This window comes from Castor canadensis, chromosome 1 (genome assembly GCF_047511655.1).
Source record: "Castor canadensis chromosome 1, mCasCan1.hap1v2, whole genome shotgun sequence".
NCBI lineage: Eukaryota > Metazoa > Chordata > Mammalia > Rodentia > Castoridae > Castor > Castor canadensis.
The window spans coordinates 140948774-141020862 of record NC_133386.1 but is presented as its reverse complement, the minus strand read 5'-3'; the positions used below and the strand labels follow the sequence as shown (position 1 = coordinate 141020862).

The 72089-nt window shown below is 39.1% G+C and overlaps 1 protein-coding gene and 2 pseudogenes across 1 annotated transcript; all 3 read left to right on the top strand.

Annotated features, from left to right (window-relative positions):
• The first annotated feature begins 22711 nt into the window (after window positions 1-22711).
• Window positions 22712-23662, top strand: LOC109679433 (olfactory receptor 52R1-like). Its single transcript, XM_020154642.2, has one exon. The coding sequence runs from the start codon at window positions 22718-22720 to the stop codon at window positions 23660-23662; it is 945 nt and encodes a 314-aa protein (XP_020010231.2). The 5' UTR covers window positions 22712-22717.
• A 6943-nt stretch (window positions 23663-30605) lies between these two features.
• On the top strand, window positions 30606-35800 carry LOC109679437 (olfactory receptor 52R1-like; annotated as a pseudogene).
• A 31337-nt stretch (window positions 35801-67137) lies between these two features.
• On the top strand, window positions 67138-68080 carry LOC109679436 (olfactory receptor 52R1-like; annotated as a pseudogene).
• The last annotated feature ends 4009 nt before the right edge of the window (window positions 68081-72089 follow it).

Sequence of the window (72089 nt, the reverse complement as noted above, 5' to 3'; positions counted from 1 at the left end):
CCTTGTTGGAGAAACCAGTACCAAACATCCCATGTAGATAAGATAAGCAATGAGGCAGGGCTCAGTTAGGGCATATAGAATGTGAGGAATGCAAGATGTGAGATACGAGCAAGATGTGAGATACGAGCAAGATGTGAGATACGAGCAAGATGTGAGGTACGAGCAAGATGTGAAGTACGTGCAGGATGTGCTCTGCCTGCTTGTCTAATGTTGATAACAAAAATATGCACGCCACTGCAGTCTATATAAGATTTCCCCCTAAGAGGCTCAGGGTCTTGCTTTCCTAACCGGTCCTGCGTGTCCGTGTGGGAGCTCGACCCTGGCTAGCCAGTCCAATAAACTCTGCTTTGTTGATTGCATTCACGCCTGGCTCTCTGTCTCTCGGGGGAATAGGATTCCGGGTCCTAACATAATCAAGCAAGATACCTGCATACCCATGATTATTGCAGCTCTGTTCACAACAGCTGAACTATGAAATCAACCAAGGTGCCCAACAATTGATGGTTGGATAAATAAAATATGAATACATGCATGTATATGTACATACACACATATACACACACAAACATAATATCGATAGCATAAGGAAACCCAATATGCTAGGGATAGGGAATAAAAGGGAGAGAGTGAACTGCTTCAAAGTACACTGTGCACATCTATGATATCTGTGAATTACCGCAGTGAAATACCCTCATATTATCAATGTAGCTAATTAAAAAGCAAAATAAAATTAAGAAAAAAGAAATTTCCTAATGAGCAGCCTATCATAAATTCAGAAAAAAACGCTTGCTTATGGTCTAATAAAAGCATTCTCACTAAAATAAGTGATATGATACCACATCTAATATCATAATTACTGTTCAATTGTACTAGCAAATGAGAAAAGACAAATAAATAGAATAATCTGTGTTACTTTTTTTTGGTGGTACTGAGTTTTGAACTCAGGGCTTCATGCTTGCTAGGAGGCACTCTAACACTTAAGCCACACCATCAGCCCATTTGCATTACTTTTGAAAAGAAACAAAATGCATTTACTTAGACTTCAATTGATTTGTTTTACTTAAACATCAAAAGAAGAGGCCATAAACTCTTAAAATACAGTTACCAAAGTCACCAAACAGAACAGCAGAATCACAAATCAATAGATTTTCTTATCCACAAAATTCAACAATAACAATATTTTATAAAAACAAGTACTTCACAATATCCTCAAAGCTATAAAAATGTTTGCTGTAACAAAAACTTTGCATTTGGTGGATTGGGGAGGTCTGCTAAAATTTGCTAAATAGTATAAAGAAAGACCTCATTCCTTAATATTCTTTTCCTGGAGATAGGACTCTTCCACAAGGAACAAATCTGAATTCTCTGCTTTCAATACCATAAATTCAAAAAATCAATAGCACCCAAGAATTTTTAAAGGACAGTGAGAGATGGAGTCTAAAGTTAAGTATATACTATTAATATGCAGATAAATTCCATATAATATTGAGAACATCACAAAAGGGAGAAATTGTCCTTTGATATAGCAAATGTAATATAATGATATTGTAATTAACAAAGTATAATATTGGCAAAGTTCTAAAGCTATGCATCTCAAGATATGAATATTATTTCCAAAATACTGTGAATGAAGATAAAAAATGATGACATATTACATATCTCTTGAGAAAATGACTGATGAGGACAACTGGCTACTGTTTATGCATTTATTCATTTGTGTATGTATTTTGGTGCTGGCAATTGAACCCAGGGCCTCATGCATGCTATGCATATCCTCTACCACTGAGCTTCATCCCCAGCCCTGCTAACACTTTTAAAAAACAAAAGACAACCCTCTACATAGCTTTACATTTGAATTAAAAATTTAAAGGCAAAAACAAAGCCTATCAAGTTTCTTAATCCATCTGTCAGTAGTGGGGCATCTTGGCTATTTCCATAGCTTGGCTATTGTGAATAGCACTGCAATACACATGGGTATGCAGATGCCTTTGGAGTAACCTCAGTCACATTCCTTTGGGTATATCCCCAGGAGTGGGATTGCTGGATCATATTGTAGGTCTATGTTTAGAGTTTTAAGAAGCTTCCATATTGTTTTCCAGAGTGGTTGTACTAGCTTGCATTCCCACCAGCAGTGTATGAGGGTTCTTTTAAATTTCTATCTAAGACAGGAAGTATTGAAGAGGAAGATAGCCTTGAAACAGGGTTGTAAAACATGGTAAACTGTCAATTAAAAGCTATAACCTTGGACAGAGCTGTGAGGAATTGCCCATTAGAGCCATGCAAAAGTTTGGGACCAAGATGAAAGGCACCATGCAGAGATAAGCACCCATTCCTGCCTTCCTTTGTCTACACTTGTAAATAAACTTTCCAAAGCAGGCCTCCCCTGCTGCTCTTATCTAAACCTTAGGTCTCTAACCCACTACTAGCCCTATTTTATGGGAGAGCACATTCCTTGTAACCAGATACCCTGCACTGCCTTTTAAATATCCTGTGAATCCTTTGTTCCGGGCTCAGACACTGGTACACGTCTGGGCCCGCTAGCGTAAAAATTAAAATCTGAGTTCTCTACTCCTCCGAGTGTTGCTTGGTTTCTCCTCTGACTATATTGACACAACAGTATAATGACCTTGATATTAGAACATAACAAACAAACATGGCATGTGAAAATGAGCATAATCCAGCATCCAGTGATGGTGATAATTTTCACCATCACTGTTATTTGCATATATCTAGCCAAAATTTTGAACCCCAGTGAATTTTGCTTTTCTTTACTTAAAAAAATTAATCAACTTAGCCAGGATTACCAGATTTCTTCCATTTCCCTTCTTTCTTGTGTAGCTATGATTGCTTTTACATGTGTTTTGTGTGGATGTTAAATGTGTCTTATTCAAATTAGTCATCTGTATCTTATTTAAAAATCTTTTTTTTTATGGTTGGACTGGGGATTGAACTCAGGACTTTGAGCTCACAAAGCAAGCGCTTGAGCACATGAGCCATACCTTCCATTCATTTTGCTCTGCTTATTTTTGGGATGGGATCTTGCAAAACATTTGCCAGGCTCCCCTTGAACCACTTTCCTTCCCATCTTCCAACTACCTGGTATTACAGCTGTGAGGCACCAGTGCCCAATTCAAAATTGACTTAATTTAAGAAAATTGCTTCTTTTTCTACTGACTTAACTATCCATAGTTATCTCAAATTTCTTTTATTTTGTACTGTGGCTTTCTGGAACAATTTTTATGTTTTCTTTAGGATGATTCAAGTTATTTTTTATTTTGTCTCATAGTGGGATAAAGGCAAGCTTCAGTCACTACCTCATATTTATATAAATATAAATGGATTTATGGATTTATAAACTTAAACGGATTTATGTCCATTTCCTTGTAAGGATAACTGAGTGCTTGAAAAACCTGGTGATTATGATGCACAGATGACACGCGCAGGAATTTCAGATGCTCAGGGTTCTTGAGCCTGCTCTGAGAATGAAAGCACAGACAGACTCTAACAGCAGAGGTCGGAAAGATTTTATTTGCAGAGAATTTAGTTGGAGAAAAGAGAAGATAAAGACTGCATATTGGAGAATGCAGGGGGACCCGGAAACCGGTGATCCCCTGGGTCAGGGTGGGGAGTGGGTTTTATAGCCTATTTGCATTGCCTGATGGCAGGAGATGCCTTTCAGATGCAAACAGGCATTTCCTAGGAAGGGGAAGTGTCTCCTTGACCTCTTGAGGTCTGTCCTTCAGTCCTTCAAGTATAAAGATGCCTCAGAATCTTGTTCAAATGAAAATTCTGAATCATTATGTCTGGAATGCAGCCTGAGTTCTGAGTTTCTAACATCACTACAGCTCTAAGTCTGTTTTTGTGGCAGGTTCTAATATGTTCTGTGCTTTCATGGCTTAGCAAATCATCTCATTCCTGGGATTACTCCACATGATATCCTTCAGTAAATTTAATTTATACTTGATTTGTTTGATTGAATTTTTGGTATATTTACCTTTTTCACTGAAACCCATGCTCTAGGGTTTTATTTCAGAGAAAAAAAGTACATAAATGATAAATGTTCTGTATTCCTATTCACCTGTAATCTTGTTTCTTTTTTCTATGATACTTAATGATATGATTGATGAAATATAGTTATTATGCTTTAAATGTTTTTACTGGGCATTTTTTGGTTTCATTTCATATAATAGGGAAGAACACTAGCTCTTCTTGCTGAGTACAGGCCCAGTACCCTTATCTACTACATTTGACTAAACCATAAAAAATGTTCAGAAACCACGTGGACATGCACACCTGTAGTTCCAGCTCTCTGGAGTCAGAGGCAGGAGAATTGTGAATTTGAAGCCAGTCTGGGCTACATAGCAAGTTGCAGGTCAGCCTGGGTTACATGGTAAGACCGTGACTCAAAAAATGTTCAGATGATAAAATTGTTTTAAGCTTAACAACCCTTGTAGAAACTTTTAGAAAAATCTCACCAACTCACAGACTTTGTAGAATATAAATAATCTTACTGGATTTTCTTTGTAGGTTATCTTTTCCCTTACTACTTATAGTATTAGATACTTCCCTTTGTCTCTGATACTTTGAATACTATGTCTATATATATATATATATATATATATACTTTTGCTTCAATTCCTCACTCCTTTTTCTTCTTGATGCATTGTATTCTCTTGGGAAAGAGTAGAATATTGTGGGTAATTTTTGAATGACAGATATTTGAACTGTTTCCACAATTTAGGTGTGACAAATGCAGCTTCTCTAACATTCTGACACAGTTTGGGTAGGTATGGAAACCTTTCCATAGATTATGTAACTACAAGTGGAACTTATTGGATAAAAGAAAGTGCAATTTCTTTAGAAAGTAGAATTGCTGATATGACTGTATTCAATATATGAGTGAGCCAATTGCCCTACATTCTTGTCAATACTTAAGTATTCTAATTAGTGCACATTGACATCTCATTGTGATTCAAGTTCTCATTTTCCTAATGAATAATACTGTTTCACACTCTTTCACCTCTGTATTAGCCATTTGTCTACCTCCCTTTGTGAATGCCTATTTAAATCATTCACTTATTATTAATGAGTTGTTTTTCTTTCTATGAATTAGTTATGCTGTTTTCTTTGTCAGACATATCATTGTAAATAGTCTCTGTGCCTGTGGCTTACATGTTCACTTTTGTAATGGTATCTTTTGTAAGAGATTTATCTTATTTTGATGAAGTTCAATTAGTAAGATTTTATTCTTCTTTTGACTAGTGTGCTTCTATCTTGTATAACAAATACTTGCTTTTTGAAAGCTCATGACAATATTATCATATTACCTTTCTTTAGATGTTTTACACTGAAAGATTTCAAATTCAGGTTTATGTTACACCTCAAATAAAAATATTTCACAGTGAGGTAGAAGTTGAGGTTCATCTGGGATTTCTTTTTTTGTGTGTAGATATGAAGGACTGAAGGACGGACTGTGGGAGATCCCAAAAGGTGATAAATGGTCAAGGAGACACTTCTCCTCCCTAAGAAATGCCTGTTTGCATTTGAAAGGCATCTCCACCCTCAAGCAATGCAAACTAGGCTATAAAACCCACTCCCCACCCTGACCAATGGGATCACCTGTCCAATATGCGTCTTTCTCTTCTCTTTTCTCCAACTAAATTCTCTGCAAATAAAATCTTTCCGACCTCTGCTGTTGGAGTCTGCCTGTGCTTTCATTCTCAGAGCAGGCTCAAGAACCCTGAGCATCTGAAATTCCTGCACGTGTCATCCGTGTATCAGATACTTATTTGTTATAGCACCATAAAGGCGTTTTTTTTCCTGTCACTGAATTTCATTGACTCTCCTAATCATAAGGAATTAATTTTATGTTTAGGGTATTTCTGGTTTTCTTATCATTGTGTCAATAATTCATTGATGCATCTCTACATAAAGACAAGCCCCCTTCTGTTTTTAGGGCACCTGCTTAGATTAAAAAATTGTGTGAACCTGTATTTAGAAATCCAGTAGACCCACATGAGGTATAATTTTTTTTACAGATAAAGATTTAGAATAATGGATACAAATGCATTTCCTGTTGCATTAGTTTTCTGTGACTGCTATAAAAATGTGAGTGGCTTACACAAGAAAAATTCATTGTGTCCCAACTCTTAGGGTTAGAATTCCAAGATCAAGGTGTCAGCAGCATTGGTTCCTTTTGTTGACCTTGATGGAGAACCTGGTCACATCCTTCTCCTGCCTTCTGTTGGCTTGATGAACACCTTGACTTATGGATGCATCACCTTGATCTCTGCCTTCTTATCCACATGACATTCTCACTGTGTATATCTCTGTGCCCAAATCCCCGCATTTATAAGGATTCCAAACATATTGGATTATGAACTAACCATATTTCAGAATGCCCTCAACTTAAATAATGACGTCTACAATGACTCTTTCTAAATAAAGTCACATTCCGAAGTACTGGGTTTTAGCACTGTAATAAACAAATTTGGAGGACAAAATCCATGAATAATAATTGTCCACTCAAGACACATAAACATTCTTGCTTTCTTTTAATTTCTGGGACTGTCACTTTCATGCTAACATAAGCAAGAATCTCCTAGTATAAGGAGATACCCAGACCTAGAAAACTGCCCTTTGACTAGATTTGATTGTATTTGAATACAGTAATGAGCTAGATAATGGAGAGAAAGCTAATGAGAACACTGACCTTATGTGAGTGAGACAAATTGAGGCAGACATGTCTGCAAGCCAAAAATGAGGTTTATTTTCAGCATCACACCTCAAAGTTCTGCTTCCTGAAGAGAAACAGAACATTACAAAAGAACTTTATTACTGCTTCAAGGACAGAACTGGGCAAAATACAGGAAGTATTATTATTAAAATAATATGATTTTCTAACATTACATTCCTCCACAATTAAAGAGAAAGAAACATGAAAATATTTTGGAGTATTTGGGAAATGCAGATAATGATGGTCACCATGAACTTGCAACAGCAACAATCTGATCATTTATGCTATTGTTTCTAGCAGTTGCTCAGTGGTACAGGAGTAGCAGGAGACAGGATGTTTTCAATAGTGACTGTGACAGAAAAATAGTTGTGAGTCTGTTGGGGCCTTTAACAGGCAGCCCACCTAGCCTAGAAATCAGCTATAACTGGCATGACCCTTGGGTAACCTCGTGGAGAGGAAGATAGCCTTGAAACAGGGTTGTAAAACATGGTAAACTGTCAATTACAAGCTGTAACCTCGGACAGAGCTGTGAGGAATTGCTCATTAGAGCCATGCAAGAGTTCGGGACCAAGATAAAAGGCACCATGTAGAGATAAGCACCCATCTCTGCCTTTCTTTGTCTCCACTTGTAAATAAACTTTCCAAAGCAGGACTCCCTGCTGTTCTTATCTAAACCTTAGGTTTCTATTCCACTACTAGCCCCTAATTTATGGGAGAACACATTCCTTGTAACCTGATAAGTAAGCCTCTGTTGTTTCCCCAGTTCCCAATAAATAATATTACCCCACCACCAGAATGTGGGCAAGATCAGGATGTGGGCAAGATCAGGAAAATGTGACCCCAGGGGCATGAGGAATTCCTATGTGACGATGATTGATGCTTTAAAGAGTATAAGATCTGCTTAAGTTTTTCTCTCAGGGTCCTTGCTGAAACCTGCTGCGTCAGGCGGATGCTCAGACCCTAGCCTGGCTAGAAATAAACCATGTGACCTCCTTTGTCTCAAGTGTCCTTTGTCCTCTCGGAAGATGGCCGGCCTCTTACCCTAACAAGTCAATTCATCTGAGAGTGGCTGAATAATGGATTATAGGAATGAAAGGAATATGAGGTCTCAGCGGGCCCCAACCCCCTTGTTGGAGAAACCAGTACCAAACATCCCATGTAGATAAGATAAGCAATGAGGCAGGGCTCAGTTAGGGCATATAGAATGTGAGGAATGCAAGATGTGAGATACGAGCAAGATGTGAGATACGAGCAAGATGTGAGGTACGAGCAAGATGTGAAGTACGTGCAGGATGTGCTCTGCCTGCTTGTCTAATGTTGATAACAAAAATATGCACGCCACTGCAGTCTATATAAGATTTCCCCCTAAGAGGCTCAGGGTCTTGCTTTCCTAACCGGTCCTGCGTGTCCGTGTGGGAGCTCGACCCTGGCTAGCCAGTCCAATAAACTCTGCTTTGTTGATTGCATTCACGCCTGGCTCTCTGTCTCTCGGGGGAATAGGATTCCGGGTCCTAACATTTGGAGGTCCCACCGAGATTTCATTTTCTCGAGAGACAGAACCTGCCTGCGAGAAAGCAGGGGCGATCCCAAGTCCTAGGCGTTGGGAGGGGATCCCAGACCCTCATTTGGAGGAACTTGAGTGTTCCATTTGGGCCGCGGCGGGGATTCGGCCAATCCCCAGGGAGATTCATTCTGGGAATCTCGCAAGGAGGACCACAGGGTCCTATTGGGAGAGGCTTTCCTCTCATTTGGGCTCGAGCATTTTAGGAACCCTGGCGCCAGGTGAAGAACTAATTGAGCTAGTCGACCGACCACCCGTCAAGTGGACGCCTTTCGGCCTGATATCCCAGTTGGACGGTGAGGAGGTTGAATGGGGTGCGCACCAGTGTGAGAGAAGGACCGGTCCGAGCGAGTGCTGGAGAGTGTTGTGTGTGTGTGGAATTATTGTTGCCTTTACCCTTTTTGTTCTATCTCTCTTGGTGTTTGAGTCTCCTTCCACAATGGGACAGGGACAAACAACCCCAAAGTCTCTGATCCTTTCTCACTTTCCAGAAGTTAAAGAAAGGGCCTTAAATGCGGGTCTGGTCATCAAGAAAGGTAAGTTCGACACCTTTTGTTCTGCAGAGTGGCCCACCTTTGGAGTCGGGTGGCCCATTCAAGGTTCCCTCTCCCTAGACCTGATCACTAAGGTTAAAGCAGTCATTTTTCAGCCAGACAATCGAGGCCATCCAGACCAAGTTTCTTACATTTTGGTTTGGGAGGATCTGGTGAGGAACCCTCCCCCTTGGTTAACAGTTTTTCTGACCCACCCCTCCAGTTCGGCCCCCGGGGCTAAAACCCCAGTCACGCCCGCCTTGGTCATAAAGGAGGAGGAAAAACTTCCTCTTCCCACCTTGACCGGTCCTCAAATTAGGGCATCTCCTTCACCATCTCCGGTCTTACCAGAGAGTTCCCCCCTTTACCCATCCCTCGCAGGGGCAGAGGAAGATCGGCCGCCTCCATACGTGACTCCCCCTGGCCAAGCCAGTGCCCCGGAGGAGGAAATTTCCTCATCCTCCTCAACAGGACTGGCAGCAGGAGGAGGAATGGGTCGAAGACTTCGCCCCCGAGGGATCCGGGAAAGGGAGGGGGAAGACGGGCCCCCCTCATCAACACAGGGGGAGGAAACTGTCCCTACACTTCCAGTCCGGATGGTGGGCCAAGGGGGACCGGGAGGAGGGCAACAGTTTCAGTACTGGCCCTTCTCCTCCAGTGATCTATATAACTGGAGGACACAGAACCCGCCCTTTTCTGAAGACCCCAAGTGTCTCATAGATCTCCTGGAGTCCATCATGCATACACACCGCCCCACTTGGGATGACTGTCATCAGCTGCTCAATACTCTTTTTACGACGGAGGAACGAGAGCGCATCCTCAACGAAGCGAGGAAGAATGTCTTGGGGGATAATGGGAGACCCACAACTCTCCAACCGGCCATAGACGAGGCTTTTCCCCTACGCCGGCCTGATTGGGATTTCGGGACCGCAGAAGGTAGGGAGCGTCTTCGGATCTACCGCCAGACTCTGATGGCCGGTCTCCGAGCGGCCGCTAGAAGGCCCACCAATTTTGCAAAAGTAAAAGCAGTCATTCAAGGGGAAAACGAAAGCCCAGCCGGTTTCTTAGAGCGCCTCTATGAGGCATACCGTCAGTACACCCCGATTGACCCTGAGGCGGACCTCCACCGGTCTGCTGTGGTACTCTCATTCATTAATCAGGCAGCCCCAGACATTAGGAGAAAACTCAATAAACAGGAAAACTTAGGGGAGATGACTATAAGGGAAATGCTACAGGTAGCAGAAAAGGTCTTTACCGCTAGGGAAACTCCAGAAGAAAGGGAGGAAAGACAGAGAAAGGAAGACAGGGAAGCCCAGGAGAAATTGAGAAAGGAGGACCGGGAGTTCCAGGCTAAGGAAAACCGAAAGCAACAGAGAGAAATGGCTCGTATTTTCCTAGCGGGTGTCCGGGACCAACCCAGAGGAGGGGGCCACGCCAGGACCCCGGATAAGGAACACTGTTTTTACTGTAAGGAAACGGGGCATTGGAAGAGAGAATGTCCTAAGTTAAAGGGAAGAAGAGGGTTTGGAAGGAGACCGGGGGAAAACAGGGAAAGGGAACGAGCAGTAGAGCAGGCCAGAGTCCTACTAGCCGGAGAAGAGGACTGAAGGAGACGGGGCTCAGACCCCCTCCCCGAGTCCTGGGTAACAATGCATGTGGAGGGGAAGCCGATGGGGTTCATGGTGGATACCGGCGCCCAATATTCGGTTTTAAACAAGGCACATGGACCTTTGAACAAGGCACGAACAAGTGTTGTTCAGGGGGCCACCGGTACGCAGTTATGTACATGGACTACCAAAAGAAAGGTGAACTTAGGAAAACACCAGGTCACACACTCCTTCTTGGTCGTCCCTGAGAGCCCCGCTCCCCTGCTCGGACGGGACCTACTCACCAAAATAGGGGCCCATATCCATTTTGAACCAGATGGAATAATTGTGACTGATCGAGAAGGGAGCCCGATTCATGTCTTGTCCCTATCATTGGCTGACGAGCATCGTCTGTTTGAGAGTCAACAGGAACCAGGAGGGGACATGACTCATTGGGTAAAAAGATTTCCCACGGCCTGGGCGGAGACTGCGGGAACCGGCCTCGCCAAACACCTCCCGCCCGTAGTTATACAATTGAAGGCTTCTGCTCTCCCCATTCGGGTGAAACAGTATCCTATGCCTGAGGAGGCCCGAAGAGGCATAGCCCCTCATATCCACAGGCTAATAAAGGAAGGAGTACTGCGACCTTGTCAGTCTGCCTGGAATACTCCTCTGCTCCCCGTCCGAAAGCCGGGAAGCGGGGACTATAGGCCTGTGCAAGACCTACGAAAGGTAAACGAGCGGACGGAGGACATTCATCCCACCGTTCCAAATCCCTATACCTTGCTCAGCCACCTACCCCCCTCGCAAGTATGGTATACAACCCTTGATTTGAAAGATGCTTTCTTCAGCATTCCATTGTCAGAAATTAGTCAGCCGCTATTTGCTTTCGAATGGCAAGAAGATGGGGGCCAATCCGGACAGCTCACTTGGACCAGACTGCCGCAAGGATTTAAAAACTCTCCCACCCTGTTTAATGAGGCCCTGAGCCAGGACCTGGAACCTTTTCGTCGGAGCCACCCACGAGTCACTCTATTACAGTATGTTGATGACTTACTGTTAGCGGCAGAAACCCGAGAGGAGTGCATCAAGGCTACTGAACACCTGCTAACGGAATTAGGTGAGCTGGGGTATCGGGCAAGTGCCAAGAAAACTCACATCTGTAAAAGGTCAGTGACGTATTTGGGTTATCGGATTGCAGATGGGGCAAGGTGGCTGACTGATGCCATGAAACAGACTATTCTGGCTATCCCATCCCCGACATCCACTAGGGGGGTGAGAGAATTCCTGGGCTCCACGGGGTTCTGTAGACTCTGGATTCCAGGATTTGCGGAAATAGCCAGACCCCTATATGAGGCCACCAAAGAAGCTCCAGATTGGAGTTGGGGAGAGAGAGAACAACAGGCCTTTGATCAGCTAAAAGACGCTCTTTTGCAGGCCCCTGCCTTAGCCTTGCCAGATCCTACAAGACCATTCACTCTGTTTGTAGATGAGAAAAAGGGGGTAGCCAAAGGAGTCTTGACCCAACAGCTAGGTCCCTGGAAGAGACCAGTGGCATACTTTTCCAAGAAATTAGACGCAGTAGCGGCAGGATGGCCCCCCTGCCTCCGCATCATAGCGGCCATTGCCGTGCTGGTGAGAGAAGCCGATAAACTAACCTTTGGACAGGCCCTCTGGGTAACGGCCCCTCACCCGGTGGAGGGAATCCTTAAACAACCCCCTGGGAAATGGATGACGAATGCCAGGCTCACCCACTACCAGGGGCTCTTGTTGGATTCCCCTCGGATCACATTCACAGATCCCGTAATCCTGAACCCTGCCACCTTGTTGCCTAACCCGGAACTGCAGACACCTGTCCATAACTGCAAAGAATTCCTCTCCGAAGTTACACAGGTACGGGCTGACCTAAAGGATACCCCCCTGTCCGGCTGCAAATTAAACTGGTACACGGATGGAAGCAGTTTTTTCCAAGATGGAGCCCGAAGGGCAGGGGCAGCTGTAGTCGACCAAGAAGGAAATACGGTATGGAGCAGCGCCCTCCCACCCGGAACATCAGCCCAAAAAGCGGAATTAATTGCCTTGGCAGAGGCCCTGGAGAGGGCAAAAGGAAAGCGAGTCAATATCTACACCGATAGCCGCTATGCTTTCGGTACCATCCATGTCCACGGGGCCATCTATCGCGAAAGAGGATTCCGCACAGCAGAAGGAAAACATCTAAAGAACCTAGCCGAAGTCCAGCGTCTATTAATGGCAGTGGAAAAACCGAAGGCAGTGGCAGTGATGTATGTCCCAGGCCACCAGTCTGCCAAGACGCCGGAAGCTGTCGGTAACAACAGAGCAGATCAAGAAGCAAAGAGAGTAGCAATGGTGAGTCCTCCCATGGAGACAGGGCAACCTTCCACGGTTGCGGCGATAGACGTGCCGGTCCCAGAGCTCCCTCCGCTACCCCCCCGACCAGAATACTCCACAGAGGATTTCACTTGGATGAGAGCCCACTCCCCCTTTAGAGAAGGGGAAGACGGATGGAAAAGCGACTTGGAAGTCAAGTTAATTCTGCCTGAAAAACTCGGACGATTCCTGTTGGCTAACTTACATAAGTCCACCCATTTGGGGCGGAGAAAATTACTAGACTTGTTGACATCTGCGCAGCTCCGATTTCCGAACCAGACCATAGCAGTCCGCCAAATTGTGGAAGATTGTGCCAGCTGCACAATCATGAAACCAGGACGAAGGGAGGGGCACCATACAGGTACTCGGGAACGGGGGAGGGCTCCGGGAAGAAGTTGGGAAGTGGATTTTACTGAGGTAAAACCGGGAAAGTTTGGGTACAAATATTTGCTGGTATTCATAGATACCTTTTCAGGCTGGGTGGAGGCTTTTCCTACAAAGAAGGAGACGAGTCAGGTAGTGGCAAAGGCTTTGCTAGAGGAAATCATACCCAGATATGGGGTGCCCGAGGCAATTGGGTCAGATAACGGTCCGGCTTTTGTTAGTAAGGTCCTGCAGGGACTAGCCCAGACTATGGGGGCCAATTGGAAGCTACATTGTGAATATAACCCCCAGAGCTCAGGGCAAGTAGAAAGGATGAATAGGACACTAAAGGAGACTTTAGCCAAATTGGCCCTGGAGACTGGCGGTGATTGGGTGACGCTCCTTCCCTTGGCCATCTTCCGAGTCCGGAACTCCCCCTATGTCCATGGGCTAACTCCCTTTGAGATCCTGTATGGGGCTCCACCCCCCATCATTCAGAGGACCTTAAGCCCAGAACTAGGTGATCTGGCCCCAAATTACCTGACCATGTTGCAGGCTTTAGCTAAAGTGCAACAACGGATTTGGCCCTTAATTCAAGCATACCACGCTGTTAAGAGGGACCCGGCTCCGGAACATGGCATAGTCCCGGGTGACATGGTATGGGTTAAAAGGCATCAGTCCAAAACCCTAGAGCCTAGATGGAAAGGACCTTATGTTGTACTGTTTACTACCCCTACCGCCCTCAAGGTTGATGGCATCGGACCTTGGATCCACCACTCCCACGTGCGTCGAGCCAATCATCAAAAACAAGAAGGGGTCAAGGAGTGGACTGTACGGCGGCACCCAGACAACCCATTAAAGCTAAAGCTTTTGTGGCCCCGGGAACATGCAGAGCCTTCAGGAGCAGCCACGGATGGGGTGGCTGATCGCTCTGATCTTGCTCAATGCCCAGAGCGGGAGCCTCGCAGAAACCAACCCTCACCAGCCCTATAAGCAAACCTGGATACTCACCGATGGGGAGACTCATACCACCCTCAACGAGACTACTCGCACTGCCCCCATAGGAACTTGGTGGCCGGAGCTTCAGTTCTGCTTCAGAGACATCAATCCTGCCTACAAGTCTACTGCCCCGGAGTCAGCCCGACGTTATGGGTTTTATGCCTGCCCCGGCCACAAAAAGAACCAGGAATGTGGGGGGATACAATACTCCTTCTGTAGGTCATGGGCATGTGTCACATCCAATGATAGTGAATGGAAATGGGGGATATCAAAATCAGACCTAGTCAAATTTGCCTTTGTAAATGGGATATTAAGGGGGCACAGAATTCCAATACTCACCCATAAATGCCAGCCCACGGATCTAGATAGAATCAAGGTCACTTTCACTGAAACTGGCAAGAAGGACACCCCTGGGTGGATACAAGGTAAGGTATGGGGACTTGTATTTTATAAATATGGTGGACATGCTGGCTCGACCATAGTGGTCAGATTAAAAATTGAGCCCATAGGGCCACCGTCCACAGCAGTAGGCCCCAATAAGGTACTTAGGCCGCCCAATGTAAAGCCATCTCCCCAACCTTCCACAACTCACCACCTTCCCTCTACCATAGCTTGGGCTAATGTTACAACTCCAAGACCATCAGAAACCAGCCCTCCCCTGGTGAGGCCCAGTCTCATGACCGCATCTAAAGACCCCCTCTGGGAGCTAGTGGGTGCTGCCTTCCTGACGTTAAACCACACCAACCCTAACATGACTAACTCCTGTTGGTTATGTTATGATGTGAGGCCCCCATTCTATGAGGCAATAGGGCTAAACACCACTCACGATACCTCATCTGAGGAAAACCCTAGTCAATGTTCCTGGGGAGACCGTAAGAGAGGTCTGACCATACAGCAGGTAAACGGCCAAGGAACCTGCTTAGGAAAAGTGCCAAAGAACAGACGGGACTTATGTACTGTTATTAACGCCAGTTCTACCTGGGGAAATGCTATTAAATGGGTAATTCCAAAGGACAATGGGTGGTGGCTATGCTCGCGGTCCGGACTCACCCCATGCCTATCAACTAAGGTGTTTAACAGCTCTAAAGAATTCTGTGTTATAGTGGTTGTGCTGCCCCGCATCCTCTATCATTCGGAGGAAAGTCTATATTCATACTGGAATATAGGAACAGGTGAGAGAAAGAAGAGAGAGCCTATTTCTACACTAACCATTGCTACCCTACTTAGCCTAGGGGTGGCTGGGGCAGGGACCGGCATAGCCTCCCTGGCTACTCAACATAAAGGGATGTCTTCGCTGCGCGCAGCCATAGATGAAGATATAGAGAGAATAGAAACCTCCATTAGCCACCTAGAAAAATCCCTCACTTCCCTGTCTGAGGTAGTACTTCAAAACCGACGAGGTCTGGACTTGTTGTTCCTCCAAAAAGGGGGACTATGCGTTGCTCTAGGGGAAGAATGTTGTTTTTACGCTGACCATACCGGAGTTGTTCGTGACTCCATGTCTAAACTTCGAAAGAGCCTGGAACAAAGAAAACGAGAAAAAGAGGCAGGGGAAAGCTGGTTCGAGTCTTGGTTTAACCAGTCCCCATGGTTGGCTACCCTTTTATCTGCACTGGCAGGGCCAATAATAATCATCCTATTACTTGTTACCATAGGACCCTGGATTCTAAACCGACTTATGACTTTTGTCAAAAGTCGAATTAATACTATCCAACTTCTGGTCCTCCGCCAACAATATCAGGCTCTTCATCCTCTCGAGGATGATTCCTCAATTTAGGCCATAAGAAAGGGGGGAATGAAAGGAATATGAGGTCTCAGCGGGCCCCAACCCCCTTGTTGGAGAAACCAGTACCAAACATCCCATGTAGATAAGATAAGCAATGAGGCAGGGCTCAGTTAGGGCATATAGAATGTGAGGAATGCAAGATGTGAGATACGAGCAAGATGTGAGATACGAGCAAGATGTGAGGTACGAGCAAGATGTGAAGTACGTGCAGGATGTGCTCTGCCTGCTTGTCTAATGTTGATAACAAAAATATGCACGCCACTGCAGTCTATATAAGATTTCCCCCTAAGAGGCTCAGGGTCTTGCTTTCCTAACCGGTCCTGCGTGTCCGTGTGGGAGCTCGACCCTGGCTAGCCAGTCCAATAAACTCTGCTTTGTTGATTGCATTCACGCCTGGCTCTCTGTCTCTCGGGGGAATAGGATTCCGGGTCCTAACAGGAATGAGATTTTATACAAAGGATTTTAAGAGAAAATGAAGTTGAAGATATGTATATAATACTTATATACTTATAATAATATTTATATATCATATACTACATATACAAATATTTGTGTATATGTGCATAAGGAATGGATGATATAGAAGAACACAAGATGACTAAAAGAATTAGAGAAAGATAGGGTGCAGTAAGTAAAGAACAGGATGCTCAAAAATTCAGCGATATAGTGTCTCTGAGCTCTGACCAGGTTCAGACCATTTTGTTACATCATTGACTGAGATACTGTGGACATAAAAGTCAGCAGCAGTGAGAATATAAGAACAATGAGGCTATGGATGGTCAAGCTTCTACAACAGATACAGTGAAATGTCCCAGGACTCTCTTTCTCCAATAAAACTTCCATACTAAAGGTTCTTTTCTGACCCACTTTTGTAACCCTGCAATCACAGATGGGTGTGGCTGTATACATCTTAATAGAGAGTAGGCTTCAGAATGGGACTGAGAGCCAGTTTCTTAAATTCTCAATGCTTGCTGCAGCTACCAGATTTTGAAATACACAAATCCTCCTCTTGGAGGATCAATCAAAAGTTTGTTCCTCACATCAAGCCATTCTGAAAAATTGAAAGGTAGTATGGTCGGCTTGAGAATTTGCACAAGAGACTTCAAGTTATGTCAGCTTGGTGCTACTGTGGCATTTGGGACTGTGTATGTGTCAGAAGATGAGGGAACACAGATTCTACCCCCAGACATCACATTTTGTTTGGGAATTACACTTCCTCTAAAAAAAAAATAATCAAAGGGAACTGGACTTTCTTTTGCTTTCATTATACTGAGTATTTTATATGCTCAACTTAAAAGAAACAATAAAAATAATATTCAAACTAATATAAAAATAAAATTTTAATGTATAATGTCAGCCTAATCTTCAAAAATTATAAAACCCTAAATATTTCTTGGATTCCCTATAAAATAATAATGTACCTCATTTTATTATGTTGATAATAAAAAGCATGACGGGTCCTTTGTGCACACATTGATCAGAATCTACCATAGCACATTAACGTAAACTTGGCAAACTCAGCAATTTTTATGTAGGTTTTCCCAATGCATACTGAGTTTTCTATTTTTGTTAAGCATATTTTCTGAGGTCTGACTGCTCTATAAAGTGAGAGTTCATCTTTTCTTCTTGTTTTTAAATGATTCTTTCTCACCTTTCTTTTACAACATCTTTTTATATTTGAAAATCAGTATGAGTTTTAAATTTTGTGCTAAAATCAATAAATAAGGGAAAAACCGACAAGGTCCTATATAAGTACTGAGAGATGGGAAGATCCACACAGCCTTTAAGTGAGGCCTGCCATCCTCAGAAATGTTCAGAAATGACTATGGTGGAATTTCTAGCAGAATTCCTTCTCCCTCTCTGATTAATCACACACTCAGAAGTAAGAGGCCATGAACCACAGCTAACTTAGTACACACTGAAACACCAAAGAATTGGTAACAACCTCATCAGGTCTACGATACTGATATATACATACCAGTATGCCATCTCACACTATCAAGTTTGTAGGTAGGTTTGTACCTTTACAAAGCATGTAAACTCATAGAATGAAGGTATTACACTAATTTTGAGGATTAAAACAAATATTTAATAATACATTTACATAAAAACATTATACACATATTTGCATGCAAATTAATTCCCTCATACACATATTATTAACACACCTCAGATACATGTATCAACATACATGAAATATAAGTGTACTTCCAGATTGCACAGAGTATTCCTTCAGTTGTAAATATGCATCCTCATATTAACAAAAATTGTGTATATATATTGCTCACAGTCAGGTAATCAATAGCACACCTTCTTGTGCATGCGTTCAAATCCCCTGCCTTTGCATACATGTAAACAGAGGAGAGAGGAAAGTTAGGGGTTAATGCTTCTAGCTTCAGTACTCAGTCTCAGAGGAAGCCAGTGCAAGTAGACAGCAGGACTCAGGGCAAGGAGAGAAAAATGCTCGGGGAAACAAAAAGGTCAGCTGCTTTCCTTCAAATAGGCCCTGATCTGAGGTTTCTAGCAAAGGCTGAATCCTAGGGGCTTATTTAGGGACAGGCTGGATGTGGCACAGATATAGTGGAACTCAGGGTGAGTATTTCCCTGTACCCAAGGCACATCTGCACTTTACAGAAAACAGTGGAACACTCTAAGTCTGAGAAGACAAAAGGAAGGTGATGCACTGTGCAGAAAGGCCTGACTCCCTGAGAATCCGAGATTCAGAAATCAAAGAACACTTAATACCACTCTGAGTTGGGGAGAAAGAGTAATTCTCCAGAAGAAACTGAGAAAGGTAAGAAGACCACCTCCATACATAACCCTTCCAGGAAGGACATTGCAACTGAACCCAGTATACTCCACTATCATTGCTCTACAGCTTATCTGTAAGTACTGAAAAGTAGGAAATAGTCACAATTTCCCTAAAGCTATTCTTTAGCAAGATCTCAGCTCATTTTACTTTTTATGCCTTGACTGGCTTCAGCAACACAGCTGTCTGATGGACACAACTATTTCCACATATGGGTGGAGTAATGGAGGTCCAACAGAGCTAGTGGGTTATAGGCTGGATTCAAATCCATATTTTCTGATGAAAGCTGAACTCTATTCAGCATAAAACCACCAATTTCTTGGAATTAAATTTTTCAAACAAAAACTACACAGAGGTTTTACAAGCTAGATTTTATTTAGAAAACAGAAAAATTAAATCAGAAATTCAAAGTAATAAAAAGTATATCAGTTAATTTTAGCTTTCAGTATGCACTATGCTCACAAGAGTTCTAACCTGTGAAAAAAGAAAAAAAGAACATATTTAATATCAAAGAAGAAGGAAGGCATATTGAGCAAGGGGGAAATTATATTGTTTTTTTCTCCTAGTGCTTAGAGAATGCACATTTTCTTTTTTTTTTTAATTCTTATTTTATTCATATGTGCATACAATGTTTGGGTCATTTCTCCCCTTAACCCCACCCCCTCCCTTACCCCCACCCGTGCTCCCTCCCCTACCCCCCCTTAGCCCTCACTACCAGGCAGAAACTATTTTGCCCTTATCTCTAATTTTGTTGAAGAGAGAGTATAAGCAATAATAGGAAGGACCAAGGGTTTTTGCTAGTTGAGATAAGGATAGCTATACAGGGAGTTGACTCGCATTGATTTCCTGTACATGTGTGTTACCTTCTAAGTTAATTCTTCTTGATCTAACCTTTTCTCTAGTTCCTGGTCCCCTTCTCCTATTGGCCTCAGTTGCTTTAAAGTATCTGCTTTAGTTTCTCTGCGTTGAGAGCAACAAATGCTATCTAGTTTTTTGGCTGTCTTACCTATCTTCACCCCTCCCTTGTGTGTTCTCGCTTTATCATGTGATCAAAGTCCAATCCCCTTGTTGTGTTTGCCCTTTTTCATCCTCAAAGCCAATAGCAATCTAGTAAATTGTGGTAAACCTGATAAATTCCATATTGAAAACCTCCCACCCTGGACGAAACAACCAGAGATTGGTCAAATCTCTGTCCCCTATTCATGACTTCATAAGTTTGTGAAGAAACAAGGGCAATGAGATTTCTGACAGGGAATGCACTGGATTCCACGGAATCACTGTGGAAAGTATAGAGAAGAAGCAGGGGTACCTATGATGGCCCCAACTCCCCTTCAAGATTATAGTTTGGCTCAACCCTCCCATTTTACACAGGAAAGAAAATCTGAGAGCATGAAATCTCAGCCGGCAGAATGGAATGAAGAAGGCTGAAGGGCTCATGTTAATGAGGGAGCTCTTTGCTGTTGAGGGGAGTATCTGACAGCCCAACATTGAGGCTGGCATATATAAGAAAGGGGAATAGAGGAAATGATTTTTGAAAGATGTTCCTTAATTTGCTTAGCTGAAATGTGGATGGAAAGAAGTGTATAGGACAAGTAAGTGCTGCATTAAGTCCTTCATTAAGGCTAGGGGGCAAAAGTCAGTAAAGATGTCATCCCAGAGGAAGCAGCATATCCTCAGAGATGTCAGAAGACCAGAAGAACCAGTAAAGTGAAGTTTCAATAAAGTGAAGTTTTGAGGTTCTGAGTCCAAATGCAAATCTGTCACTAATTCAATATACTTATTCAAGCCTCCTACATATCCACCTTTGTCACAAAAGGACAAAAATCTCTGCTTAACCCAACCAGGGTGGGATTCCCAACCATTCATTATCCAGCAAAGGCAACAGTGTGTGCTACCAGGAGCCATAACTGTGGAGTGATTCACTGTGACACAGATTTAGTATGTGATACCAAGAAAATCATATAATAACTCTGAATTCTATTTTTCCCATGGATAAAATGAGGATGCAGAAATTTTATGAGTTATGAACATGAACAACTAATTTTAAGTCTACAGTGCAGGGTCTTAAAAAAATCAATCCATTCCAGTTAATCAGTGATTATTATACACATAATCACTGAAAACTTGTACCTTCAGATAGCACCTCTTCCAGTGTGTTTCCCAGGAATGAGGATGATCTCAGTATGCTTTTGCTAGTAAGATAAAACAGCACCTAGATCAGCAACTAGTGAGACTCAGGATCTAGATCATATAGGGGCAGAGGTAGAAAGGGGTGAAGACTCTGGCTCAAATAGAAAATGCAGTATTAGATCTGGAAAAAGAAAACAAAGTACAGACCCTGAGCCCCAGGTAAAATGTGTCTATGACCAAGCCTGGTGGGACACAGGCTTGTGATCCCAGCACTTGGGAGGCTAAAGCAGGAAGATCCAAATTCAAGACCTGTTTTAAAAACCGTTCATGCTTGAGTGAGTGTGTGTGTGTGTGTGTGTGTGTGTGTGTGTATGTGTGATGTGTGTGTGTGTGTGTGATGGTATTTGCTTTGAGTAAACCTATACTTCTCATTTAGGTAAAATGCTGTTTCCATTTTAGAGTACAATTTAAGTAATTTTAAGCTCCATTTTTCTCAGATCATTATAAACCTAGAGAAAAATTAGAAGAAACCTTTCATTTTTATTAGCATATATTAATTGTACAGTGGGGGGATTTGATGTGACAATTCTAAATAGCCTTATATTGTACATTGGTTAGATCGCCCTTAAGGAACCACATGGTCTAGTAAAATAAAATATTCATTAGTTCCTAGAGGTGATTTGTTAAGGGGGATTAGATGCAATCTTATTCTTTACATGTTATTCTGTGAAAGAAGCATAAATTAAGGCTTTCAGACCAGGGCAAAGGACAACTGAGACTAAGAAATGAAAAGGTATTGGGTATGAACCAAACTAGAATCTTTGTGCCACTGATTTTGAGAAAGGTTGCAGTCATCAGAGGGATCAAGCAAGCATAGAGTCAGCACCTGTAAGGCAAATACAGAGAATGGTTCTCACAGGTTACTCACTGGCAGCATGGCAGCCTGTACTATCAGAGATGAACACGACTCTCATGTGATCATGGGTTTAAAATAGAGTAACATGAGGCTTTGTTAGGGCATGCAGGTATTTTTCATCAGATAATAAGTATGCTACCACTGAATAATGGCATTTATTTTTTGTCTCCTTCAGCAAATACTTAATAAACTCCTACTGAGTACCAGGCACAGAGATATAATGCATATTTCAAGGCTAACATCCTGAAAACCTTATCACCTAGGACAACCCTTGGTAAACTAGAGTCTGTAGAATAAATTCAGCTTTCATGTTGCCCTAGACACAATTATATGGACTACATCCACACACATGCATTTATGAATTGTCTATTGCTGTTTTTGCACTATCAGTCAGTTAGTTTTGTTCAAATCCAAACCTCATGGAAACTCTCCTAGATTTAAAGTTAACTCAACATCATTACAAAAATTGCTATGGTCCTTTAAGCCATGCTGCCTTCTTATACTAGAATGATGCCCAAATGACTTAAAGACTAATTGTCTAAAATTACATATGGTAAATGTTTAATAATCAGTTGTTACTTGTAAAGAAAAGAAAGGCAAAACTTACTATGACATTACATGTCAAGATGTAGTTCCCTTAATGTATTTCACTTTCAATCAATATGTGGCAAAAAAAAAATTACACTAGGAACAAGGATGCTCCAATGCCATTTTAATGACATAAGGGTGAATTAACAATGAGTCACATCAATTTGTGTTGTAAAATTTTATTCATTAAAATAGCTTAAGATATTAGGTTTCTCATTACTCAACTGAACCTTCAATTTATAAGGAATAGTGATAATTTTTTCATTGTTATCATCTGCAGAAAGCACATTACACTCACAACAGAGAACATATCCATTCCCTGATGCTGAGTTCTGAAAACAGCTCTTCTCATCCTGAATTCTTCACCTTGCTTGGAATCCCAGGGCTGGAAAACACTCAGTTTTGGATTGCCTTTCCATTCTGTGTCATGTTTGTCGTGGCTGTGACTGGAAACATCACCATCCTGCATATAATCCGAACTGACCACACCCTGCATGAGCCCATGTACATCTTTCTAGCCATGCTGGCCATCACTGACCTGGTCCTGTCCTCTTCCACACAACCTAAAATGTTAGCCATATGCTGGTTTAATGCTCATGAGATTGAATATCATGCCTGCCTCATCCAGGTGTTCTTCATCCACACCTTTTCTTCTGTGGAGTCTGGAGTTCTCATGGCTATGGCCTTGGACCGCTATGTGGCTATCTGCTTCCCACTTAGGCACTCTAGTATCCTGACCACATCTGTGGTGGTCAAACTAGGGGCAGTTGTGATGGTGAGAGGGCTGCTGTGGGTGAGCCCCTTCTGCTTCATGATCTCCAGGATGCCCTTCTGCCCCAACATGGTCATTCCCCAATCATACTGTGAACACATGGCTGTGCTCAAATTGGTGTGTGCTGATACTAGAATCAATCGTGGATATGGGCTCTTCGTGGTCTTCTCTGTGGTTGGCTTTGATATGATGGTGATTGGTATATCCTATGTGATGATTTTGAGAGCTGTTCTACAGTTACCTTCAGGTGAAGCCCGCTTCAAAGCTTTTGGTACATGTGCTTCTCATATCTGTGTTATCTTGGCTTTATATATCCCAGCCCTTTTCACTTTCCTCACTCATCGCTTTGGTCACCAGGTGCCCCAAGTGGTTCACATCATGTTTGCTAATGTCTATCTACTGGTACCCCCCATGCTCAACCCCATCATCTATGGAGTTAGGACCAAACAGATCAGAGACAGGGTTATCCAAGGATGTTGTGGAAAAGACTCCTGAGCCAAGGATCACAGAAAACTGGCACTCTTATTGCCCCATGGATCTGGCACATAATGAACAACAGGTACCAGGCCTTTACCTATTACCACAAAGTTATCTCTGTGAACAACTAGCCCAGAGACATGTATTCTTTAGAAGAAAGAAGACATCTGAGCCCCGTGATGAATGATACAAACTTAATTGATCTGTGATTATTATCATAAGATAGCAATGTTTTTTCCTACATCAAATCACTGAATGTTTTAAAAGAATGCTATATCCAACAGATTATTTAGGTAAAAACATTGTTTTTGCACTCTTGTTAGAAGTATTATTTGGTAGAAGATTTAAAAGGAGAAATTTTGAAATTTCTCTCAAACAGATGAAAATACATGTATTTCCCAATCTGGTGAGCTCTTGTTTTTTTCCTTTTTTGTTTTGTTTTGGCAATACTGGTATCTCAACTCAAGTCTTCAGGTTGCTAGGCAGGTACTCTACCATTTGAGCCAAACCTTTAGTCATTTTGTCTTTATTTGATTTTTAATAGAGTCTTACATTTTTACCCAGTGTCAGCCTCAGACCATGATCTTCTTTCTGGACCTATGACTTCCTCATAGCTGGGATTACAGATATATACCACCATACCCAATTTGTTGCTTGAGATGTAGTCTCACTAGTTTTTTCCCCATTGGCTTGTCTCAAGTCAAAATCCTCCTTATCTCTGCCTCCAGATTAACTGAGGGTACAGGAATGCACAACCCCACCTAGCTCTGGGAATCTCTTTATAGAAATAGAACCTTTGAAACAAAACCCTGTATGAAAGACATGCATACAGTCATTATTGATAAAAAATAAAATGAAAACTAGAAAGTAAGTAATGCAACACAATTTGAATATTGTGTGAGCTATATTTATAGGTGTACTAAAATGTGAAAATGATCAAGATAAAGCACTAAATTAAAAAAGGAAGTAAAGCAACTACCTATTAGTCTTCATATCATTTCTAAGAAGGAATACATATGATCATAAAAGATTTAAGGAACACACACTAATATTAATAATAGCTACTTGGAATAGTGAGGCTGGTGGCATTTCCTTTTTAAGCTCTTAAAATATTTTGTTTTATTTCATATTTGATTAATACATTTTAATTGTGCATACTAACACTTTTTAAAAAATTATCCTTAACTGATAGATCTTAGTGTTACTCTGAGGAAAAAGTAATAAAAATATCAACAAAATATACAGAAGATTTAACTCATTGTCAAACCTAGGGGAATGGAGTAGAAAATCAGTGAGGACAAAGAACAATGAAATGGACCAAATGCACAAAAGCTTGCAAAGCTAGATGCAACTTTGCTACCAGCTCACAATTTCTTAAGACTGTTAACACAAGTATTCAGTGAGCAAGAGTAAATCTCTTTTTTCCAGAATTTGTCTGAGTCTCAACAGAAAATGGATTTCATAATGAAGGAATAATTTTGGAAAAGAATGAGGAAGAAGATTCTCTTATGAAGATAATATTTCATATGGGTTAATGTTGTGAGAAAGTCTTCAGAAATTTGTTATGATTTCCCTCTGAGTTAACATTTTAAGTGTTATAAAGTATCTTTATTGGCATATACTAGTTATAAGGGAGGTTTCATTGTGACGTTTCCACATGTGCTTACACTGTTGCTTGGTTACATTAACACCCTCCATCATTCTCCTTCGTGCACATCCCCAACTAGCTTCCCTTTGAATCATTATACTAGAATTGGTAATCTCTTCAATACTATTTTCTAGCAAAGCTGAGTATGACAAAACCTTTGGGAGCAGGTATCCATGAGTTCTAGTAATGTTAAACTGATTTCTGAGGGGGAAAATGGGGAGGAGGCAGACACTGTTGCAGGTGCAAAGGCAAAGGCAAGGGTTGCAAAGCAGCATGAAATATTTGAAAGTGGTTAAAGTCTTAGGCAACTGGACAAATAAAGACTCTAAAATTGAATATCATACTTTGAGAACTTCCTAATGTCACTGTGATGATCAAATTTATCCCTGAGGGTAGGATGTCTAAAAAAAAAACTGCATAGTGTTCTAAACTTACTCAGAGCAAAACATTCTGGACAGTGGAATTTGGGGAACCTTGAAAATTTAGTGGTGGTATCTTCCACTTCCAAATGTGGGTTGCTTTTCTGCCTTCCTTAGCACAGTAATAATCTGCTGACCTTCATCCCCAGGTCCTACAGAGAAAACTGAATCCCATGGGTGTTACCAGTGAAGACAAAACATGAGAAATAATGTAAATATAGGAAGACATAGAACTGATTGTTGTCATATATTCCACCCAGTCATGGAGATTCAAGACTGATAATATGATAGGCTTTTGTCTACATATAGAACCTATAACTTACCTAATCATTTAGATTCCCTAGGTTATTTTGTCAACCAAAGATAGTATGCTCACTTAATCATCTGTTGTTCTTTAAGTTCTGTATAGCATATGTATTTTATGATAACCATACCTCCTAATGTGCCTGATTTGGTATCTTCTAATGTTAGGTCATTTATCCATGACACCTGTCTCCAGCTGTTGAGCACTGAAGGTATCTTCTTTTAACACTTTGAGTTAATGTGGAGACAATCAGGGCTCTGTCAGGAAATAGAGAGGTAATCACTGCCTTGGTGATAAGTTCATTCTTTTACCCATTGCTCTCTACTCTGTCTATGCTCTGTGTCCCAACTAATGGAAGTTGACACTATAAATTACATCACATTGCCCACATATCAAAGCCATTCTATTACTGCTGCAATTATCTGCAACCAAAGGACCCTGCTTCACCCACACTCTTTGATTCTGGTCTGCTAAATATTAGTGTCAGGTAAATTTTAATGGCAACGTGTTAGCCAGGAGTAGGCCTAGGCACAAATTATGATGAGCTAACTTTTTTCATAATATCTTCCTCCTCTATTGAGCTGTTCATATTGCTGTTCACTATCATTAAATCTCCCTCATTACTGAATACACTGTATCTTATCCCTTCTTGTCCTTCACATGGCAAGAAAACAATTTGGCAATGAATAAACTTTTGGCAAATATCTTCAGTAACAATGATTCACCTCTGTTTTGAATCCACAAAATTAAATTTATATAAAACAGTATTTCATGTGGAAATGTATTTGCTTTATAGCAATTTACCATATAGTTGAAGTAAAGAGTAACCCAATATTTTTTGAAATGGAATTACATGAATATTTTCATGATCTCTTTTACTTCTTGTTCTAATCTCTCACATTTCTTATGTATAAAAATATATGCTGCATAGTGAAGATGTTTGTGAACCTCTGTTGAATATGTGTGTATATGTATGTTTGATCAAGTGTGTTTGTGAGTCTTTATATTTAACAATCTGTGATTTTGTGAGATGGCAGGAGGTCCATTAGGAGTTGAATTAGCATTCAGGATGTGTACATGTAAGTTTATGTGTGGCAGCTACATACATGCATGTAAATGTGTTTTTGTTTCCACATATCTTTTCATATGAGTACATGCATATATATCACTTAATATTCATAAGTGCTTCTACCTTCAGTAATGCACATTTATTTGTTATTTCTTTATTTTGACTATGTATATATCCTACTTATAAGTAAAATTAAAGGTCTGTGAATTTGATGTGCATCTGCCTGAAAAGTATTTCTGTCAGTAAAAATAAATCTCCTTTACATGTGTATATGACTGTGTATGTTTCTGGGTATCAATTTGAACAAGTGTGTGTGCGTGCGTGTGTGTGTGTACCATGTGTATGTGTGAGTGTAAGGCATGTCTGTGATGCAGACATACACACTGGAGATTAAATACAAGCATACATCTCTGTGTGAATGGAATTTGATTTAAATTTATTTTAAATGACATGTAAGAACATACAAATTAATAGAATTAATATCAGAGATAAAATTTATTTGTAGCCTAATAACCCTTAGAACAATGTCACATGTAGAAACTATCAGACAAATGTCACCAACACAATGTGTAAAATAAAACTAATCATCCCAGAGTTTTTAATGTAGGTCATCCTTTCCCAACTACTTTACAGTATTAGACTCTAGGCTTTATCTTTGATAATTTGAAAATCCACAATAATACTTCCATTTATCCTTTTCCTTCAGCTCTTCATTCCCATTTTTTCTTGATGTATTATATTATCTTTGATAAGTGTAAGTATGGACAATTTTGATATTCTCAACTGACAGATTTTTGAGTTGTTTCTACCACTTAAGTGTCATGAATACACTGCTATATACATTCTTAGACACTTTTGTGGTAATTGGATACCATTTCCACAGAGTATGCTACTAAAAATGGAATTTTGTGATCAAAAGGATGATAATTTTATTAGAAATTAGAATTTCTGATATGACTGCAATCAAGGCATGAGTGGGCCAAATTGCCTCCCATGTTAACCAATACTCACTGTTGTTAGTATATTTAACTTTAGCTATTCTTGTTTTGTTTTGTTTATTTTTTTATTTTTATTTTTTCATTATTCATATGTGCATACAAGGCTTGGGTCATTTCTCCCCCCTGCTCCCACCCCCTCCCTTACCACCCACTCCGCCCCCTCCCTCTCCCCCCCTCAATACCCAGCAGAAACTATTTTGCCCTTATCTCTAATTTTGTTGAAGAGAAGTATAAGCAACAATAGGAAGGAACAAGGGTTTTTGCTGGTTGAGATAAGGATAGCTATACAGGGCATTGACTCACATTGATTTCCTGTGCATGGGTGTTACCTTCTAGGTTAATTCTTTTTGATCTAACCTTTTCTCTAGTTCCTGGTCCCCTTCTCCTATTGTCCTCAGTTGCTTTTAAGGTATCTGCTTTATTAACGTTAGCTATTCTAATGAGTGTACATTGACATCCTTGCTGTGGTTTGAGTTTTCATTTTCCTAATGGATAATAGTGTTGTACAATTTTCACCTGTGTATTGGCCATTCATCTTCCTCCCTTTTTAAATATAGATATCCACTTTTTCCAGAAAAGTTTGCTTTCTGTCACTGAATTACATTGATTTCTCTATTACTAATCAGTTAATTATATGTTTGTAGCTATCTCTGGTTTCTTTGTTATTTTTTAACAATGATTTGATCTGTCTTCATACAAATTCAAGGTCAACTGAAAGAGATGCAGCATAGTTGACAAACATTTTGAAGGAACTCTAGACAAACAATCTTATTCAAACCGTACTTAAGATCACTAGAACAGATGAGATAGAGTTTCTCCATAGATTTATACGTAAAAATTTAGAAAGGTAAGCAGAAATGTGTTTTTTTAATTAATATGTGAAGTCTGACTTAAAAACCTGAGTGACTTCAAATAATAGAATAGTGAAATAATAATAGTGACTTCAGTAATAGAATTTTGCTATAACACAGTTCTAGAAACCTTAAGTTCAAGACAAAGGTTTTAAGACAGAATCTCTTGCATGCATTTCCTCTAATTTCTGGTGGCTTGAAAAAAAACTTTAGCTTTTTAGATACATTAACTTGATGCCTTCTTGTCCACATGGCAGTCTCACTGTGTGTGTTGTGTCCAGATTCTCCATTTATATAAGGGCTACAGCTGTATGGGACTAGGAATTCAGTAAATTCCAATATAACCTTACCCTAACTGATTTCATCTGTAATGCTGCTACTTCTAAATAAGGTTAGATTCTGAGTTATTGGGGATTACAGTTCTACATTTTGGGAGAACATATTTTACCAATATAACCCTTCTTGGACAACAAGACTTCCAAGAAATTAGAGGAATGTAGAACATATGTAGCTATTTCCCCTCTGGCCATATATAATTTGACTATAATATAAAGAGCCATAGATGGTAAAGAGAAAAATGGTAGCAGCAGCAGGCTTAGGTGAGTGAGAAGAAATGAGGAAGAAGCAATCCCACAGAACAATTCCAAAGGTCAAAACCAAGGAGATTTAAACTTCTACATAATACCCATATATGATGGAACATTTTGTTCCTGAGGAGAGGCAGACAGGACCAAAAGTTACTTACCATCAATTAGGGAACAGAACAATATACTCAGCCAAGGATTCCATGGATGAATATCATCATCCTCCTCATCATCATCATTTTCTTTCATAGAATCCTTATACAAGTAAAGAGAAAGAAATGTTAAAATATGTTGGGGTATTTGGAAAGTTCAGTTATGAATGATCTCTATGAACTTGTGATAGCAACAAACTAATCATTTCTGCTAGAAGCAGTTTCTCAGTGGTACAGAAGTTGCAAGAGGCAGGATTTTTTGAATGGTAGCTGTGATGGAAAAATAGTTGAAGTTATTCACTGGTGTATGGCTAAAAGATGGATAAAAATGAGATTTTATAGAAATTAATATAAGATAAGTAAAAATTCAGATGATACATATATTATTCCTCAGTATAGATTGTATATGTTACATCGTCTTCAAAATGCTTTTTATATTTTCTGTTATATAATATATACAAAAATTTATGTACATATTCATAAGGATATAATGACATGGAAAAACTTAGGATGAGTAAAATAAATAGAAAGATAAGGTACTGTAGGAAGAGTATGCTCAAGAATACAGAGATCAAGTGCTTCTGAGCCATGACAAAGTCCAGGTCATTTTGATATATCCCTGACTGAGATTCTGTGGATGTAAAGGTCAACAGAGTGAGCACATAAGAACTGTGAAGCTATGGATGTAGTGAGGTTTTCTATATAGTTTATTGAGCAGATTCAGACTTTCATGTCATTATCCTCAACAACTTTTTATTCCACAAATTCATTCTTTCTAAACATCCATCTCTCCCACTTTCCTGAATGCATAATCACAGATTGGCAAGGCTGTATGTTATTATAATCATCCTTACTTAGGCTCTTAGCACTGCACATACATTTTTGTACATCTACTGGACACTGAGCTTCAGGATCTGGGAACCAGGTTCTTTCTCAATGCATCCTAAAGAGTTGACAACATTGGAACTTAAAAATGATGAGGCACCCGTAAGAGTGTTGATTAGGAAAAGATTGACCTTTCTATTGCCCACTCTTTCAAGCATGCCATCATTTATCAAACTTGGAAAGCAGTGTGTTTGATCTACACATAGCACAACTTTCAATATTTCACATAAACCTATACTTTCTTAGAAATTATAACCCTGATTTATCATGGTTACATCTCTATATAAATCATGCATTGTGAATGTGATCAAATACTTCCTTAAGCACACTAATGTAAGCATAGTAACTCTGGAAATATTTCTGTGATTTTATATTTAAAATTTATGTTGAGTTTTATTATTTGTGAGGCATACATTTGGAAGTCTGGTTTGCTGTACACTGTGAGTAAATGTTTTCAAATATTTCTATCCATTTTCCTTTCTCATCTCACAAGATTTTTTTTTAAATTCAGCATGTGCTGAAAACAGTAAGACAAAAAAGTGGGTCCCTAAGAAGGACTGAGAAAGAGAGACCTCTGTCTGGGATTTAAAAGTTTAGGTGGAATGAGGAGGGCCTTATAGCCTCAGAAAGGTTCAGAAATGATGAGGGAAGGATCTCCATCAGAAGTCCCTTTTCCTCTCTGATCACCTAGCCAGAAGTATGGGGCCTTGGAACCATAGATACCTCAGTGCACACTAACACAGCAATAGATTGTCAGCACCCTCGTCAAGTCTACATCCTGTATACATCAATACATACAATATGTATGTGCAATGAATAATGCCGCCTCACACTATGAATATATCATAAGACACATGAATTCACAAAGTATGTGAACTCAACGACCACACAGTTTTAGAATGATGCTGAAATTGTGTATCATGCCAAAACAAATATTTATTCTTTTACAAACACATAAATTTATACAAACACTCCCGTGGGAATTAAGTCCTTTATGAGCATATTTATTGATATAGTCCTCAAGCACATTACAATATATAAATAACAATATACTTACCATATACTTTTAAATTGCACAAATATGTCATCCAATATATATATTATATATACATATATAAATACAAGTGTAGATAAGCTCTAACACATGTAATCTCAACAATATATTCTTGCACATAGATTCAATTTCCCCACCTTTGCACTCATATATACAGAGGAGAGGGGAAAGCAGGGGTTAATGCTTTTTGCTTCAGTATCCAGTCTCAGAGGAAGCCTGTGTATGAGGCAGAGGGAATTAGGAGGGGGGAGAAAACCAGTGCTTGGTGGAATGGACAGGCCAGGCATAATCCTTCAAATCTTTCAAACTCCACAGAGAGTACACATACTCATCCATAAAGAGTATGGCAACCAGATATATGTTTCCATGTTGAAAACCTCCAATGTGACAAAAATACCAAGGATTACACAAGTCCCTACATGCCACATGTCATGTAGCCTTAAATCTGCCTATGGTCTGTTCATAAGTTACTTACTAAAAATGTGTAGGAATTTCTGACAATGACAACACTGAATTCCCAGGGACATCAGGGGAAATTTCAGAAGGGAAAGACAGGCAATGGACAAGGCCCCAACTCCCAGAAGCCTCACAATGTCTGTAACTGAAACATAGCTGGGAAGGGTGACGTCGCCCACAAAAAGGGTATAAAACAGGTGAGTTCTCCATTAAGGCTCATGGGCAGAAGCCAATAGAGGTGTCATCCCAGAAAAAGCAGCACATCCCAAGAGATGTCAAGAGTCCAAGCTGGAGATTCATCAGAGACATCAGTCCAGTGAAGTGTGAGGATCCTGTTTTCAAATGCAGATGTTACTAATTCAGTACATACTTGTGCAAGCACCATTCATGTCTGCCTTTGTCACAGTAGGGCAACAATATGCTTCACCCCACCAAATTAAGAATCCCAATCACTCACTCTCCAGCAAAGGCAGCAGCATGTGCTATAAGGAGCCCAGGCCAAAGAGTTGTTCACTCTGACATAGATTTACTCTGTAATCATTCACAAATTCCTTACTGACTCTGAACACTATTTTCTCATTGTAAAATGAGAATACAGAGGATTTGTATATTTTTCTAGATACATATTTAAGATCCTCTAGTGTTTTGCAAGAAATAACAAGCCTTTCATCCACAGTTAATCAGAGATCATTATACACACTGAGAAATTCTACTTTTGGTCAGTATCTCTTACAATGCTCAGTGCAGCAAGAAAAATGGTGTATGTTTTTCCAAGCTACCTTCATCCTCTATGACTTATCCCACAGGACACAGTGGCATACTAGTGGCAAGAAGCAAGAAAGGAGGAAGCCTCTGGCTCAAGCAGAAAAAAATGGTATAATTTGGGAATTTAGGTTTGGAAAAAGAAGGCAAAGTAGAGGCCTTGCATCCCTGATGATGAATTTTCACTTTGCACTTGATAGAAATGTTTGTTTTGAGGAGACCTATGATTGCTGACTATGTTAGGTTATTTAAGTTTCTGGTGTAGAGAAGACTTCTAAGGTCTGAGCTTATTTTCTGGCATAAAATTATAAATACAGGAAAATTTTGGCCTATTTGGGATCTTAGGAACCACCCAATGCAATAAAATAAAACATTTGTTAGTTCATAGTGGTGATTTTCTTTTAAGGGGGTGGAAAATGATTCTTCTTTCCTCTCAGTTTGTATTATAAAACAGGTAAAAACTAAGGCTTTCAAACTAAGGCATAGGCCAACTGAAATTAAGCAGTGAAATGGTGCTGGCTAAAAACAAGTCACCTCTACCTTATGGATTCTAGGGTGGACTGGAGACTTCAGGAGGATCAAACAATAAAAGTCAAACTTTTAAGGCAAGTAGTTAGAGGATGGGGCTCACAGAGTATTCACTTGACAGCAGGGCAAACTCTAGGGTGAGAAATAGACATACTTTTGTGAGCATGGTTCAAAGTAGGGTTCAGAAGATTCTATTGGGACATTTTAGGATATTGTTAATTAGTTAATTAATCTGTTACTATTGAATAATGGCATTTCTTGGTTACTTCCTTCAGAAAATGTTTATCCAACTCTTACTTGGCAGCAAGCACAGTGTTGATATGGATATTTCAAGGTTCAAGACTGACTTCATGTAAAATTTCTCATCTATGATATTCCTGGGTAACTAAAGCCCATAGACTAAATCAAGTTTGCCACCTGCATTGCTGATAACATGTTATTGGAATATCCTATTCACATGCATTTGCATACTGACTATGGCTGCTTTTGCAGTGTTAAGGGGAAACTGACAAGTTACAACACAAAGCCAAAAAATAACTGTGATATGCTTTCTTTTGGTTGTTTGCAATCTAGCCTTGCTATATAACCCAAGCTGGCCTCAAATTCAAGATCCTCCTGCCTCACTTTCCTCTGTGTTGGGATTACAGGTGTGCACAATCATACTTAGCTATGTTGTATACAAAACGTTTCCTGATCTTTGAGCCAGGAAGATCTGAATAATAGATAATATGTTTCATTATGTTGTCATAGTTTATCAGTAATCTTCTTGCCCACAATCTCAATGCTAACTCAACATCATAACATAAATGGCTTTGAGCCATACTACTTTCTTACTCTGAAATGTACCCCTAATGACAAAACAGAGGGTAAAAGGAACGTATGGAAAAACTTGAATAAATCAGTTGTTAGGTCTAATGTGACAAAAGTGTCATGATAGTTTTCCTGTAGCAGGGTCCACCTTCAAGAAAATTTTCAATTCCTTAAGAAGAAATTGCTCTAGCCTAGCAAGTTCCAACCCCATTTTAACAGCTAAATATGAAAATAATAATAAGTTGAATCACTTTATGTTATAAAATATATTTCTTGTAGGAGTTGAATTATTCTACTTTATCATTAAACCCAATTGAATAATAATTCAATTCTGCAATTAAAACCTTTAAAAATAAGCCAAGTGCTGATGGTTCATGCCTATAATCTTAGTTACTTAGGAGCTGAGATCAGGAGGATCACAGTTTAAGACCAGCCAGAGCAAATAGTTGGCAAGACCTCCATCTCCAAAATAACCAGAGCAAAATGGACTGGAGGTATGGCTTAAATGACAGAGGGCTTGCTTTGCAAGTGTGAAGCCCTAAGTTCAAACTCCAGTTCTACAAAAAAATTGAAAATAGTAATAATGATTACTTTTATTGTTATCACCTGCAGAGAGCAGATTACCTTCACAACAGAGAACATATTATCCATTCCCTCATGTTGATTTTAGGGACCACCTCTTCTCATCCTGGGTTCTTCAACTCACTTGGAATTGCAGGGCTGGAGAATTCTCAGTTTTGGATTGCCTGTCCATTTGTGTCATGTATGTCGTGGCTATAGTTGGAAACATCACCATCCTGCATATAATCCGAACTGACCACAACCTGCATGACCCCATGTACCTTTTTCTGGACATGCTGGCCATCACTGACCTGGTCCTGTCCTCTTCCACACAACCTAAAATATTGGCCATACTCTGGTTTCATGCTCATGAGATCGAATATCATGCCTGCCTCGTCCAGGTGTTCTTCATCCACGCCTTTTCTTCTGTGGAGTCTGGGGTGCTCATTGCTATGGCCTTGGACCACTATGTGGCTATCTGCTTCTCATTCTGGCACTCTAGTATTCTAATTATATCTGTGGCAATCAAAATGGGGGTGGTTGTGATGGTGAGAGGGTTGCTATGTGTGAGTCCTGCTGCTTCATGATCTCCAGGATGCCCTTCTGCTCCAACAAGGTCATTCCCCAGTTATACTGTGAGCACATGACTATGCTCAAGTTGGTTTGTGCAGATACCAGAATCAACAGTGAGTATGGGTTCTTTGTTGCCTTTCCTGTAGGTGCCTGTGATATGACTTTCATTGGTATATCCTAAGTGATGATTTTGAGAGCTGTCCTGCAGTTACCCTCAAGTGAAGCCCATTTCAAAGCTTTTGGTACATGTGCTTCTCATATCTGTGTATTTTGGTTTTCTATATTCTAGGCATTTTTATTCACCCATTGCTTTGGCCATCATGTGCCCCAAGTGCTACATGTCATGTTTGCTAATGTCTATCTACTGGTACCTCCCATGCTCAACACTGTCATCTATGGAGTTAGAACCCAACAGAGACAGGATGTTTTGGAAAAGATACCTAAACCAAGTGTCATAGTATACCACCAGTTCTATTGTCCCATGGATCTTATTGGACAATAAAAACATTTTCTAGGCCATTATTTTTCATGATAAAATCATATCTGTTTCTAACTAGCTCAGAAACTTGAACTCTCCAGAAAAAAGAAGAACAGTTTTCAGGATACCCACACAAGAGATATGACAGCTATGATCAACAAGGAGAACTTTTTCACCTGTTTCTCAGCACAAGAAAATAATATTTTTCTTTACTTATTAAAGCAATGATATTTTAAAAGAACATCATGTTCTACACATTATTAAAGAGTTGACATTTTTTCACTATCCATAGAAACATATTATTAAACCATTCAAGAGGAATATGGAAATATGCCACAGCTAAACATTCATACCTTTTCCTCATGTTGACTCTTTTCTTGAAAATAGCATTTGTGAAGGAAAATCATGTGTAAAAACATACACAAAATTGTATCTGTAAAACAACGCCACCAACTACTTAAATACTGTCCAAAAAAATCCAGGTGAAGCAACATGAAAACAAATGCAGGTCCAAGTACATTATTGTACAAATATATGAAAATGTAAAAAAGATCAAGATATAATACTAGGTACACAATGTAAGAAAAAAAGAGATATTGTCCCTAAACATGAAAATTTCAAGAAGGTGTACTCATTTGGAAAAAAAACAATAGAGACAAATATTAATAACAGTTACTTTGAGTAATAAGACTTATGAAATTTACATTTTCATTCCTTGCCTTTCTCAAAAAATTATGTTTGATTAATGTTTTAGTTGTACACAGTAATAGGGTTCGGTATGGTATTTCAATACATGTTTTTAAAAAATTATCCTCGATACAATTTAATGTTGCTCTGAGGAAAAGTAGTTAAAATAACAACAAAAGCAGAGAAGGGTTTCCTTCATGCAAAAGCCTAGGAGAATGAAGTGAACAATCTGATAGCACAGGGATCGTGGAACAGATGAAGATGCACAACAGTTGCAAATCTATACGTGACATTGCTCCCAAATCACAACTTCCTGAGACTGCTAACCGTGAGTGTCAGGAGAGCTGAAGAGTTGGTCTCTCTCTCTCTCTCTTTCTCTCTCTCTCTCTCTCTCTCTCGCAAAATTTTTCAGAGTTCTAGTGGAAAATGTATTTCATAATGAGAGAGGAATTTTTGGAAAAGAACAAGGAAGAACATTTTCTTTAGATAATATATCGTACTGTTTTAGGTAGTGGGAAAATCTTTAGAAACCATTAATAACACTTTTAAATGTAAATTTCTTTTAAAAATTAACATTTTAAGAAGTTTTTAAAGCATGTTTGTTTCCTTTTGAGTCATTACACTTTAATTGTTAATCTCTCCCTTACTCTTTTCCTAACAAAACTGAGGGGAGCAACTCATAAAGTCACCTGTGGAGAATGGAAGCATCCATCCTCCTTTCCAATAAGGTTAAACTGCTTTCTAAATTAGAAAATGGAGACAAGGCAGATACAGTTGCCAGTGCAGAGACTGCAACCCAGTGGCAGCATGCAACATTAGTAATTAAATAATTTTTTAGAAAACTAGGAAAAGAGAACTCTAAAATTGAATACCATGCTTTAGACTAGGAAAACCTTTGAAGTGACATTGAGAACCAAACGTACCTTCTTTGACCCAAAGGTATTCTGTTGGGATTCTCATCATTTGGTCCTGAAAAGTACACTTAAATTCCACGAGAGGCCCCAGTGAAGGCCTAGCATGAAAAATAATGTGAATATAGGAAAATGCAGAACGACTGCTGCTTTGTAGTCCAACAACTCACACAGATTTGAGACTGAGTATGAGAAGTTATTGCCTACATTTAGGACCTAAAATTTACCTACTCATTTATAATCCCTGGATTGTTTTATTCTTTTTTATTTCTTTTAGAGTTCAAAGTTGCCTTTTAATGAGATAAAAGGAATCAGGATAAAAGTTGAACATTATAGTGAGATTTTTAAAAGTGGGCTTCATGTTACAACACTAAATATATTATATAATAAAATCAAACAGTTACTGAGCTCTTTATCTCTCCTATACTGTTTTAATGTTTTCCTTTATAGTATCTTGCATAATTCTTTCTTAAACCTCAGATGACATGCTTATTTTATATTTTTTGTTCTTTATGTTCCCTGCATGCATACATTTCATCACATCCATATTTCATAATGTGCCTGGTTTGATGTCTTGTTGTGTAGTGTAGCTAAGGGGTATGCCATACCACCTCTCGCCAGCTGCTCAGCACTGAACATGTCTCCCTCTGTACAGTCACACTAATGTGGAGACAACCAGAACTTCCTTAAAATATGAAGGGCAAATCACCGTCTCGGAGTTAATTCCACTATCTTAGCTACTGTTTTCTACTCTGGTTTATAGTCTGTGACCCAACTACTAGGAGTTGATGCATGTGATAAATTCTATCACATTGTCTACATTTTGAAGCTATTCTGATACTACAGAAATTTTTTCCACAAACAAAGACACTGTCTAACCCATACTCTTCATCGTTGGTGTGATAAGTACTAAAGTCAGATGAGTTTTGATGAAGAGCTAATATTTTTCATAATATCTGTGATTTATATCTATCTGTTCAGATCTCTCCATTACGTTGTCTATTCAGTTTACTGGCCCATTTATTCACTAGGTTCTTGATTCCTTATGGGGTTAGTTTTCTGAGCTCCCCATATTCTGATTATTAATCCTTTGTCAAGTAATAGCTACCAAGATTTTTTCCCATTTTCTAGGTTATCTCTTCAGTCTAGTTGCTTTTTCATTTGCTCTATAGAAAATTTTTAGCTTGATGTACACTCATTTGTTAATATTTTCTCTTAATTGCTAAGCTATTGGAGTTCTATTTAGGAAGGTATTATCTATGCATGGATGTTCAGTGTATTCCCAATTCTTTGCTATAGTAGCTTCATAATTTCAGATCTTACATTAAAATATTTGATCCACTTTGAATTGGTATGGGCTTCTGTCTGAATTTACTATTATTTTCCGTTGGTGTTCATGTCTGTCTTTGTGCCAGTATCATAGTGTTTTTTATTACTATCACTCTGTAGTATAGATTAAATTGAGGTATGATGAGCCCTCCAACATTGCTAACACACACTCCAGTGATACCACTTCTAGGCATATACACAAAGAAATGTAAGAGAGGTACAATAGAGCCACTTGCACACCCATGTTTATTGCAGCACTATTCCAAACTTTGGAAATAGCCCAGATACCCTCCAACTAATAAATGGATTAACAAAATGTGATATGGAGTATGTGATGTGGAGTATGTTTCAGTCACATAGAAAAATGAAATGATGTTGTTTGCAAGTAAATGGATGGAACCAGAAATTATCATGTTAAGCAAAGCCAGGGTCAAAAAGGCAAAGATTGCATGTTTTCACTCATATGTGGAAGCTAGATCCATAATATTATAATGTGTGTATGTGTGTGTGTGTGTGTGTGTGTGTGTCTGTGTGTGTGTGTGTGCGCATATATGGAGAAAAAGGTAAAGAGGTGGATTAAGAGGAGGCAGGAAAAGAGAATGATAGAAAGCGAATAATATCTAAATACATTGCATCTGTGTATGCACATAGCATAAGAAATGCACTGAAAGCTGTTGAAGCCCATTCAACAGGGAGCAGGAGGAAGTAGGGAGGAGCAGGGAGATAAAGAGTAAGTAATAGAAGAGGTTAATCTGACTAGAGTACAACAAATACATGTGTAAAATACCATGGCAAACCCCTATTTAACAATCAATATACACTTTAAAAATGAAGGACAGGAAGGTAAAAACAAATACTGTCTGGGGAGAGTAACAATAGGAGGGAGGTGTGCAAATGACAGGGTGAAGGAGGGCAAATATATTCAAAGTATTTTATACATATGTATGAAAATTGAAAATGAAACCTGTTGAAATGGTTCTGAGAAGGAAGGAGGGATGAGAAAGAATGATGGAGGGGTGAATCTAATTAAGATATATTACAAGCACATATTTAAATGTCCCAATGAAACGCCCCTGAATAAGATGCTAATAAAAATGCAGAAAAATACGTTTATGATCTCTACTTTTATTTGTCTTCCATTTCTTATATGTATAAATGTATGTTTATGTGCTACATGGTGGTGGGACAGTGAACTTCTGGTAAATGTGCATAAGTGAAGGAGTAGGAATTATCCTGTCTATATAAGTGTGCTGTGAAAAAATGACTGGATCTTTGTGTTTGTCTAGCTGTGATTATGTGAATTTAAAAAGATTCATTCAGAGCAATACCATTCAGTATTTATAAAAATCAGTGTACATTTAATAACTATATATATCTGTATATTTGTGCTTTTCTTTCCAAGTTCCTTATCCTATATGGAATCCAAGTTTCTTATCCTATAAGAAAATATGTACATATATACTCTTATCTATGCATAGGATATGCATATATTCATAGAAAAATATGTACATATCATTACCTATTGAGAAATGCTCTGATCATAGATAAGGAACATTTATTTGTTAGTTATTTCTGCTTCCTTAAATATGCATATGGGCATCAGAATGGGTGAAAATCTTTGCCAGCTATTCATCCAATAAGGGACTAATATACAGAATCTACACGAAAGTCAAAAAACTCAACCCCCAAAGAATCAACATCTCAATAAAGAAATGTGCACACGAATTAAATAGGGAATTCTCAAAGGAAGAGGTACAAGTGGACAATAAATACATGAGGAAGTATTCAACTTCCCTGGCTATAAAAGATATTCAATTAAACGTACACACTCAACTTTGTTAGAATGGCCATATTCAAGGGCAATTATAACAACAAATGTTGAAACGGGAATCCTTAAATACTGTTAGTGGGAATGCAAATTAGCACATCCATTATGGAAAGCAGCATGGAGATTCCTTAAAAAGCTAAAGACAGAACTTCCATATATTCCAGTGATGCTGCTCCTGGGCATCTATCCAAAGGAACATAAATTAGGATACAATAGAGACACTTCTACACTGATGTTCATCACAGTACTATTCACAATAGCCAAGCTATGGAAACAACCCAGATGCCCTACAACTGATGACTCAATCAAGAAAATGTGGTAAATATGCATAGTGGAGTTTTATTCAGCCCTAAGGAATAATGACAACATGTGGTTTGAAGGTAAATGATTGCAATTGGAGGACATCATGTTACATAAGCCAGGCTCAAAAAGACAAATGTTTTCTCTCATGCATGGAAGATAGATCCAAAAGATAAACATATACACAAAAACAAACATGATCATATACAAACTCATTTGTAGAGCATGTTTGTAAGAGTGGAACTACTCTATGGAACTCTGGAACTCAGGGAAGGAGAGAAAGGAAAAGAGAATGATAGAGTATCAGCAATATCTTAAAACATAACATCTGTGATGATAGAGAGTATAAGGATATGCATTGTAAGCTGTTGAAAAGTAGGGGGTGGGAGGTAAAGGGGAAAGGGAGAGTAATGAAAGGAGTTGAATGGACCAAAGTAAAGTATACTCACTGTGAGGATACATTAAGAAACCCCTCTGAACATTGATTTAGATATTAACAAAAGATAGGATTATAAAATAAGTACAGTGGGGGAGATACTTATGGGAGGGGGAAGATGAGCAAAGAAGATTAAGGTGAGGAAATATGGTTGATGGACTTCATATACTTATAAAAAATAGAACAAAGAAACCTTTTACAAAGGTTTTAAGGGGTGGGAAGAGAGTCAATGGGGAGAGACAGTGGGGGTGATGTAACCAATGTACAATATAAGCCTATTTGGAATTGTCACAATGAATCCCCCTGTACAATGAATATATCCTAAAAAATATGTGTATGGACAAGATCATATATTTTTGTTTGAATGATGAGGAATTTGATATGCATCTTCCTCAAAAATATTTGCTTATAAATAAAAACCTTTTTAGCATGTGTATTTGAGTGTGCATTTTTCTGTGTATCAATTTGCATAAATGTGCATGTGTGTGTTCAATGTGTCATATTTGTGAGTGCAGGTGCATGTTTCTGTTATATGTTAGTCTGCATATGGAATTATAAATATGAGTGCCCGTTTGTATATGAGTGGGCCTCTTATATGCTAGGTAGGTATTTATGGGAATACTTTCAAAATTCTGTAAATGGGTTAAATTGTCTGATATGAAAGCTCTCATTTGATGGCATTTCTGTCCCCACAAAACTTATCAGGCTCTTCTTGTCAAACCCTTAATTTACCTTAGATCAAGTATACCAATTATATGACCTGATTTTCTAATAGTTTCTTATGTGATTGTTTTGTAATTCTTAGAGAATTTTGATTTTATTTTCCTCCAGTAAAACTGTGTGCATAAAATATAGGTCTCTAGATTATTTTTATTATTGATTACAATAATTTTCATACTTGTATGCTATGTTATTCAATCATACCACCCACCCAACCCTCTCTATCAAACCCCTTTCAGGTATCTCTATTGTAGATTGACTTTGATTCTATCAAGTATATACTCAAGGATATTTTGTATAGCAGAATCATATGGTTGTTCCATTTTTATTTTTTGAGAAACCTTCATACTGATTTCCACAGTAGCTAGACTAATTTACATTTACATCAGCAGGGCATAAGTGCTTCGTTTTGCTACATCCTCACCAGCGTTTGTTGTTTGTTTTCTTAATAATAACCATTCTGCCTAGAGTGCGATAGAATCTCTGTGTAATTTTGTTTTGCATTTCCTTATGGCAAAGAATGTTGACCATTTAAATGTATTTAGTGGCAATTTGTACTTTTTCTTTAGAGAACTGTTAAACTCATTTGCCCAGTTATTGGTTAGATTATTTGCTCTTTTGGTATTTAATTTTTTGAGGTCTTTATACATTCTGGACATTAATCCTTTGTCAGTTGAATAGGTGACAGTTTATTTCTCCCATTCTGTAGGCCATGTCTTCATTCTAGTGAGTGCTCCCTTTGATATGCAAAAGCTTTAAAATTTTATGCAATCCCGTTTGTCAATTCTGGATCTAATTTTCTGAGCCATCAGAGTCCTATTCAGAGTCTGTTTTCCTGCCATACATTCAAAGTTTCAGGTCTTATATTAAGGTCTTTGATCCATTTTGAATGATTATTGCACAAGATAAGAGACAGGGATCTAGTTTTAGTCTTCTACATGTGGCAATCTAGCTTTCCCAGAACCATTTGTTGAGAAGGATAATTTTTGCTCCAAAATATGACTTTGGCTGCAGATGTGTGGGTTGATTTTTGGGTCCTCTATTCTATTCCACTGGTCTACAAGTCTGTTTTTGTGCCAGTATCATGATGCTTATTTTAGTATGGCTTTGCAGCATAATTTGAAGTTAGGTATTATAATTCATCTAATATTGTTCTTTTTGCTCAAGATTGCTTTGTCTGAATTCACATACTATACAATTCACCCATTTAATGTGTAGAATGCAATGGTTTGGGTATATTATGTCATTAACTTTTAATTATAAAAAATGTACATAACAAAAAGTTACCATTTTAAGTAACTTAAAATGCATAATTCCTTAACATTGCTTCTATTCAAAATGTTTTAAAAGCGTCACCACTCTCTATAGTCAAAATTTTTCCATGATACATCAGAAAATTGCTGATGAACTGCAGAAGTCACAGAAATTCTTTATCATAGATTAGGGGAAAGTGCTATGTACTTAACCAGGGGTTCAATAGATTATTAATGGTATTATAATCATCATCGCCTGGCATAATATGCTTACACAATCAGAGAGAGGTGTAAAAATATTTTGGGGGTATTTGAATATTGAAGCTAAGACTGGTCAGCATAAACTTGGAAGAGCAATAATCTTCTCATTTGTGTTATTTTTTTCTAGCAGTTGTTCAATGGTACAAAAGCTGAAGGAGGTAAGATGTTTCAAATGGTAGCTGTGATGGAAAAATGCTTGTTGAGTTTATTGACCTGAGTGTGGTTTAAACAATAGCTTATAAGAATGAAAGTTTATACAAAGGAAATTAACATTACATTGAGGGGATATATTTTAATCTATTGACATATATTATATGTATGGTGCATGAATGTATATATGTGTGTGTGTTTAAATAATCTTTATTTTATACATCATGGAATATGTAGATAAGCATTTGTATACACATACACAGAAATGAATGATATGGAAAAACATAGGATGAATAAAAGAACTAGAAGACTAGGATTTTGTAAAGAACAAGATGTTCAGAAATTCAGAGATCAAGTGTGTTTGAGTAGTGACAAAGTCCAGGCCATTTTGATACATCATTGCCTGAGGTACCTTGGATACAAAGGTCAGTGGAATGGAGGATATAAGAACTATGAGACTATGGATGCAGTGAAGTGTTCTACATAAATATATTGAAGAGACACAGAGCTTCATGTCAAAAGTCTTAACTTTTTCTTCCACAAACTGCTCTTTTAAATGTCCATCTATGACCACTTGTCTAAGCCTGAAATTAAAGATTAACAAGGCTAAAAGTTTATTATAATCACCCTAGCCAGGTTTATGACACTGTCTAAAAATCTTTGTACGTCTACTGTATACTGAGCCTTAGGACCTGGGAGGCAGGTTGCTAACTTTTCAATGCATCCTGTAGAATTGCCAACATTTGAAGTTACAAATGAAGAGCTACCTGCAAGAAGGTAAACTAGGAAAAGGTTGAACTTTCTACTACACACTTCTTTTTTTTTAATTTCCTTTATTCATAAGTGCATACAATGAGGGTCATTACTCCCCCCTCACCCCCCCCACTCCCTCCCTCTCATCCTCACCCCCTGGCTTCCAAGCAGATACTGTTTTGCCTTTTTCTCTAATTTTGTTGAAGAGAGAGTATAAACAATAGGAAGGAGGACCGGTGGTTTTTGCTAGTTGAGGTAAGTATAGCTATATAAGCAGATTCCTAGTTTTGCTTCCATATATATATGTGTTACTTTCTAAATTGATTCTTCTCAAACTAACCTTTTCTCTAGCTCCTAGTCCCCTTCTCCTATTAGCCTCTGTTGCTTTAAAGTTTCTGCATTAGTTCCTTTGCATTGAAGACATCAAATGCTATTTTTTTTATGTTAACTTCCTATCCTCATACCTCCCTTGTGTGCACTCACTTCATCATGTAATCAAAGTCCTCTCCCCTTGTTGTGTTTGCCCTTGATCTAAAGTCCACATATCAGAGAGAACAGGTCTTCTGGGCCTGGCTAACCTCGATCAGGATGATGTTCTCCAGTTCCATCCATTTACTTGCGAATGATAAGATTTCATTCTTCTTCATGGCTGCATAAAATTCCATTGTGTATAAATACCACATTTTGTTAATCCATTCATCAGTAGTGGGGCATCTTGGCTGTTTCCATAACTTGGCTATTGTCTACACACACTTCTTAAAGAAAGTCATCACTGACTGAACTTGGAAAACGTTGTATTTGATTTAAAGAGCAATTTCTACAAGAACCTGTGCTTTGTGTCCTTTTGGAATCTATGGAAGAGTCAGGATGAAGAAACAGAGTCCTACCCTTAAATGTCACTTTCTGTTTGAGGAAAAATTTCCTTTACGATAATCAAAAAGTGAAATATTTTGGACTTTCTTTAGCATTTATTGGAACTTAATGTGCCAAAGTTAAATAAAATAACAAAAACTATTTGCAATCTGGGATAAAATAAAAATTTTAATGTACAGTTACATTATGATACACAATATAACATTAAAATTGAATATTTCAGGCAAACCTGTCCACTCCAAAGATATTAAATTCCTGATTTTATTATGAAGATATCCCAAAATAAATCATGTACTTTGTGACTGTGCTCATACTACCACACGCACATTAATGTAAAAGTGGTTATGTTGGCAATTCGTCTTACATACTAAAAATGGGTGTTGAGTTTTATACTTTGTGAAGCATATCTTTGGAAGTATAACTCCTGAATTCTGTGAGTAAATGTTTTCCTTTCTCATCTCATCAGAGATTATTTATTTTACTTCAGCATGCATCAAAAACAATAAGCAAGAGAAAACTAGTAAGACCCTAAGAGAAACTGAGAAAAGAAAGCTCTTTGTGGATTTAAAAATTCAACTGGAGTAAGGAGGGTCTTCCAGCCACAGATCAGTTCAAAAATCACTATGGCTGGATCTCCATCAGAAGTCGTTTTCCCTCTCTGGATGATCACTAGTCAGAAGTGTGGGGCCTTGGAACCAATGTTACCCCAGTACACACTGAAGCCCCAATAGGTATTCAGCACCCTTGTCAAGTCTACATCATTATACATACATGCTCACATGTATGCACACTAATATGCCACCTCACACTAGTACATGTTGTTAGACACATGCATTCACAAATATGAGCATCCAGAGACCGCATGTTTCTAGAATGATGTTAAAATCGTGCCGCATACCCAAAACAAAAATCATTCATTCTTTTACATACACATAAACTTATAAAAGAGTCAAATGGAAATTAATCCTGTGTGCACAGACATATTGATGTATTTTTCAAATACATTAACACACGTGAGTGAAAATACACTTTAAATCACACATCTTCCATTATAAATATGTAGACTCTGACTAAAAAAGTAGTAGGTGTACACAAGATCTCACCTATTTAGTCACAACAACATACCCTTGCAAATAAATTCAAAGCCCCCAAATTTGTATGCATGTTTATAGAGCAGAGAGGAAAGGTCGAGGTTAATGCTCTTTGCTTCAGTCTAGGCTCCACCTTTTGTACACCTTAATTTTAGATACTCCAAAGTGAGAAAACATAGTCTACATTTCCAGGAAGCTATTTTCTAGAAATATATAGCTTATTTTTTCTACCTTTTATCTCTTTGATGCCTTCAGCAATACTGCTGACTGATGGACACAATTTCCTTGTAGTATATGAAGGAAAAGAGATCCAACATAGGTAGTATTTGTTCTGACTGGATTCTTTTTTACAGAAGAAAGATGAGCACTACTCAACTTGAAGACAAAGTTCTTTTAACCATATTTCCTGAAATGAAAGTGACATTTTATAAGTGGATTTTATTTTGAGAAACAGAAAAAAGTTGAATCAGAGGTTCAAAATGATAACTCTAATACTTGAAAAAAATTGCAGTTTTCAATATTCACAATGCTCATATGAATAGTAGTAGCCAGTAAAAAAAAAGGTAAAAGAACATGTATGCTAGCAGGAAAGGAAAGTGTGTTGGGGAAAAAGGGAAATAATATTATTCTTTTTCTTACTCCTAAGAGAATGCACACATTCATCTACATATTCACTATAGAAACTAATCACACTTAACAAATATTACCAATAGTGAGTTAAATTACTATCCATGCCACATGACAGGTTGCCTTAAATATGCCTATTTTCAGTTCATAAGTTACAGAGTGAAAAGATACAGAATTTCTGACTATGAAGATGCTAGATTCCCAGGACCATCAGGGGAAAGTTCAGAGTGAAAAGACAGGCACCTTGCAAGGGCCCCAACACCAACTTTTCAGACTTGGGTCTCAACTCTACACCACTTGAGTCTCATGGCTGCTTTGTTTCTTCTTTGTCTACTAAAGGCAGCAAATCTAAGAGGAGAGAATGAGAACCAGCAAAATGAATGAGGATGAAGGAGCAGTATCTCTTCCTTTGGAGGGGGTCTGAGCTCTGGAAAAATTACCAGAAAAACATGGGTAAAAGTGGGAGATTAAGAGAAGAAATAGATTTTGGAAGGGACTGCAAAAAGTCAGTAGTTGAAATGTAAGTAGGGAGACATCACCCAAAAAAAGTGTGTGGAACAGATGAGTTCTCCATTAAGGTTCATGGGCAGAAGTCAATGGAAATGTCATCCCAGACAAAGCAGCACATCCAAGGAGATACAGAAACTCAATCTGGAGACTCATCAAGAGACGTTAGTCTAATAAAGAACAAGGAGTCCTGGTTTTAAATGCACATCTGTCACTAATTTAGTGCATACTTGTACAAGCCTTCACATGTACTTTGTCACAATAGGGCAACAATTTCTGCTTGATCCAGCCAGGATCAGAGTCTCCATCACCCACTGTCCAGCAAAGGCAGCAGTGTGTGCTGCCAGGATCCTGAGACAATGCATTGTGTCCTCTGACATGCATTTAGTCTGTACTTACGGTAAATTATTCACCGACTCTGACACAATTTTCTCATGGTAAAATGAGAATTTTGCGTGAGTTAGAAAAAATATGTACTTAATATCCTCTAGCGTTGTCTTTAAAACAATACCTTCCTCCACAGTTAATACAGATTGTTATACACATTGAGAAAGTCTACCTTTCTGCAGAAGCTGTTACAGTGCTTGGTGTAGGAGTGAGGTCTAAGTTTGCTTTCAAAACCACCTTAATCATTGGTGACAGTGCCCGCAAAGAAATAGCGACATATTGGGTCCAAAAGGCAGGTAAGGATTAAACAGTGGTTCTCACAGAAAATAAAATATTGTGTGAGCAGATCAGGTCTGGCAAAGAAGGCAATGTAGAAGGCCTGGGTTTCAGATGATGTGAGATTCTGAATTTTTTCTATACACTTGATAGGAACAAACTTATGTCTGTTAAGTACATTAGATGATTAAATTTCTGGTATGGAAAAAACTTCTAAAGTCGAGCCCCTTTTCTCTAACAAAATTATAAATCTAGGAAAATTTTTTAAGAGACAGCTTATTTGGGGTCTTAAAGAAACTCTTTTTAGGAACCATTAATGTAACAAAATGAAATATTGGTTAATTTAGAATGGTGATCTTCAAGGGGGATTGGAAAGTATATTCTTCTTACCTAGGGCTTTCTTATACAAAACAGATAAAAACTAAGGCTTTTTTTGTTTTTAGTGGTACTGGGGCTTGAACTCAGAGCTTCATGCTTATTACCACATGAGCCTCCACTAGCACATTTTTGTTGAGTATTTTTGAGATGGAGTCTCAAAAATTATTTGCCCAGTCTGTCTACAAACTGCAGTTCTCCTAATCTCAGCCTCCCTCTTAGGTAAGATTTACAGGCATGAATCACCAACTCCCAGTACTAGCTAATTTTTAAGTACTACACAAATAATGTCTAATTCCCCAGTGCACCATGTAAAAACACTAGTCCGTGTCATATTACATGATTAGTGCTGTAAATTATGTCACCAGTTGTTTTTTATTTTATGTAAACATCTGGTTTTTTGCTTTGGTGATTTTCTCATTGCTCAGTTATATATCAGGGCCAGTGGTAAGAAATAGCATTTAAACCCTATCACTATTCAGTCCTGCCAGAGTATAAAGAATAATCCAAGTAAAAGACTTTAGGTAATTAAAACTTCCAACCAGCAACTCGACATCAGATAAGAAAATCTTAATGCACAAATATTAGAAATATGAAAAAGCAAGGCAACATGACAACTTAAAAATTCAACAATCACACAATAAATTTGATAGTCAGGTGGATTAAATCTCAAATGTTGAACTCAAACAAGTGATGCTAAGAATAATCAATGAAACTAAAGAGAACATATAAAAGCATATTAATGAATTCAAAGAGATATAAATAAACAGCAAAATGAATTCAAAGAGGATACAAATAAACAGATAAATTAAAAAAGGAAGACAATGCAAGCTGTGAGAGAAGAATTCAATAAAGATGTAGAAACCTTGAAAAAAATCAAATTGAAATTCTGGAAATGAGAAACTGTATAAGCCAAATGAAAATCAGTAGACTGGATCAAATGGAAAAAGAAAAATCAGTATTTGAAGACAAGGTAAATATAATAGAAAAATTAGATACAGACGATAGGATCCTATACTTAAAAGACAGTAAGCACTCCACCAAAAAGTCTTCTTGAAAATAGAAAAATTAATCCTAAAAAGTGCTGTGTGTCTCTAATCTGACATATTAAGTCTCCAACCTTTTCCTTCTCTTTTTTTTTTCTGGTGGTAATATGGTTTGAACTCAGGGCCTCGGTGCTTGCTAGGCAAGTGTACTACCACTTGAGCTATGCCCGAGTCCATTTTTGATTTAGTGATTTTTTTAGATATTATCTCACACTTTTTATCTTGGCCAACAGAGACCTCCAACCTACACCTCCCTGTACCTAGGATTGCTGTCATACACCATCATGCCAAGCTTGTTCTTTTTTTAAAAAATTATTTATTAGCATATTATAATTGTCCCAGGGGTACATATGTCCATGGTATTTTATGTTATGTATCCTACTTAGAACAAGCATAAATACTCTACTCATTATATTGTAGCTTTTGTCAGAATAATAAAGTTATTATACTCAAAAAAAAGTGCTTACAATTTATCTTTGTTAGATTCACCCTCTCCATCTTTCCCTTTTCTCCTTCTTCCCCCCTTCTTAGAACAATTTCAACAGGTCTCATTGTTCCATTTTCATACATTAATACATAATACTTTCAACATATTCATCCTCCTGCACCCTTTCCTTATGTCTTCCCCCCTCACACTGGTACCAACACCCAGATAGGACCAGCTTGTTCTTTGCAAATAGACTCTCTCTAAATTTTTGTGCAGGCTAGCCTGAAAATACTAACATCCTATCTCTATCTCTCAAGTAGCAGAGATTACAGACATAAGCTTCCTCCCCCAGTCCAATAATTTTCTGGTTTGATGTATTCTCTTTGACAAATATAGAAAATGTTGCTATCCTTCTAATGACAGAAATTTTAGATCTTTCAGAAATTAAAATGTTATGAGTGCAACTGCCATAAACAATCTTAGATGCTTTCAGTGGATATAGAAAAAATTTCTGCAGCGTAGGCAACTAAAAGTGGAACATCTTGGTTAAAAGGAGTATAATTTTATTAGAAATTAGAATTTCTGATATGACTGTAATCAATGTGTCAGTGAGCCAGTTACCTCATAACTTAGCCAATACTTAGTGCCGTGAATGTATTTAATTTCAGACATTTTAATGAGTACATATTCACATCTCATTGTGGTTAAAGTTTTAATTTCCTCATGAATATTAGTGTTGTGTACAGTTTCCTTATGCACTTATTTTTCCATTCTCTTTCTATAAATTGATGTGGTGCTTTCTTTGTCAGATAGATGCATTGTGAACATTCTTCCTTTCTGTGGCATGCATTTCCACTTTTATAATGCTGTCTTTTGAAGTAGATATTATTTTATTTTCATTCATTTCAATTGTTGAGGTTTTTCCCTCTTTGGCTAATGCTTTTACTTGTAATTCTTAAAACAAGATACTTTTATATATTCTACCATACCTTGGCTTTCTCCAAGTATATAATAAACATTATAAATTTCATTTTAGAAGCGTTATAGCTTTAATGTCAGTGTTGTTGGTTTTTTCCACTTTTTAGGTAGATGATGAATATATCAAATAAAGGCTCTTTTTAATGTTTAGTTAGAAGTTGAGGTTCATTTTGGTACTTTTCATATAATATTTTTCATACAGATAGCCAATTCTCTTAGAAAAAGGCATTTTCTGTAACTGAATTACATTGATTCCTCTATTGATAATCATGCAATTATATGTTTGTATGTCTTTCTATTTTCTTTGCATTGTTTGCAAATAATGGATTGATTTACCTTGCTAAATGCAAGGTCAACTAAAGGGGATATGGGACACTGGAAAAAAGTTTTGAAGGATCTCTCTCTAGATAAACAATTCCATTCAAACTGTATTTAAAGTCCTCTAGCCCAGGCGAGATACAGTTTCTGTACAGATTTATAGGTGAAGATTTAGAAATGGTATGTCGAAATTTATTTGTGGTCATATTATGCTAGGACTGCTATAACAAACTAGTACACACTGAGTGGCTTCAATAATATAATTTCTTTGTTCCATAGTTCTCGAAGCCTACAGTTCAAGGTCAAGGTGTCTGCAGGTTGCTTCCTTTTCTTGGCTCAAAGTAAGAATCTCATCCATGTTTGTCTAACATTTTCTAGTGGTTTGAAGGATAACTTGGATTTCAATGCATTTAAATGCATCCACATGATGCCTTCTTGTCCACAGAGTTTTACCACTGTATATCTGTGTCTAAAATCTTCATTTATATAAGCATTTCAGTTAGACCTGACTATTAATTCACTATATTCCAAAATAATCTACTCTAATTTCATCTGCAATGATGTTATTTCAAAATAAGGTCATATTCTGATTGATTAGGGATTAGGGTTTTAACATTTTGGAAGGACACAATTCACTAATAAAAAGTCTTCAATAGGGCACATAAATTTTCTTGGCTTCTGTTAGCAATACCTCAACAGTGTCAACAAGATTCTACCTGAAATTAGAAGAAGGTAGAACATATGTAAGTATTTCTCCTCTAGCTAGATTTGATTTAATTGAAATTAGTAAAAAGAGAGAGAAATGGTAGAGAGAAAATTCTGTCAGCTTCAGGCATAAGTGAGTGAGAAGAAATGAGGCAGACAGAAGCAATCCTATGAATAATTCCAAAGGTCAATAAGGAGGAGGTTTAAATTTCCACATCATGCATGGACATTTTTGCTCCTTAGGAAATGATGGCAGGAACAAAATTTCCTTCCCATCGATTAGGGAACAGAACAATACACTTAGCCAGAGACTCAGTAGATTGTTATTGTGACTATTACTTTCTAACAGTATCTTTGCACAGTTAAAGAGAGAGAAATGTAAAAAATATGTTGGAGTATTTGGAATGTGTAGTTAGGGCTGGTCACTATGAATTTGTACCAGAAACAATCGGATCATTTATGTTATTGTTTCTAGCAGTTACTCAGTGATACAGAAGTTGCAGGAGACAGGATGCTTTGAATGGTAACTGATAGAAAAATAGTTGAGTTATTCACTTGTGTGTGGCAGAATGATTGATGTCAAGGATGATATTTTATACAAAGAAATTTGGGACAAAGGAGTGTTCAAGGATATATATTATCCATCAGTATATATTTTATATGTTATAGATAAATTCAGCTATGATATATTGTTAAAAAAAAACTTTTGTAAATGCCACATTGTACCCAGTACAATAATATGATAATAAAAAATAAAACATACCAAGAAAAGAATCTATAATATATGTTGTATATTACATATGCAAATATTTGTGTATACATAAGGATTGGGTGACATGGAAGAACACTGGATGAGTAAATGATCTAGAAAGGTAGGATGTTGTAAAGAACAGGATGCTCAGAAATTCACAGATTTAGTGTATCTGAGCTGTGAGAAGGTCAAGGCCATTTTGAGACATAATTACCTCAGGTACTGTGGATATAAAGGTCAGTGGAAGTGAGGATATAAGAACTGTGAAACTATGGATGTAGTGAAGCTTTTTGCATAAATATATTGAACACTCAGACTGTCAAGTGAATATCCTCAACAAAAATTTCTTCCCCAAACTTCTTTGTAAACACCTATTGCTGCCCACTTTTCTAAGACCACAGTCACAGATTAGCGTGGCTATGTGTCTGGCCTTTTAACACTGCCCAGACACTTTTGTACACATAGTAGAGGCTGAGCTTCAGGAACTGAGAGCCAGGTTCCTAAATTCTTAATGGACTCTAAAAAGTTGCCAACTTTCAAAGTTATGAATGATGAGGCAGCCATAGAGTGTCAATTAGGAAAAAAATTGACCTTTCTGCTATACTCCTTATAGCAAACCATCCCTGACTGAATGTGAAAAGCACAGTGCTTGATTTTTTAAATTAATTTCTTTAAGATCCTGAGTGACATGTCCTCCTATAGTTTTAGTGACGGTGGAAGTCAGAATGATGAAACACAATTACTATCTCTGATGTCATTTTCTGTTTGAGGATAAATTTCCTCTAAAATATTTTTTTTAAAAAGGACTTGGACTTCTTCTTTTATTAAACTTGCCCTTAATATGCCAAGGTTTAACAAAGCAACAGAAAAAAGGTAAAGAATTTATAATTTGAGATAAAATCAAAATGCCAATGTGCACTTACAGCATGATACAGAACATAATACAACTTGGAATATCTCATGTAACACACACTATCTAAAAAATAATATCCCTGATTTTATGATGCTTATATCCAGAAGTAAATCTTGCTTTTTTAGGTATTATCACAGTCTATCAAAAACACATTGATAACCTTGGAGATTTTTTGTGCAATTTTTTCCTAAAGATATATTATGTTTATTTTATATTTTGTGTGGTATATCTTCTGAAGTCTGCTTCACTCCACTCTGAGAGCTAATCTTGTATTATCACCATCTTTTTACATCTCATCAAAGATCAAATTTTCAAAATGTTGCATGTGCAGTAAGAAGTAAGTAAGAGAAAACCAGCAGGGTCCTATGTAGGGACAAAGAAAATAAGAAATTGAGAGAGAGAGAGAGAGAGAGAAGAGAGACAGAGTGCTCTGTATAGGATTTAAATGTTCAGGTGGGGTGAAGAGGGCCTTACAGCCTCACACATTTTCAGAAATAACTAAGTCAGGAACTCGATCAGAAGTTCTTTTCTTCTCTAAATTATGATCACCCACTCAGAAGTGTGGGGCCTTGGATACAAGCTACCTCAGTACACAATGAAACACCAATAGGTTGTCGGCACCTGCATCAAGTCCACACCCCTTATATGTAGTTAAATACAAGCATTCACAAAGTATGTATGAGTCTCTTATACACATATTTAATGATACACTTTGCAAATACACAATTTACCATATATATATATACATATATATGTATATATATAACAGTACACTTCAGCATTGCAAAAATATGGCTTCTGTTATAAATATGTATACTCTATGTAAGTCAGAATTTCCTTCTCTGAATAAACGACTGGAGCTAAACTTGTGTATACTCTAACAAATAATGTACAGAAGATATCACATATTTAAGTCTCAACCATGTATTCTTGAACATAGATTCAAATCTCCCACTTTGCATTCGTGTATACTGAGAAGAGAGGAAAGCTAAGAGCTAATACTTCTTGCTTCAGTACCCAGTCTCAGAGAAAGCCAATGTATGAGACAACCAGAATTAGGAGGAGGTAGAAAAACAATGCTTTGGGGAATGGACAGGACAGGCATAGTCCTTCAAATAGGCTCTGATCTGAGGTTTCTGCCAATGGCCAAATCCCATGGGCTTGACAGAACTGCTTGTGTTCATACTTGGCCGAGTCAATAAAAGAGACACAGTTATTCCCTGTGCCTCAGGTACCTCTATCCTTTCCAGAGAGCAGTGAAACTCAGAGAATCTCCAAAAACCAGGATTATGCAGAAAGTCCTGACTCCCCAGGAGCTTTAGGTCCACAGATTTATCAGCACTGAATTCACTCTATATTGTGAAGAAAAAATCAGGGAACCTCCAGAGAGAACTAGACAGGTAGGCAGGCTGCCTCCCTATACAACATTACCAAGTAGGTTGCATCTATACACCACTTTCGCTACATTTCAGTTTCCAACACATTAAACTGATTAAACATAGTCTAAATTTCCATGAAGCTATTCTTTAGCAAAAATTCAGCCTTTCTTTTTAAAACATTTTCCCCTTCAATGCCGTCACTGCTGATGGACAATTATTTTCTCATAGTAGGTGGAGATCCTACATAGGCAGTGGGCACCATCACTCATTCAAAAATCCTTAGCACAAGTCTAGCTGAACTGTACTTGCTTTGAAAACGTAGCTTGTAACAATATTTCCTGAAGTGAAAGTGACATAGTGTTTTTATAAGCTGGTTTTTATTTTGAGAGAAAAATATTGAATCAGAAGTTCAATATTTGATTGCCCTGGTTCTAATGTTTGGAGATTATTACTTAATTTCAACTTTCTGTGTGCACAATGTTCACATGAGTTCTAGCCTACAAAAAAATTTAAAGAACATATTTATAACAGGTTATAAAAGGAAGGCATGTGGGGCAAAAAAAAGTAAGTTGTATTTTTTCAGTTTTCTGCCCTGTAGAGCATACACATATTTATGGTTAAAGAAATGGTACCCTGACAAGGTGTTTCTATATTGAAAACCTTCCATGCTTACAAAAATTGATAAAGGCTGGTCAAATTCCAATCCATGCCACATGACATATAGTCCAAAATCTGTGTTCAGTTCATAAGTTACTGAATGAAAAGATACAAGAATTTCTGACAATAAAGCCACTGGATTCCCAGTAACATCAGCACAAAGTTTAGAAGAGAAAAAAAGGCACATGACAAGTGCCCCAACTCCCACTGAAGACTTGGGTTCCAGATCCTCTTTGTTCCTTCACTGTCCAATAAAGACAACAAATCTAAGAGTAAAGATTGAGAGCCAACAAAATGAATGAGGATGATGGAACAGTATCTCTTCACAGGGTACCAGCAGAACATGGACATGAATGGAGGATAAGAAAGGAAATGGATTTTGGAAGGGGATTCACAATGTTGATAGGTGAAAGATGAGTAGAAAGGGAAATACCCACAAAAAATATGTAGAAAAGTTGAGTCCTCAATTAAGCACACAGACAGAAGTCAACACAGACGTCATCCTAGAGAAAGCAACACATCCCAAAAGAAGTAGGAACCCAAGCTGGAACCTCATTCAGAGACATTAGTCTAGTAAAGTAGCAAGGATCCTGGTTTCCAATGCAGATCTTTCACTAATCCAATGAATACCTTTTCAATTTTTTTTCATATGTGCTTTGCCACTATAGGGCAACAATCTCTGTTTGATCTAACCAGGGTCAGAGTCCTAATCACTCACTATCCAGCAAAAGCAGCAGTGTATGCTACCAGGATGCTGGGACAAGAAATTGTGCATTCTAGCATAGATTTAGTCTGTACTGATGGGCAAATAATTTACTGACTCTGAACTCTATTTTCTTATTGTAAGATGGGAATGCAGAGAATTTGTGTAAGTTAGAAAAATATGTATTTAATATCCTCTAGTGTCATGTCTTAAAAATAATAACACACTCATCCACAGTTAATAACAGATTATTATACACATTGAGCTCTAACAGCACCTGGTACAGGGATGAAGAGGGCCTAAGGATGCTCTCCAAAGCCATCTTAATCCATGGTGAAAGTGCCCACAAGGAAGGAGTGACATATTGAAGTCAAGAGGCAGGTAAGGATTAAAACTCTGGTTCTCAGAAAATATATTATTTGGGGAGATCAGATTTGGAAAAAGGAGGCAAAGCAGAAGTTCTAGGCCCCAGGCAACAAGACAGTCAATTTTCAATGTGCACTTGTTAGGAGTGATTGTTTTGAGCAAACCTATGGCTGTTAAGTATGTTAGGTTATTTAAGTTTCCGATGTGTAGAACACTTCTAAAGTCTGAGCCTTTTCTCTAATAAAACTATAAATCTAGGGAAAATTTTTAAAAAGAAGGCACATTTGAGACCTTTATGAAAGCCTTTTTTAAGAACCACTCATTGTAATAAAATGAAAAATATATTAGTTTGTAGTGCAATTTTTTAAGGGGTATTGGAAAGGATACTCTGCTTACCTTACAATTTCTGCTATGAAACATGTAAAAACTAAGTCTTTCAAAACAAGGAAAAGACAACTGACATTAAGTAGTGACATGGTGCCAGATACAAACCAAGTCACCTCTGTTTTATTAATTCAGATTGGGTTGCAGCCCTTGGAGGAATCAAACAATAAAAGTCAAAACTTCCAAGGCAAGTACAGACTGAGGGTGGAGCTCACAGAGTACTCAATGGTAGCAGGGCAACATTCACTATAAAAAGGGACATAACTTTTATAAGTATGAATCAAAGTCAGTCTCATAAGGCTCTATCAGTGTCGGAGACAAGGCTCCCTTTGTGAGCCATTCTGTCTTGACCTTGCCCACGGTTGTTTGTCCCAACTTCTCCACCTCCAGCACAAGATGGCGCCGTCCCTGCTTCTCTTCCGGGAGTTTACCTTGCCGCCGGCGCAAACGTGCACCCTATCAGAAGTCCTATAGCAGAACCAGCCAACGAGCCTGCACCTCGTCGTACCCCTCACTCCCTCAGCACATAAATACCCCTGTGTGAACAATAAAATTTTGCAGCTTGATCAGAACTCCTGTCTTGCTGTCATCCTTCGTGTCTCTTGTCCCTTCATTCTTCCCCTTCTAGGTTCGCTACCCACGCTGATGTGTCCTGCAGGACGGGACATCTGGCGCCCAACGTGGCTGTAGCTATTCCTGTGATTGCAGGGAGAACACCGTCCTCCGGAAAGGCTTGGCGCCAAGCAGAGTTCACGATCGCCTCGGCTAACGCAACCGAGAGACAGATCCAGGAGGAGAGTGAGGATGGCGAACGGTGAGTGACCCACCATGGGACAAGCAGTGTCGTCACATGATTTGTTTCTTTCAGGCCTCAAGGAGGCCCTCAAGACATGAGGGGCGCGTGTTAGGAAAAAAGATTTGAGGTCATTTTTTTGTTACATAGGAGATTTATGTCCTTGGTTTCCTCTCAAAGGAACCATTGATGGTAAGAGATGGCTCCGGGTCGGAGACTGTTTAAAAGACTATTATGAATCTTTTGGCCCCGAAAAAGTCCCTGTGACCGCCTTTTCTTATTGGAACTTGATTAATGAAATACTCAAAAGTGCTCCCTTTGATAATGGTACCTTAAGACTTGTTAAAATCGGGCAAAATGCTATGCAGACGGCTTCCTGCCCTCCTTCCAGGTGTCCTTCCGTTTCTATTGATATAGATTCTTCACAATCTAACTCAAAATCTGATAACCCTGCCCCACCCCAGGACCCAAAGGATAAAGAAATTACCCACCTCTACCCAGTCCTAAACCCTGAAGATGCCTTAACTCCTGAAGAACAGGCTACCCTTGAGGAAACAGCTGCCCGTTACCGTTCAGAGCAAGACCCGTCCTTGACGGACCCCCCTTTATACACTCCTCCTGCCTTTTGTGCTCCGGCCCTGCAAGGGCCTACTGCCCCTCCAGACATTTTCTCTCCGCTTCCCTTACCTAACTTAGCCCCCTTACGCGAGTCCCTCCAACACAGACGAGAGCAAATTAAACTTTTAAAAGAATTAAGGTCTCTTGACCTTGGACTTCGCTCATTAGCTTTAGACACAGAATCTATACGTCCCAGCCCAAAACAGTCTAAAATAAAAGCTAAGCCACAGCATCGGGCTGTTCTCGCCTTTCCGGTCACTCGCAGCCAAACAGAGACAGAGCTTTCCCATACGGAGAATAGGGAAAATGATGATAGGGACTCAGACTCAGACGAGGAGGAACACTACAATGCAGGAGAGGAACAAGAGGAAACAGGACAAAAACAAGGTTCAGAGGATAAGGAGCCCACCTCTAGGCAGGATGAAACCCAAAATGCCTACAAAAAATTAAGTCTACGCTTTCTCGAAAAACTTAAAAAGGCTTGTGCTCAATATGGTCCCACTGCGCCTTATACGTTGGCTTTATTAGAAAATCAAAGCACACAATGGCTTACTCCAAATGATTGGAAATTTCTAGCCCGAGCTACTCTCAGTGCTGGAGATTTCCTGCTATGGAATGCAGATTTTAAAGAGCACTGTCGGGAAACTGCTCAAAAAAATCTGACTAAAACCTCTTCTAAATCCTGGACCTATGCCAAATTAGTGGGTAACGCGCCATATGACACCAACTCTAGACAAGCATGTCTCCCTGCGGGGCTTTTGGCGCAAATTCAAACAGCTGGCTTACATGCTTGGAGACGCCTCCCTCAAAAGGGCTCGGCTACCACCTCCTTGGCAAAAATTCGACAAGGGCCCGATGAGCCTTATAGTGACTTTGTTGCCCGGCTCAATTTAGCTGCAGAGCGCTTACTTGGTCCAAGCGAAAGCGAAAGTGCCTTTGTTAAACATCTTGCCTTTGAAAACGCCAACCCAGCTTGTCAGGATGTTCTTCGACCACATAAGACTAAAGGAGAACTTTCTGACTTTATTAGACTTTGTGCTGGGGTAGGTACGGCCCATGCCATGGGCCTAGCCATAGGTGCTGCCTTTACCAAGGCTCTCCATAACCCTGGCTCACGGACTTGCTTTAATTGTAATCAGCCTGGCCATTTTGCACGTAAATGCCCAAAGGCAATAACCCCCCAGATCGGGGCTCAAACCGAAGCTAAACCACCCTCCACTCCTCTGCCCTCGTTGCGGCAAGGGCCATCACTGGGCTAATGAATGCAGGTCTAAGACTAATGCTCTTGGACAGCCTATTTTTCCCTGCTTGTCGGAAAACTCCTCACGGGGCCAGCCCCTGCCCCAATATCCCCCAGGACAAACCCAGGGGCAATAAGGTTTGTCCCTTCCCAAGCCCCCAACCTTCCTCAAAACCCTTCTCCACTATCTCTTCCCTTCAAAGAGCCACCCCAGGCAGTGCAGGATTGGACCTCTGTGCCACCACTGATACAATATTAGATTCAATGCAGGGACCCCAGATAATACCCACTGGAGTTGTGGGTCCCCCTCCATCTCACATGTGTGCTCTTATTCTTGGAAGAGCCTCCACCACCTTACAGGGTGTACAAGTCTTCCCTGGCATTGTTGATAATGATTTTACTGGAGAGATACAAATATTAGCCACAGCTATTAATGGGGTTGCAGCCATTCCAGCAGGAACAAGGCTCACACAATTACTTCTCCTCCCCCTACACTCAGGAGGCACCTCCACTGCCCAGAGCCTACCATGGGGGACTGCCTCCTTGGGGTCCTCTGATATCTACTGGGTACAACCCATCTCTCAGGAAAGGCCCTCCCTTACCCTAGTTATTGAAGGAAAAGAGTTTCAAGGAGTTTTAGATACCGGGGCCTACGCCACCATTATATCCCAACAACATTGGCCCCCGGGCTGGCCCCTCACCCCATCCTTAACTGACCTCAAAGGAATAGGACAATCAAAAAACCCCCTAGTCAGTTCTAAGGTTCTTCACTGGTCTGATAGGGAAGGCAACAAAGGAACTGTCACTCCCTTTGTTATCCCTGGTCTCCCAGTTAACTTATGGGGCCGAGATATCCTAAGCCAGATGGAAGTTATTTTGGCCAGCCCTAACTCCATAGTTACCCATCAAATGCTCCGTATGGACTTTGTCCCAGGCACGGGCCTTGGTAAACAGAGACAAGGAATAACTAAACCCATACTAGCCACACAAAAAACCAATACACAGGGCCTTGGGTATTTGGATTTTTAGTGTCAGCCCCTGACCCTCCTGTACCCATGCAGATAAAATTATTTGGGAAACTCAAATTCCTGTGTGGGTGGATCAGTGGCCCCTTACCCAAGAAAAATTAAAGGCTGCTTCCATGTTAGTACAGGAACAGCTAGCAGCCGACCATGTAGAGCCCTCAACCTCACCATGGAATACTCCTATTTTTGTTATCAAAAAAAAATCAGGCAAATGGCGCCTTTTACAAGATTTGCGCGCCATCAATAGAGTCATGCGCCCCATGGGAGCACTACAGCCAGGTATTCCTACACCAGTAGCTATCCCCAAAGACTATTATAAAATGGTTATTGACTTAAAAGATTGCTTTTTCACCATCCCTTTACATCCTGAGGATAGACCCTATTTTGCCTTTAGTCTCCCTCGCATCAATTTTCAGGGTCCTATGCAGAGATTTCAATGGAAGGTACTTCCCCAAGGTATGGCCAACAGCCCTAGTCTTTGTCAAAAATATGTCGCACAGGCAGTTGACCCTGTGAGAAAATGATGGCCACAAATTTACATCTTACATTACATGGATGATTTGTTGATTGCCGCACCTGATACTCATAATCTTAATGGTTGCTACCTGGATCTCTATAAAGCCCTCACTACCTTGGGATTACAAATAGCACCTGATAAGGTTCAAACACAAGACCCTTATACCTATTTGGGCCTTCAACTCCAAGGCAACCAAATCCAAACTCCCAAGATACAATTACGTGTAGATCATCTTCACACCCTTAATGATTTTCAAAAATTAATGGGAGACATTCAATGGCTAAGACCGTATTTAAAATTACCCACTTGTGTACTCTTACCCCTTAATGATATTTTAAAAGGTGACTCCCACCCCACCTCCCCTCGAAAACTCACCCCCGAGGCTCAACAGGCATTAAACCAAGTCACAAAAGCCATTACCCAACAGTTTGTTACACAAATTTCTTATAACCTCCCCCTGATCCTGGTCATTCTACATACTCCCCACACACCTACAGGAATTTTTTGGCAAAGGGATCCACATTTTAAAAACAAAGGTTGCCCCTTGTTCTGGGTCCATTTACCCACCACATCCTCCAAGGTTATTACTGTTTATCCTGCTCAGGTAGCTTCTGTTATTCTCAAAGGTCGTTTACTCTCTCGACAACACTTTGGCAAGGACCCTGATAAAATCTTAATCCCGTACACTAAAGACCAAACCCAATTTTTATTACAGACAGAAGATGAATGGAGCGTTGCTCTATCAGGGTTTTTAGGAACAATTGATAATCACCTCCCAAGTGACCCCCTTTTACATTTTGCCCAATTACATCCCTTTATTTTTCCCAAAATTACTCAAAAGGCTCCCATTCCTCAAGCCCTCACTGTTTTCACAGATGGCTCCAGTAATGGTTGTGCGGTCTTTGTTGTCGGTAATCAACCTACTACCTTTGAGACTGCCTATCAGTCAGCACAGCTTGTGGAACTGTTTGCCATAGCACAAGTTTTTATAACCTTTCTCGATAAACCTGTTAATATTTATACAGACAGTGCCTACATTGCTCATTCTGTGCCCCTGCTGGAGATTTCACCCGCCATTAAGGCCTCTTCCAATGTGGCCTTTCTGTTTCATCAGCTTCAACAGCTAATCCAGACCAGATGCCACCCATTTTTCTTAGGCCATATCCGAGCACACTCTGACCTTCCCGGTCCCCTTACACAGGGAAACACCCAAGCTGATGCAGCTACGCGCTCTATCTTTCCAATCTTTGCCGGCTCCATCCAAAGAGCCACCGAGTTACACACTCTTCACCATCTAAATTCCCAAAGCCTTCGATTGTTTTGTAAAATTACCAGACAACAGGCACGAGAGATAGTTAAGGCATGCCCTGCCTGCACTGTCTCCCTTCCCATTCAACATTTGGGAGTCAATCCCCGAGGATTACTACCCAACCAGGTGTGGCAAATGGATGTTACTCATTTTCCTGAATTCGGAAAAACCAAATATATACATGTTACTATAGATACCTTCAGTGGCTTTATTTTTGCATCTCCACACTCTGGGGAAGCTACCAAAGATGCCCTTTCTCATCTTGTTTCAGCCTTCACCGTTATGGGTAAACCTACACACATTAAGACAGATAATGGCCCTGCATATACTAGTTCTAAGTTTAAACAGTTCTGTTCTACTCTACAAATTTCCCATACTACTGGGATTCCTTATAATCCCCAGGGTCAGGGCATCGTAGAACGTGCCCACCTCACTCTGAAAACTTGGCTGACCCGTCTTAAAGCCTCTACCCTTGCCTTTACCACTCCCAGAGATCGCCTAAACCATACATTATTTACCCTCAACTTTCTCACCCTAGACAGCGACGGCCACTCGGCTGCGGACAGACACTGGCACCCCTCGTCTAACACTGTCCGCCCACCCGTCATGTGGCGCGATCCTCTTACGTATAAATGGAAAGGCCCAGATCCTGTCCTCATTTGGGGCCGAGGCTCAGCTTGTGTTTTGGATCAAGAACAGGCTGCCCCTAGATGGTTACCAGAACGCCTAATAAAACAGGTTAATGACTTAACAAAACCCAGGGAGAAAGACCCTCTCCCTGAGGACGCATTATCTTCTCTTACAGATGCTGTTCACATGCTGGATGAAGATTCTACTTGCGACACTCCTGCTAAACAGGTTTGCTGATGGAGGATTTCGGGACCCTGGCTTAGCTGCTCAAGAGCTTTTTGGTGCCCCCTGTGAATGCAGGGGAGGACACTTGTCCACAGCCCCCACCAGCTATGCCCTGACCGTGGATTGCATAACTAAGGTGGCTTATCAGCGTACAGAGCAAAACTCATACACTGGGGGATTTTGGCAGCCTTCTTGGGTCTGTGTTAATAAACCAAAAGTCTCCACCGCTTCAAAAGAAATTAAAAATTGTTCAGCTACCTGTCACCACACTTCGGCAGTGCATAGCTCTTGCTATGCCCAAGCCTCTCTCTGCCGCGGCAAAAATGGACAACAGTTTTTTGAGGCCATTCTTATTGCTGGCTCTGAACAAGGGGTCATAGGGGGAGGTAGCGCTGACTCTGTCGTGCAGATACCCGGCTTTCTCGGCCAAACCCAATATACCGTTCACCTCTCCGGCAAATTGGCTGGATGTGAGGGCAGCGCTGGCAAACCCTCCTGCTGGCCCCTTAAGGCCCCTACAGGGGTCTCTGACGGTGGAGGACCCACGGATGCTGTCAAACATCTTCAAGTGATTGAGCTTTTAAAACCCCAAATCCCCGAACTCACATATCACCCCTTAATGTTGCCTAAATCTCAGATTCCAGATTTAGATCCCAATACATTAGATATTTTGGGAAGTACCTTCTCCTTGCTTAACACTTCCAACCCCACCCTTGCTAAGGATTGCTGGCTTTGCATGACCACAGGAGCAGTAATGCCCATGGCAACACCTGTCAACTCCACCATAAATAATCAGGATACCTGCCAATCTGGACTTCCCTTTAAAGTACAGCCTATGGATGCACCTACAGTATGCCTTCAAGGCAGGATGCAAAATAATTCTTATGATATTGACGTTGGAGTTAGTTCTTTTGGAAATTGCTCATCAGTTCTAAATTATTCCTCACCCACCCCAGTTCTTTGTCCCCTCAATGGTACAGTTTTTTTGTGTGGAGGAAACTCAGCTTTCCCCAGGCTTCCAGCAAATTGGACTGGTGGCTGTGTTGTTGCCTTATTACTCCCAGACATTACTGTTATTTCAGGAGATGAACCTTTGCCCATTCCTAGCTTAGACACCTTAATTAAAAGACATAAACAGGCAATACAAGCCTTGCCACTCCTTGCCAGCCTTGGAATAACAGCAGCTATAGGCACAGGTACAGCTGGCTTAGGCACGGCTATACACTCTTACCGTCGCCTATCTCAACAACTTATAAATGATGTACAAACTCTATCTGGAACCATTAAGGATTTACAGGACCAAATAGACTCCCTGGCAGAAGTAGTCCTTCAGAACAGGCGAGGCTTAGACCTGCTAACAGCCAACCAGGGAGGTATCTGCTTGGCCTTAGGGGAAAGATGCTGCTTTTATGCCAATAAATCAGGCATAGTACACACCAAAATTAAACAGCTTCAAGAAGATTTAGAAAAGAGACGAAGGGAGCTATTTGAAAACCCCCTCTGGACTGGACTTAATGGAATTCTACCCTACCTTCTTCCACTATTAGGCCCCTTGCTAGGTCTACTTTTAATTGTGATCATAGGGCCCTGCATTATAAACAGGCTGATACAATTCATTAAAGAACAAATTAACACCTTAGCCTCTAAGCCTATACAGGTCCATTATCATCATCTGGATATGGAAGACCGTGCTCCTGAGACCCTCCTTTCAATAAGAACTCGCTAAATGCTCCATCTGGGTTTCCAAATTTTCTCTCTGCCACCCCCTCTTCTTACATAACATTCTTGACCACTCATCACCCATTGGGCCCTCCTCCACTGGCCCCTCTGCTTGGGGGAGGCAGCACCCAGGGAGAGTGATCATAAAGGCTTTTCTAAACGAGGGTGCAGGTAAGACTGCAGGAGGGTGGATCCTAGGATCCCCAGACCCAAGACCTCTGTATGACATGCCCTGGTGCATGGCGGTTGGCATGCTACTAAAAAATCCGCCTCCTCAAAAAACATGCCGAGGAGATTCTCTTGAGAACTTAGCAAGGACGCTTGCTTACAAAGCAAAATGATCTCCACCCTGAGGAACTGGGCCTCTGTCATCCCCTCTCAATAAGCTGACATATTCTGGTCATGTTTGTATAAGAATAAGGGGGAAATGTCGGAGACAAGGCTCCCTTTGTGAGCCATTCTGTCTTGACCTTGCCCACGGTTGTTTGTCCCAACTTCTCCACCTCCAGCACAAGATGGCGCCGTCCCTGCTTCTCTTCCGGGAGTTTACCTTGCCGCCGGCGCAAACGTGCACCCTATCAGAAGTCCTATAGCAGAACCAGCCAACCAGCCTGCACCTCGTCATACCCCTCACTCCCTCAGCACATAAATACCCCTGTGTGAACAATAAAATTTTGCAGCTTGATCAGAACTCCTGTCTTGCTGTCATCCTTCGTGTCTCTTGTCCCTTCATTCTTCCCCTTCTAGGTTCGCTACCCACGCTGATGTGTCCTGCAGGACGGGACATATCAGGACATTTTAGGCTATTATTAATCAGTTAATGAGTCTGTTATTAGTGAATAATGGCAATTGTTTGTTAATTACTTTAGAAAACATTTATTGAACTCCCACTCTGCACCAAGTACAGAGATGATATGAAGAGTGTAGGGATCAAGGCTGACTTTATGTAAAATTTATCATGTATGACAGCCATGGGCAGGTAGGGAGTAAGACCAAATCAAGCTTGAAACCTGTTTTTATAGATAATGTTTTATTGGAATATACTATATACATGTGTTTAGGTATTGACTATGGGTGCTCCTGCACCACAAAGTTTAAACTGATTCATTGTGAAAGAGAAGTCGACACAACCAAAAATATGTATGATAAGAATTTTTCTATTTGGGATTTTTATGAGGGTCATTCTATGTATCCCAGACTAGCCTCAAACACTCAGTCCTCATATCTTAGCCTCTTATGCACCACCATGTCCAGTATGATATGTCATTTTTTACTGTAAACATTTCCTGACCTCTAATCTAGGAAGATCCATACATTAGATAATATGCTTAATTAAGGCACATGGTTTATCAGTTGTCTACTGGCTGAAAAGCTCATGGTAATTCTCCTAGGGCCAAAGCTAACTAACTCATTTTGAACATCATTACTTAAATTGCTATGGTCTTTTAAGTTATGCTGGCTTCCTACCCTGAAAAATTGTCCTAGTTCTGTAACAGAAGGAAATTGACATGACAATTAACAACTTAATTGTCATTAGTTCAAAAATTCATAAGAAGAATTCTTGTAAAATTATAAGGCACAATAGTTTCTCCACAGAAGGTTCTACTTACAAGAAAACTCATGATTCCTTAATAATAATTACATCTGCACCTAGTATGGCCTAACACTATTTTAAGGACATAAATATGAAAAAATAATCACAACTATTATGTTACAAAATATTATTTCTTGTAAGACCTTAATTACTCCAATGTATTACTAAATCTAATTGTCCTATAACACAGTTATTCAATCCAAAAGAATCCTTAAAAATAGCAACAATGACTTTCATGATTGTTATGATCTGCAGAGAGCAGATCACCTTCACAACAGAGAATTTATTATCCATCCCCTGATGTTTTCTTCAATGAACACCTCTTCACGTTCTGTTTACTTCACCTTGCTTGGAATCCCAGGGCTGGAGAATTCTCAGTTTTGGATTGCCTTTCCATTCTGTGTCATGTATGTCATGGCTATAGTTGGAAACATCACCATCCTGCATATAATCTGAACTGACCACACCCTGCATGACCTCATGTACCTCTTTCTAGCCATGCTGGCCATCACTGACCTGGTCCTGTCCTCTTCCACACAACCTAAAATGTTGGCCATATGCTGGTTTAATGCTCATGAGATTGAATATCATGCCTGCCTCATCCAGCTGTTCTTCATCCATGCCTTTTCTTCTGTGGAGTCTGGAGTTCTCATGGCTATGGCCTTGGACCACTATGTGGCTATCTGCTTCCCACTCAGGCACTCTAGTACACATCTGTACTGATCAAACTATTGACCATATCTGTAGTGATCAAACTAGGGGCAGTTGTGATGATGAGAGGGCTGCTGTGGGTGAGCCCCTTCTGCTTCATGATCTCCAGGATGCCTTTCTGCCCCAACAAGGTCACTCCCCAGTCACACTGTGAACACATGTCAGTGCTTAAGTTAGTGTGTGTGGATACTAGAGTCAATCATGGACATGGGCTCTTTGTGGCCTTCTCTCTGGGTGGCTTTAACATGATTGTCATTGGTGTATCCTATGTGATGATTTTGAGAGCTGTGTTGCAGTTGCCTTCAGGTGAAGCATGCTTTAAAGCTTTTGTACATGTGCTTCTCATATTTGTGTAATCTTGGCTTTATATATCCCACTTCCTTTTACTTTCCTCACTCATCCCTTTGGCCATCATGTGCCCCAAGTGCTACATGTCATGTTTGCAAATGTCTATCTACTGGTACCTCCCAAGCTCAACCCCATCATCTATGGAGTTAGCACCCAACAAATCAGAGACATAGTTATCCAGTGATGTTGTGCAAAAGACCCCTGAGCCAAGGATCATAGCATACCACCACCACTATTGCCCACAGTGCTGAGACATAATGAAGAACATTTGCTATGCCATTGTTTATCATCACAACATTGTTATTCATCTCTGTGCACATCTAGTTCAGAGCCCTGCACTCTCCAGAACAATATGCAGAACACTCTGAGCAGGACAGCTGAAGACTATGACAGGTAATGAAAACTTAGTTGACCTGTATTCATCATCACTAGAAAATATGTATTTTACTTTTTTATTCTTTGAGTAGTTTCAAAGAATAGTTTGCAATAAAAGAGTAGTTGCAAAGTTTGTTACAATATAGCATAGTTGAAATCACCTCCTCCATCATTCTCCTTTATCTAACCCTCCCCCAATTCTTGGAGTTGTTTCAACAGTTCTCATTTTTCTACTTACACACATGGGTACAGAATCTTTCTGACACCCTTTCCTTATATCATCCCCCTTCCCACTGGCATAACCTGCCCCCAGACAGAAACTGTTGTGCCTTCTTGTTCTATGTCTTCAAAAATAATGACATTTTTGTTTGTTTAAGATATTCTTACACCTCAGATGGTATGCTTGGCTTACCTTTTTGTTCTTTATGTTCCTTGTATGCATACATTTCATCACATCAGTATTTCACAATAGGCCTGGTTCAATACCTCCCACTGATACCAACCTCCCAAAAAGACCTGTAAAACTTCCTGACCTTCATTTTTTAAAAGATACATTTTTATTTGTTTAAGATAGCCAAGCAGGGAGTTTCACTGCGACATTTCCATATACACATGTATTATATCCCGAATTAGTTCATTCCCTCCATTTTTCTCCTTTATACCTTAGTCCCCTTCTTATGGTGATTTCAACAGTTTTAAATATTCTTAAATGAACCTACACAGTATAAATGTATATGTTCTACAAATGATTTTCTACAAAGGTGCCAAGGACACACATTTAGGCAAGGATACTCTCTTTAATTAGTGGTGCTGATAAAACTGGATATTCACATGCAAAAGAAAATGAAATTAGACCCCAATGTCTCACTAGATAGGTACAAAAGTCAATTCAAATAGATGGAGAACTTAAATGTAAATCCTAAAACTATGAAACTACTACAGTTAAATATAGGAGAAATGTTCTATAACTATAGCAAGGGTTTTGCGAATAAGGGCATTAAAAACACAGAAAAAAAGCAAATGGTATTGCATCAAACTGTAAACTCTGTACAGCAAATGAAATAATCAACAGAGTAAAGAGACTACATACAGAATGGGAGAAAACATTGACAAACTCTGCATCTGACAAAGCATGAATATGCAGAAAGCAGAGGGACTACAAACCGCTCTAAAGCAAAATAGAAAATTTACCTGATTAAAATATGAACAAGTGAGGTATGGCTCAAATGGTAGAGGGCCTGCTTTGCAAGCACGAAGCACTGAGTTCAAGCCCCAGTCCTCCAAAAAAACAATTTTAAAATAAATCAATTGGTTTAAAAAGAAAAGTCTGCCTGAAAATAACAAATTTGTGACTTTTAAGAAAACATGGACAAATTAACTGAATAGGCACCCATCTCAGGTGTGCATTTGAAGAAATGTGATCAGCAGGGGATTTAGGAAAGATAGAAGCATTGGAACATTGGAAATTCATGATACATTGGAAATTCATGATACATATGAGATATGATGATGCAGAGAGGGAGAAGGGAATTCCATTTATTAAATATAATATTTGAAATGTAAAAGTAATGACATAGTGGAAGAATCAGTAGTCCTGGAAGGCTAAGGTGCATGTGTAGAAATACAACACAAATGGATTGACAAGTAATGGCTATCTGGGAACAGACAGTAAGTAGAATTTTATGACAAATAAAGCTATGACCTTCAATTTAAAGTAGTGGAGAATCAGAGGGTTTTAAAGAATGATGCTACAGCCACATTTGGTAGGAAGACACATCTTATAAAAGGAAGTAAAATATTAGGGTTGAAACTGAAGTCTTAGAACCTATTAGGATTCAATATTATTACCCTGTTCCAAGCCATTATTATTTTGATCAAATCAACTTAATAATTGTCTATCAAGGACTGTGTGTAGGCACATATATACAACCATAGCACTATGGGAAATATAGCATACTTTGAGAGGTTCTAAAGTCATTCATGGTACTATAATGCATAAATCATTATGAAATATTTTTTTCCAACTCAACAATATGTCTTCATTTTAAACCACTGAAACTGCTATGCACCAAGACTACTTCCCTGATTAATTAATTGTCTCCCTATGAGGAACTCTAGTTTTTCTCTATGGAATCCCCTAATTTTTTTACTATGCTTCCTTTTATTTACATGAGAGCCTTTCTCTCTTACTGATATATCAGACATTAGGACTGCCAAACCAAATGAATTATTTCATTAGATTTTGCCTAATTGCTTCCTGAGGGGTTACACAATTTGATAATCTTGGCAGCCTTGATTCAAAGTAGTGTTTCAAAATATACTTTCAAGAAGATAATGTTATCACATGTTTTTATTGTATCCCATCTGATGGAGAAAGATATTTTTATTATTTTAGCATGTATTCTGCAAGTATCATTTATATTTACTCTAATATTAATTACCTTTAATATTTGCCTAGATTTCATCTTAGGTTATATTTGTAGTTCTTTATATGTACAAAGTTAAATTTTAAATTGACAGTGATAAATTTTAAACTACGTCAATCATGTAAGCTATAAATACCTTCCTGTTCTGGGACCTTTTGTTCCATCCTGCCTCTTATAGTTACAGTTTAACCTTATATAATAACCATGATCATAATGAGATGTTTTAATTTTGATGTTGTCATACTTACTGATATTTTCACTTATTTACATACACACTGTAAAATGATTACCACATTCAAGCAAATTAACACATCCACCACCTTGCACAGTTACCTGTGTGTGTTGAGCATACTTTTGATCCCTCTTAGCAAATGGCAAATGTATAATACATTATTATCAACTCTGGTCACCACTGGCTCTCCAGGGCTTATTCATGATCTAGTTGCAAGTTTTTACCCTTTCACTGCGGTTTCTCTAATCCCCCTCCCTTTCACTCCTGGTAACCACACCTCTATGTTTAGTTTCTGTGGGGGTGACATTTTTAGATTCCAGACATCATGCAGTATTTGTCTTTCTCTGTCTGGTTTATTTCACTTAGGATAGTGTCCTTTGAGTCCATCCATGTTGTCCCAAACATCACTCTTTCCTTCTTTTTTAAGGATGAATACAATTTTATATTTATATTTTATATTTTTATTGTTTGTAACATGTATGAATTATGAATAATGCATTATGAATATTGTTGCCATAAACATTGCACGGCAGATATATCTTTGAGATAGTGATTTAATTGCCTTTGGATAAATTCCCAGAAGTGAGATTGTTGAATCTTTGGTTACTATTATATTTAATTTTTAAAGGAGGCTCCACATCATTTTCTATAATGTCTGTATTTTGTTGGTTGTATTTACAATTCAAACAATAATATACAAGTGACCCATTTTCTCCATATCCCCACCAATACTTATTTAGTGGGAATTTCACTTTTTTTGATACTATGTACTTGAGGTATGTGCTCAGTTTATTGACTTGAGGCCTTCATTTCTAATATAGGCATGTCAAGTTATAAGTTTCCTTCAAAGTCCTGATTTAGCTGCATACTATAGCTTTAACAGATTGTATTTTCTATTATATAGTCTAAAAGAGTTTTTAATTTGCTTAATTCATACTTGAAATTAAATAGGAGTATGTTACTTAAATGTCTTATATTTGTGGATGTTTACTATAATTTCAATTTATTTAGAAACATACATGGTAGTATTTAAACATTTTTAAATTGATTAAGGCTTTTCTCATGCATTCTGGAGTACATCATGCAGAACATCTCATATACACATGAAAAGAATGTACATCAGTTATTGTGTAGAATATTCTACACATATCATCTTGGGG

Excerpts from the sequence above, each read along its gene's own strand:
- LOC109679433 (XM_020154642.2), top strand. The coding sequence starts at position 22,718 with ATGCTGAGTTCTGAAAACAGCTCTTCTCATCCTGAATTCTTCACCTTG.